The sequence below is a fragment of the Aplidium turbinatum genome, chromosome 1 (genome assembly GCF_918807975.1).
Source record: "Aplidium turbinatum chromosome 1, kaAplTurb1.1, whole genome shotgun sequence".
Lineage (NCBI taxonomy): Eukaryota > Metazoa > Chordata > Ascidiacea > Aplousobranchia > Polyclinidae > Aplidium > Aplidium turbinatum.
The window spans coordinates 13,705,106-13,777,194 of record NC_137472.1 but is presented as its reverse complement, the minus strand read 5'-3'; the positions used below and the strand labels follow the sequence as shown (position 1 = coordinate 13,777,194).

The 72,089-nt window shown below is 35.4% G+C and overlaps 2 protein-coding genes across 2 annotated transcripts; one reads left to right on the top strand and one right to left on the bottom strand.

Annotated features, from left to right (window-relative positions):
* Positions 1–19,972: 19,972 nt before the first annotated feature.
* Positions 19,973–32,659, bottom strand: LOC145772311 (glial fibrillary acidic protein-like). Its single transcript, XM_082584190.1, has 9 exons — positions 32,425–32,659; positions 31,751–31,864; positions 30,525–30,726; positions 26,791–26,947; positions 25,974–26,135; positions 24,567–24,692; positions 23,442–23,662; positions 21,240–21,320; positions 19,973–20,601 (listed from the first exon to the last, which is right to left on the bottom strand). The coding sequence occupies exons 1-9, from the start codon at positions 32,588–32,590 to the stop codon at positions 20,496–20,498; spliced, it is 1,335 nt and encodes a 444-aa protein (XP_082440316.1). The 5' UTR covers positions 32,591–32,659; the 3' UTR covers positions 19,973–20,495.
* A 20,532-nt stretch (positions 32,660–53,191) lies between these two features.
* LOC145769630 (CTD small phosphatase-like protein) lies at positions 53,192–67,190 on the top strand. The gene is made up of 8 exons (XM_082581305.1): positions 53,192–53,425; positions 54,512–54,729; positions 55,235–55,354; positions 56,171–56,227; positions 60,544–60,636; positions 62,454–62,639; positions 64,746–64,960; positions 67,066–67,190. The coding sequence occupies exons 1-8, from the start codon at positions 53,236–53,238 to the stop codon at positions 67,067–67,069; spliced, it is 1,083 nt and encodes a 360-aa protein (XP_082437431.1). The 5' UTR covers positions 53,192–53,235; the 3' UTR covers positions 67,070–67,190.
* The last annotated feature ends 4,899 nt before the right edge of the window (positions 67,191–72,089 follow it).

The following is a 72,089-nucleotide window of genomic DNA, read 5'->3' as shown; positions in this document are numbered from 1 at the left end:
AAAAATTTTCTTGATTTTATAGTTTGATACCCAACAATTTTTTCAGCTTTTTTGACTCCAGTATGGCTCAAAATAGTTACACTCTCTCTCCTAAATGTGGTTAAATGGCTCTACCTCCAAAAACATTCTTGTAAATAATGTCAAAAAACCAGTGAATTTTGAAAAAAAAGCCAAGAATAGTCTCCATTATTGACTTTCTGATTTGAGGGCAATGAGGATTCTGACATGCTTGTGTTTTGCAGAATATCAAAGCATATGATTACATTCTAAAACAACATTAACAATAAAGTGATAAACAAAAGTTTACAAGATAAATATGTGATAAAGTGATTAAAACACCTTCTCCAAGTGCATCAACTCATTTGTGATGCAATAGTGAACTCTGGTTGCTCGATAATGGTAGCTTGAAGGTTGCTGGTTTTCCAGTTTGTTTGGGAATGAAAAACCAAGGAAATAGTAGGCTTTCAAAGATAATTTAGCAATATCCAACACCAATGTATAGAATCAATGTGAAGATTGCTGATTTAACAAAAGACAGCTTTAGTTCAGATTGGTTTAACCTGTTCACTGGGTTCAGTGGTCAGTTAGTAGCCTAAGATTGTTAAATTTTGCAGTAGCCTATGTCTGCAATGTCATTCAAAGCTTATCCAGATCGCTTTTTGATTAGATTAATCAGGCATTGTTTTAACCTTACCAGATATACAGTGCTCGTACAATATAAGTTATAACTTAAGCTAAGCATTCAGCTAAGGTTTACCATGCAAAGTAACATACTAAGCACAAGCTATTACAGGTAGGCTACTGCAAAAAGTTTAGTCATTGTTTTGTTTTTGTTGTTTCCGGATCATTTTTACTGTTAGTAAAACTTGACTGCAGTTTTAATGAAACAGTCAGTATGGCTACTAACACAAGAAGTGCTTCCAGCTGTCATTTAAGTAATATGATAGGATGTGGCAGCAAGATGCTGCCAACAGAACTTCCAACTGTCAGAGATGTGCTGAAGCTGGGTCTCTTTTTGCGAGAAACAAGTGAGACTAATCGCAGAAATTATACACAGAATGAGCTCATTACAGATATCTACAACCAGGTGTATGCTCAGTGGCAAAAAGCTAATGCCCTATTCAAATTCCCTGTCATTATTGCAGAAAAAAGCATTATGAACCGGTTAAAAAAACTGTGGAAAAGAGCAAATGAGATTGGAAGTGGTAAGGGAAAAACCGAAGCACGCCAAAAGTTTCTAGGAAGCATAGACTCATTGTTTGACATCCTTCATTGCAACTGTGTTATAAAAAAATGTGATGAATGCCAATGTGGTTCGGGTTGTGAAAAAGTGGTTCATATTTTCTGTACCTGCACCCGTGAACACAAGATTCCAGTTATGGATTTAGAGTACATCAAGGGACAAAGGGAAAAAAATAGCAGCAAGGGGCCTCAGCAAATGTCTCATAAGGATGTTCCTGAAACAAGAAAACAAATTGCAAGTGCTTTAAATCAAAAAAGAAAGATGGAAGCCAGCGAGAAAAGAAAATTTAGACTAGAAGAGAAGGATGAAATGTTCGAACCTCAAGAAGAAGAACAAGATGACTATCAAGCAAACGAAAGTCCACAAGATAATGAATTTGTTACAGAAGCTTCTGCTGGGCCTTCTACTATAAAGCGACGTAAGCGCAACACAGAAAAAATACCAAACATTGCATTAGCTAGTTTACGACACAACACAGGCTTACGAGAGGCAGCTGAAATAGCCAGTGCAGCTTGGATGGATGCTGGGATTATATCAAAGGATGACCTATCTAAGGTGATTGACCATAACAAGCTCAGAAGAGCACAAACAGAAGTGATGAAAAGCATCGAATCCAAGCTTGAAGAGCAGATCAAAACGGAAGGAATTTCCTGTGTGTTTTTTGATGGAAGGATAGACAATACTAATTCTTATTTCTATGTTGAAGGATCTAGCCAAAAGTACCCAGGAATGGTAAAGGAGGAACATTACTCGGTGTGTAGTGAGCCAGGAGGAAAATTTTTATTTCATTTTACACCAGATACTGCAACTAAAGAAAAGAAACATGCTGAAATCATTGCTGAGAAGATATTCGAGTGGTTGGTCGAAAGAGGATTGGACAAAACTATCCTGGCGGTCGGCGGTGACTCAACTAACGTAAACACAGGTTGGAAAGGAGGAGTAATGCACTGTTTGGAAACTAAATTGAACAGAAAACTGGTTTGGATAGTTTGCGACTTGCACACTGGAGAGCTGCCTTTGAGACATCTTATAATTGCTCTTGATGGAAAGACCGTATCTGATAGTAAGTGGTCTGGACCCCTAGGCAAGATGTTAGACGATGCGACGGAGATGGAGATAAATCCAAGTTTTCCCACGATTAGTGGTGGTCCAGCACTTCTTAATCTTCAACCAGAAATTATAAAAGATCTGTCTACAGATCAGTGCTATGCATACAAAATCCATGAAGCTATAAAAACTGGTAACCTCTCACCATCTCTCGCTCGCATGGAAATTGGCCCTGTAAATCATGCTCGCTGGCTCACTACCGCTCTTCGATTCTGCCGAATTTGGATTTCCAAGCATAATTTAAAGGGAAAAAAGCTACAAAATCTTCAAAGCATTGTTCAATTTATCATGGGGGTCTAGCTTCCTAACTGGTTTAATATTAAAGTGAAACATAAATGGACAGAAGGTCCCGCCAATTTGTTGTTCATGCTAGAACAGATAAGAAAACAAAAGACCGAAGTGCAGCAGCTGGTCATTCCTGCAGTGCAAAAATCAGCTTGGAACGCCTTCAGCGAGACAATTTTGCATGCAATGCTTTGTTCCCAGGATGAAAGTGAAAGGGTTTGGGCTGTTAACAAGATCATTGAACTGAGAGGAGAAGGAGAAAGCAAAGTCGGAAATGAAGCAGTGCGAGTGAGACGGGTGGAAGAGATTAATATCGATGCAACTAAGATTTCAGACATGATAAAGTGGGAAGCATCGGCTTATGAGCCACCTCTTACATGTTCTCTTACAAGCAGTGAACTGAGAAAGTTTTATGCTATTCCTATGGACGTGCCCATGTGGTCTAGCCACACACAAAGTGTTGCGAGGTGTGTAAAGATGGTGTCTGAAGCAGCAGCAACTGTTTTTACACAAGAACGAAGGGAAGGGTACATCAAATCCCAGCAGGTTAGCCGTATGCTGATGTCCAGAAATCATTCCAAACAAGACATAGCAAAGTTGATCTAGTTTGGCAGTTTCGGAACAATTTAAATATCCATTTTGCCAACTCTTGTTGTGTTTTTGTAGTTGTGCAACAATTATCTACGTGTTTTACGATGTGTTGCTGTGTTTTAAATGTTTTTTCAATTTTTTTTAATTTTTGAAAAAATTGAAAAAACTTCAAATTTTTTCGAAATTTCAGATGCAAAATGATGTAGGTAAACAAACTTCAATATTGCTAAAACTTTTTTCCCCAGTACTAGGCATATATTTGCACCATTTGTTGGGGTAGCCGAGAGAATATTTATACAGATTCTAAAAATCAAAAAATATGACACACCCTACTGCATGATGCTTTCGCAAATTAATCAACGTACAGTAGGCTACGTCCGATACGCTAGAGACTTAACAAAGATTCAATGCAGAATATGTATTTAGAAATCAAGTTTTTCATTAAAAAAATATATTAACAAACCAGCTTAACAAAAACAGTAACAAATATACAAAAACCGCAGTTTTGAACAAATTTTATTAATTCAACAAAATCAACTTCGACCTTTAATGACATAAGGAACACCATTTCCTAACTGCATAGCTGCATCAATGTTTGATGGAATTTTGAAATAGGAAGTAGGTTTCGGATATCCCTTTATAAGCTTTCCTCTTCGGTATCTCCACACAAAGTTTCCTGAAAGAAAATTGCATTCAGATAAGAACACAAAAGCTAAATCCAACCAAATGATTTGATAAAAAGTACAGTACAGTTTATTTACAGTATAAAGGTTCATCTAAAAAAGAGTTTCCAATAACAGTAGCTCTCCATGAAAGAAAAAAAAAACAGCAGTAGGCTACTTTTGTTATTTAGGACATAAACTTTTTGGTATTACAGTAAAGAAAGTAGACTATCAAGGTATGGCTTCCCATGGCCAAAATTGCAATAGACTTGATGTTGTGGTAACATTTTATTTAGCGTAACTTATAAAAATGTGGTAACATTTATTTTACGTGACTTATAAAAGTGTTGTTGATAAGAATTAATAGTAAGGCTGTCTGACTGGGTGATGAAATTTCTATTTATCTAATTTAGCTAGTTTGGCTCCATTATCTAATTTGGCTATCTGACTCCATGAAATAATTTCCACACAATTATTGTTATTCGAATTATAATTTTAAGTTATCAGAAGGTGTTCATATAATGTTGTAGGTCTATAACACAATTTGAATTTAAACAGTACAGAATAATGAAATTACAGGATAGTGAAACATTATCACGAGTTATTACATTTTAATTAAACAATCAATTTAATGTTTTTCTGAGAGATGAACTGGTCTAACTGAGCTCTGCTTGAGCTGGTCCGATTTTATAGAGCTCTTTGTCTAATTGAGCTGGTTTGATGTGATAGAGCTCTCGTCAAAGGACGAACAAACCATTTTATTGTGTGCGCCCTTTTTTCTATTTCCTTTGGGAGCAGTTGCATGGAAAATTACAGAAACTTTAGTAAAAGGCAGGAAAACTTATACGATGAAATAATGGATCGCTACAGAGGCCCCCCCAAATTTGGGCTAAATTGGAACCAAGGGTACCAAGTTTAGTTCAAATTTAAGGAGTTAAAAACGTTAACACAATTGTAACAGACATAGTATGAAATAGGTATGTTTAGTGTTTATGATAATAATGTGGTGTTGTGTTTGTGATATCGTGTCGCGAAGTGATTCTGCGTGGTTCCACCGCCTTCCGCAAAAGAATGTCTGAGTTTGTGCCGTATAAGAAGAGTCCACCGCCTTCCGCAAAGGAATGTCTGAGTTTGTGCTCTGTTGAAGAGTCCACCTCGTAGAAACATTAATTGTTTTGTAAGCGCCGTTGAAAACCGTAGCAGGCATTCATTGTTTGTCTGGCTTTTTCTGTTGAAAAGCAGACCATGCCGATTGAGTTGATGCAAATGCAGCAGCAGCCTTGTCTCCTTTTTGTTTACTAGAGATCATCGCAGTTGGAGATCATTGAGGTCGTCGTAGCATTTAATTGTTGGCATTTGGCTTTTTGTATTCCTTGAGAGGCGCTAGAGAGTCGAGTGCAGGTGGCTCTGGAGCATTTTTTCGTTTCAGGCGGCAGTACGCATAATCACGTCCTTCTGGTGTTCATGAATGAATGTGGTGTAAGATTTCTGAAAAAGGCAAAGCAAATTGATTACAAGTTCAACTTTAAAATATTGAGCGACTTGGTTTATAAGTCGACCTGTACAACATGTAAAGATACGATTTGAAAGGCGAACAAAACTAATTAAAACAAAAGAACATAGGCCTCGACAGGTCTAAATACCATTCACAAAATCGTAAATGTGCATAAGTTTGAACAGTCGTTCAGCAACTGCAAACAAAACACAGAAATAAAAAAGGTGCAGTAGGCTACATGATTCAAAACCATGCGGTTGTTTCATACAGTATGTAAACTAATGTTTCGTGGGCATATGCATGCTTGCCCAACATAGGTTAAATAGGTTAGTAACATGCCATGCCAACCGTTAGATGCGCGCATTTGCATGCCACTCGCAGTCATATTCAACCATACACAATAAACAAAAACGCTTAGCAGACAACCTATACAGAGAGAAAGGTTGAAATTGACAACCACTGGTTGTCTGGTGCTGCATTGGAAGAAATGCAGACAGTTGCAGAAAAAGACAACGATTTCGTATTAAAGCAATATTTGCATTTTTCTTGCGATGAAGCTATATAACCTACAGTGTATAGGCAAGAGCTTTTGAAAAGCAGGTTGGCCAGCTTGTAGCTTACAAGAGACTTGAAAAAGAATTGCCAATTGGCTGAGATGCATCTCTTTCCGAAGTAGGCGTACTTGAGATGGCTATACTGGAAGACGCTGTACTGTCCTGCAAAGAACTGCATGGGATGATTAAACAGTCACATGTATTTAGAACAAACAAAAATAACCTAAATTGCTGCGAGTCTGCAGACTTCAAAATAAACAAATGGACGAATGCTGGAGTGGACAATCCTTAAGACCATTCGTCTCAGCACAACAGCTTGGCGCTGTTAAAAATACACAAACACTACAGTAAAAAGTTACGTAATTACAATATTAAAATACAACGTAAACGCAAGGTTTTGCAGCTTTTAATCACATGAGCTGCCCGACTGTTCGGCGGATGACGTCACTGATTGATTGTGTTGTTGTTTAGCAACATTTCCGGGGTTCGAAAGAAAAAACGTTATACAGTAACATAACTAAAACATCGAAAACTGTTCATGCAACGTGAATACTGAACACTAAGATTTGCAGTCAACCCTATGGGTTGTCGGGAAGATTTTCAGGGATTTGCTACAAAACGGTTATCCAACGTTGATCAGCCATATTTCGATACAAAATTACAAATGGAAGAAATTATATAGTGTCAGTTGAGTCGAGAGAGACTGGCATCATCAATGGATTGTTTTGCTGAGTAAAAGTTAAGTGTGATGGATAGTGCTGTTTTGTCGATCTCAGCACCAGCACACGTGACAGCGATTCTGCCTTCTCAAGAGACAAAAGATAATATATGTACAAATGCCAAGCAAGCTTACACAAAAAGTTCCATTACAGGGTAAAAAAAAATTGTGCATACACAGTAGTGCAATGCAAACAAAAAACAGAAACAACGTTTCTTAAATCATGGTAGCTCCTAGTAATATTAAAAAAAATTGGGGCACACGAAAACTACAACCTCTTTGGGTGGCTTCGCATAATTTCCCCTGTCTTTGCGCCACAGAGTTATACAAACTGATGCTTCAGCTGAGAACATAAGGGTGGCAAAGTGGTGAAGCAAAGTCTTCACAATGATTTCTCCTATTCGGAGATCTCCTTGTCGGAGTAAAAAGACGCACAAACTCACGGATGGTTGCTTGGAAGCGACACCATAACGCTTTGCAGAGCTGTGCCTGCACGTGTACGTCTGCATAAAAAGTGAGATTGAGGCTCGAACCTCGTAATCTCCCATGCTAGTTGCATGTAAGGAGGCAAAAATAAAAAATTTTTATTAAAATGAGCTAAGGATTTAAGTAACATTTGACACTGCGATAATTCTGCATTTTATCTGCATTTTGAGCTATGGATTTAAGTTACATTTGAAACTGCGATTATTCTACAAAAATTTACATGATTATTTTTCCCTGTAACGGCAACTTGTTGGCAATTAGTAGGCTTTATCTAAGCAACGTTTAAAAACATTAAAAATTGGCAAATGGCACTTCGGCATAAACTGAAATAAATTGTCGACATCGGCTGCTGAATGGGCTGTCTGCCGCGGAACAATTCGCTTCATAACAATTCACCTTTTATCATTGGCAAACCAAATGATAAAAGGTGACATGTTTTTAAAAGATAATTATGAGCTCGTGTTGTTTATATTTTTGACATACAGTAGAAATAAAAATTTTGTTTAATAATGCACTTACCAGATTCTTCATAGTTTGGTGATCTTGGTAAACTTACTTTTTATTTTTTTTAAAAAAACCTACTTACGTGCAGGGTAACCAATGTGGCTATATTTTATTTACGTAACTTATAAAAATGTGGTAATATTTATTTTACGCGTGAGAATGTTAAGCGATGGTTTAAAATGTTAATTTATTAGGTAACTGGCTGTTTAATGAAACTCTGTTTGTCTCAAGGATATTCACACTCATTTGTCTAATTTATATATCTGACTCCATGAAATAATTTCCACACAATTATTGTTATTCGAATTATAATTTTAAGTTATCAGAAGGTGTTCATATAATGTTGTAGGTCTATAACACAATTTGAATTTAAACAGTACAGAATAATGAAATTACAGGATAGTGAAACATTATCACGAGTTATTACATTTTAATTAAACAATCAATTTAATGTTTTTCTGAGAGATGAACTGGTCTAACTGAGCTCTGCTTGAGCTGGTCCGATTTTATAGAGCTCTTTGTCTAATTGAGCTGGTTTGATGTGATAGAGCTCTCGTCAAAGGACGAACAAACCATTTTATTGTGTGCGCCCTTTTTTCTATTTCCTTTGGGAGCAGTTGCATGGAAAATTACAGAAACTTTAGTAAAAGGCAGGAAAACTTATACGATGAAATAATGGATCGCTACAATGTTTTGATTGACTTGTTTTACCGGACCGATTTGCAAAAATATTTGCTTTTCGCAGTGTTTCTTTACTAACTTCGGGCTAAAAGTGTATTGAAATGCGTATTAAAACAAATAAAAACACCTGAAATGGCAGTCTAAACAAGCTTTATGATATTCACCTTTGAAAAAATATGTATGGCCTGTAGTTTTAGAATGAAAAGAAGCAGTGATATTAGCCGGCAGCTCTTTCCACAGAGTCTTGATTCTTTTGGGATATCCGTTTAAAACTCCGAAGTCATTTATTTTCCAGAAAAATCTTCTTTTGAAACCGTAAATGGCCTCTGATCTAGGATCTGAAATTAGTTGATTGGTTCCAACTTTAAAAAAGGTTTCACACAAGATTTTCAAATTCAATTCTTTTTTTTTATTTTATTGATTTTGACATAAATGTTTGCTTTCTCAGTAAATATTTCATCTCCTCTGTGGCTTTGTAAGATATAACAGAGTGACTCCAAAAGAGCACTTTGAGTTATTGATTTCACATTGCTTGTCAGTCATTAACTTATTTTACTGCATGTGCGTTGACATGTAAAAACTGGCATACATAAATGTACCACTTCTATGAAATACTCACCGAAATACATGGCATCAAAGGAAAATTGTTTCGCACAAATGTCAACAACGTGACGTTTTTTAGCTTGTTTCGATTTTCTTCTTTTTCCTGAAAACAAGAAAAACATTCTACAAATTAAAGATGAAAACTTTCATTAAAAAAATGCTCTCCAGTACAGAGTAAAAGTGTATTAACACACGATTTCGTTATCCCTTTTTATACTTTTGAAGTTAAAGTTCAACCTCCATACGTATCCTCTCCATGGATTTGGAGATGCAACATTAGAAAACACTTATGTTGATTGCTGTCGTCTCCATTTTAACGAAAGACACAATCAGGGATTTCTTGGGTTTGATTCGGCTAATACAACGTTCACCTGGCGAGACAAATAGCAACTGACCTGTCAGAACGAAAGGTAACACAGATTGCGCAACAAGGACAACTTGAAGGTCACGTGATAATACGCACACCAGTTCGTGTGTTGCAGATGCAAAGGGGTAACATCCAATATATCAACAACTTAAATGAAACATCTTTTCCTTTGAGTGTTTAACAAAATTTAATAAAAGTAACTTTGTTGTCGTTTTTTGATTTTGGTGTTGAGGATTTGTGTTTATCTGTGATTCACACCAGTGTGGAACAAGAATAGACGAGACCTGTCTATTGCAATAACAATAACATAACATAGTAATAGGTTTTCGAAATAAGGTAGAACTGTTATCAACGTTATTACAAACAATTAGGTTCCAATGCTACATAATGAGTTTCGTATATTACCGTAAAGTGATTGGATGCCGGCTATATCATCAGCATGCAATCCATTTTCTGGGTACCAATCGCCATTCCAAAAGCACATGGCAGCTCCAGAGACATCACAGTGAGCCAGGCCAAACGAGTGCCCTAGTTCATGCACAGCAACGATGGCAAGCAGCCATTCATTCCAACCTAAAAAATGTTTTGAAGTAGAAACTTGTCTGGCTATAGCACAAGTTGAAAACTCACCAGCAGTAGTGTACACCGGAGGTCCATGTGGTTCTTCTAAGATAGTTTTAGGGGCCTGTGGTCTATTCAAGGGGCCGGGGACCTTAAATAAACCACCGCGTATTCTTTGGATATATTGTATTTTTCTTAGAAATGTCTTCATTTGGAGCCCAAAGATTTCGCTGGTGCGGAGCCCGATTTAGCATCTCAACGGCCCTGCTCACAAGTGCAGACAGCATTTGTGTTTGGATAGTTACGCTCCATCATGGCTACACCTGCGTGACCCATTAGAATTCTACTCATAAACATGCATCGATCGCAGATTCCCAGTAGACAACACTTTTAGCGTTTGGGCGTTTTCAGCACCCTGTAAGTTACATGGTAAAAGAACGATCAATTGTTTATAATATTCATGGCTATTAGTCCTTCATCGAATAATAGCTCAAAGTGAGCAAAGAATATAAATAACTTATGCAACTTTGCCATAAATCTAACATGGATTACCAGTCATACAGTAAATTAAATATTTAAAGGAAATGCTTGGCATTTACAACAAAACTCAGTAAAAGTTAATAGTGAATCCTCATACTTTCCTTGCCGTTGTAGTCTTCATGAAAATGAATCTCGCCTTTCCGCGGCCCAACCGGATAATAGGCATGTGCCACAGAACTGCTATCTTGAAAAAAAAGGTCATTTTATGGAAAAGTATCAAAATCTGCTGCTGCTGCTGCGATGAGTGACCATTGTTGTAAAACCAAGCAAACTATAACAGTTAATCATAAAAGTAACGCCGGTTAAATTTATTTGTATAGCTCTCTGTATTATTGCAATTATACCCCTATCTATTGTGATGCAACAAAAGCAACGCTTTGTTTCTGCCATAAGACATAGTAAACTAACACAATTTGAGTCTTTTTTTAAGTTTCTAAGTTATAATCACGCAAATTGCCTGACGACCCTACGCCACTATCACTATGCAATAAGCTACCTTACAGAATAATTTGCTAGTGTTCCATAAGCAATAGCTACTATTGTTCTTAATTTAGTCATTTTGCTACAGAATAACTTTCATATGACATGAAAAAGTCCAAAATCATAATACTATATTGTTTACTAACAATTGTAAAAGCTACTTACTGAAGGGATACCCGTCTCCGTGATATTTCTTGACAAATTGAAATTTAATGTCAGCCTCTGCTGGAACAAGAGTTTCTTCAAAGTTCAAATTTGTATGTTTTCCCCAGAGATCCATAGCCCTGGTTTCAAAAATTCAAGAAAACTCAGCAAACAAAAGGGCAACTTTATCAATATACTGCAAAATCAAAAACGTTTAAAGTTCATTTACAGTTTTGGTCTTTCTAGACCTAGAGTAATGTTCTGCTACATTATTTTTTTTTTGTCATTTCATACAACCACTTATGCTATCCACCAAGTCATTGCTGGTGATGAACAACCACGTTGGAGAAGAGCATTGCAAATCAAAATCAAATCTAGGTGAAATTTAAATGTTTCATTTTAATTTTTTCTTTTTGGAAAATAAAACATCAACAAAAAATCTTGTTTCTGCTATACATTTTAGTTCTGTTACAGTTAAATGCTTACTTCGTTCAAATTTAACAGCTGCAAACAATTTCAATGCGTAGTGTAACATATAACTCTAAACCTTTCAAAATAAACATGTTTATTTCTAACCTACGCATTGTTTTTACCTCTTGAATGTGATATCAACTTGGGAAGGGGAAAGACTTTTGGTATACTGGACCACACGATATTTCAGATTTCGTTTCGTCCATCTTCCAACTAATTGTAACAAAGAATAGCATTACCAAAAGTTTTTCTAATCTCTCACTTTTTGTGCTCTTTAAATTGCTCGAAAAATGTGTTTTAGGAGAAGTTAAACTATGTTACAAAATCTATTAATAACCAATAAGTTATAATTTATTAATAATAACATTATTCGTATCACAAAGGCTCGATAAAAAAAAACAATGAGACGACCTTTGATGTACATTGTACAGGTCTAATGCAAAGTATATATATATACTATATATACTATATATACTATATAAACTATATACTATATACTATATATACTATATATACTATATATACTATATATACTATATATACTATATATACTATATATACTATATATACTATATATACTATATATACTATATATACTATATATACTATATATACTATATATACTATATATACTATATATACTATATATACTATATATACTATATATACTATATATACTATATATACTATATATACTATATATACTATATATACTATATATACTATATATACTATATATACTATATATACTATATATACTATATATACTATATATACTATATATACTATATATACTATATATACTATATATACTATATATACTATATACTATATATATATATATACAAACGACCGATTTTCCCAAATCAGTAAAAATGTTTACTTATATGATAATATGCTACAGTATTATAGAAGAGTAAAAGGAAATTTATAGGATGGTTAAAGGTAAAAATAATAAACTTTCGTCTAATTGCAATATAAATTGGGAAATGCTAACCTCCAAGTGCAAATCTCTTGGAACGAGATTTGGATCCATACTTCGAAAGGGACATACTTTCTAGAACAAAATTCATAGTAATATTCAAATGAATTTTAATGGATTGAAGAAATTTATGGAGTAAAATAGGTACCGTGTAGACTTTTTTGTGATTTAATCCTACAGATGAGGCATTGGTATTTTGGAGGAATACATGCAGCAGAAATTGCACAAGAGTTAGTTTGATATTATACAATAAAACTTAAGAAGTCTTTTTGTTTTTAATAGAAAGATTAAGACTAAGACTTTCCAACATTCCAGAGCTTCGTTAATAATAGTTTTTAATATATTTCAGTAGGCTATATTAAACAGTGGAAAAAAAATTTTTTTTTTGAACATTTTTATATTATTTATAGTGTTTAATCTGGTAAGTGATATAAAATATTTCAATTAGTTTCGTGTAATATCAAAGATATGTTGATACAAAAATTGTACTAATTCTAAATTGTTTAATTCTGTCAATGAAAACTCATCATTATCGTTCGTACCACAGGCCGGGATTGACGTCACAGCATTGTTTTTTTGAAAAAGAATTTCATCTCTTTGTATAGCAACTTCTTCAACAGCTTCTGGAAATTTCTCTCCTTTCCTAAACAACGAAACTACTTTTGATGAACTCCTGCTCTTGCTACAAAGCGTCTTTATCGAAACCAAATTGAATAAAAAAATGTAAACAGAATTTTGCTTCGACAATTATTTTGCAGCACAAACGCAAAATTAAAATTCAAGTATTTTTTTATCTAAGTTGCAATGAGTTTTAGAAAAGGTTTAAGCAACCGATATATGATGTAATTACGTAACTTATTTAATAATACTTAGTTTGAACAAAAACTAAAATTATTAAAACAGTTTGATTAAAATAAAATCCGATAATACTTAAGCCTACTCGAATGGATTGTTCTGTTCAAAAAACACTTTTCCAGAATAACTTTGCTTTTCTCTCTCATGATTCAGAGAAAAATATAACAGCTTCTGAAATGTAGTAAAGAAACTTGTTAGATAAATGTTAAGTGTACTCTATAACTTTATAAGTTAGTATAATCTGAGTAGTAGGTGGTAAAAACAGTATTTGTTTATATTTTACGTAATTTTGAGCTACTTTGGTGCTATTGTACAATACAAATAATGGACTAGACTTTGGCACTTGTGTTAGAAATCTGAAGAGCATCTGACAAGATTTGTAATAAAGATGTTTTGCATTCGATATCAACCTAAAGCAGTGATTTCCAAGCGGGGTGCTATTTCCAATACTCTAGGGTGCCTCAAGTTGTTTGTCGCCTTCAGTTTTTATCTGTCTTCAAACGGTTAGCAAAGATCAATGTTACTGATGAAATTTTCATGCACGATTGGTTTTGTTGTATCATTGAGGGACAATTTTTGTCATTGGCCTACCTTGTACGATGTATAGTTGTATAATGTATAATTATATACTATATACATATCGTGGTCACAAATTCCTAGTGTGGCACCCTTTTGTTGAGATGGTTTCGTGATGTCACATGCAATGTCTGTACAAGTTGTGCTGATTGTCGAAGGTAGTTTATTTAGCAGTTAAATGCTCTTTTGTGGCTGCTAATGGAAAAGAAGTAGCCCAGATTTAGTTTCGGGCTGACTTCAAAAACAGAAAATTTAAATTTTCTTCAAAATATCTTTTCAAAGTGGTATTCAATTTCCAAATAAAAAATTGCTGTTAGGCTACTATTATTATGTTGGTTTCTGAAGTTGAACTTCCTTTCTTTAAGCTGTAAGGGATACTAAAGGAAAAACCTGACTTGGCGATTGTATACGTTGTTTGTGTTTGTCAGAGCTTTCAAAACGGGAATGGGTGTGAGCAGTGAAGCGTGCGACTGTACAGTCTACGTCACTATAGACTAGCAATCAGCTGATCGAGCAATAGTTGTTACTGCGGCGATTTAACTGTAGGCTATGTGTGTATGTACATCAAAACATCAGATTTCAACATCAAAACATCAAACAGTTTGCTCAAAGCATCAGATGTGATGTTAAAACATTAGATGTGGTAGCGTGGCTTTTGTTATTGCTGTCGATAGTGACGTATTCTCGAGCAGTCATTCCACTTTTTGGTCATTTTGAAAAAATTAAAAATAAATGAAACATTGGACTTTGGGCCTTGCTAGTGCCATTGAAAACAAATTTTTTTCGGTAATTTTTTTTTGAAATGTATTCTTGAATGTTCAGTTTACGCATTTTAATGCTTAATTCCAGTTTGAAAATATCATTTAGTATGCCTTTAAGGGCACAACAAGCGAAATTGCTTGTTTTTCTCCACAGCCTGTGTATTAGAGCTGTAAGTCAAGCAGAGAAGGCATATAACACTTTTTAAAGTCTTTGGTATAAAACGGTTAAGGTTTGGTTTAACAGCCTTCTGCATTCAAGGTGAAAAATTGTAGGCCTAAAATGGTTGGAAAATGGTCATTGACTTAAATAATGCAGCTTACAACTAAAACATGCTTGCATCGTAAACTAAAAAACAACATGTTTGATTTTCCAGCAGGAAACTTTCAAAGCTTTGCAACTACGGTACGTAGCCTATTTTCTAAATTTTTACCAAGATTTTTTTTTCTAAGCTAAAATAGATTGTTATACTAATAAATAAAACTTGTCCACAACACTACATTTTGTGTATGTTACCTCTGTATCTGTACCATTCCAACTGCTTACGTCATCTTTTTTCATTCGAGATGGGATTTGCAAAGACCTAGCGTCGGTAAAATCAACCTTGCTCAAAATTATAGCAGAAACAAACAAAAGAAATGCCTCCATCTTTGCAAAAGACAGCATGCAGTATACTGGAAATCTATATTTTGCCTGCATAACATAAAACAAAACTCAATTTTAAATTGGCTCCAGGTTTCTTAGTGACAGCGCATTATATGCCAAAGTTTCCAGTCACATAAGTGGCTGGATACTTTGTAGCTTCCCACGTCCACATCAGCTACTCTAACCTCATAGGTCTTTGACCTGAGGAGTTTTTCCGCAAGCTGTCCCTTTATAACGGTAGACTTATAGCGCTAACCGTTTACAAGTTGCCTTCGAAAGTGGTTGGTTTGATCAAATGTGCTTCTGTTGGTCGAATGTTTTTGGTATCCTTCCTAAGTATTTCAGATTTAGCTTATAGTTTCACGTCGTGAGTACATTAGGGTATGTGTTTTTTTCGCTTTTGTCTGTCTTTTACAACAATCCATCAAAAGTTACTGGAAGTAGTAACTTTTCTGAACTTTCATGTTCAGATGGAAATAACCAGTTCATGAAATCAAACATTTCTGTTCAATCTACTGGGTAAAATACAAAAATTGTGTTAATGCAAAAGGGAAAAAATTAATGAAATTAGTATTGGGTGCAACATTTTGCTTTCATACCTCGAATGGTTAAATGACAGAGACTTTGATCAAAAGCATTGTAAAGGACATGAAACTTTGAGACCACGAGTAAACTCAAGTCTTAGCATATAGCCACTATTATTTTATGCAAAGCGTTTCAAACACCCCCTGAACCTTTCAGTCCACAAAAATAAAAAGTGCTAAGATATGATAAAGACATTTTCAATGTTAAAGCTGTTGTATAGGCCTACAGTGTCTCCAAATCTCGTCACAGCGAAAATTTCTGATGAAAATGTTGAAGTTAAACAAGGAAGCTTCTATAAATACGTTGTTCAAATACTTCTTAAAAAATAGTGGTTTTTAAACTCTTTTCAAAACAACATTTGGAAAACTTTTTTGGTCTTGTGACGCATCAATAAATTTGTAAGACGCATATATTAAAAAAGTTTTATTTATTGAAAAAACAACAAAGTGAAGTGCACAAAGAATGAATGTGATGTATGAGGCTCCCTGTCTTTTTTTGCTATAAGGAAACTGCCAGTCACGGTTTCTTCATACAACACTAATCGATAATCCGTTTCAATCACAGATACAGCAGAAAATCATGCTGGTAGGAATTAGACAAAACAAAAAGTACATGTACAGCAGTTTTAGCTATTCCTGTTCAAGTGATTGGCATTCATTTTAAGGCAATCATTTAAGGCATTCATCGGCAATCTTTTTATGAAATATGCGGTTCTTTCTTCATTTAGTGAGTGAACATCTTAGAAAAGCATGTTCAAAGAAAAGTTACCGTAATATGCAATAAAAGAAACGAACTTCGATGGTTTGCAAACTGCAGCCACACATTTTATTGATGCCCGCTTCACTTGTCTCTCGCTATAGCCTACTGAACTAAACAAAAAAGCAAGCAGTGCTGTGATTACTATATAAAATCGTTAAATAGTTTTGAAGTAAAAACGTTTGACACTATATAGTTTTATTTCTTTTCCTAACGGCAGTTACAAAATTACACTAAATTAAAACTACAAAATTTATAAGCTTAATTTATTACTTAGTTTGAATACGTTTATCAAATTATTGCTCGACGTCTCTAGAGCATTAGGAACATAACATGCAGTTTAGGCGCCATTGCATTAAAAGAAAAATACTGAAAACTTACTGTTTAGGCTACTACAACTATGCCTCTGTTGATCAAATATTTTCTATTTCCCTTTTAAACTGTCAATCTGAGTTGAAAGTTTGTGTCGTGTCAACCTTGAGATTTTCCTTCTTTCTTCACGTCTACCAATCAATTACAAGGCATCGGAATTGACATTTCTGTATTTTTCGAAATCCATAAATGGACAAATGTGATTGCAATTTGGGGTCGGCCTCCTTTTAAGCACAACGTGCCAGTTTACAAAATACAGGATGTCAAAATGTTAATGAATTCACGTGCTTAATGTTTTTTGTGCATTGAATGTGTATACCAACTGATTTCAACAATACTTAAAAGGAAAGCATGTGTTGTTAAGCATAGACACTTTGTAATGTCGATACTTAATCCCAGCAGATATCATGCAACTAAATCAATTTGAAATAATATCACTGTTATGCATAAGCGTATCCTTTATGTTGAACACATTCTTCTGCATAATCAATTAAAAGTTGGATGCTAAGGTGACTTAGAACAAATGTCACGTGTGAACATATTTTTTCACATAAACAATCGGTAATTCTACTGCCGAATGCAAATCTTTTGCACCATTTTTGAAACAACTAACCTTTGTGACAAAAAGCTCCACTATGCTATGATGGAGGTCTTATAACGAATTGCAGTCGAGGTGAATTATACAGTCGACACAAGTAAATAGTCACAAATGAGATGCCTTGCTAGCTACCAACTGCGTTTGGAAGTCATTGACCTCTTTCCATTGGAAAGTTAATATTGTCTCAAAACTGAGATGTCAGATCCAGGTAAATGCACATCAACTTCAGTTGAGACAATTTCATTATTAGAGGAGGCCTACAGTAGCCTACTTCGTGGTTAAAATTACAAAAAAGGTAGTGTGAACATATTTGGAGATGACTACATTCCGTTTGCTGACAAAACACTTTTTTAAGTTTCCTGAAGAAGTAATCATTTTGTTGTAGACCTACAATATTATACGAACACCTTCGGATAACTAAAAAATATAATTTGAGTAACAATTGTGAGGAAATAGTTTAGTAAAGTCAGATAGTCAAATTAGATAGGATGTTGATCAAGCAGACAGAATTTCATTAGATAGCTAACATTTAAAAACCACCACTAAGACCTAAAATGTATATACAGTATTACCACATTGGTGACCTCCGAACGTAAGTAGGGTTGAAAAAAAAAAAAAAAGCGTACTGTACTTCTCGAAGTTTTCTATAAGTGTGTATGAGGAAATTGAAAGATTTCTTTACTAACAGAAAGCTTAGAATTTTTTTGTTTATTTTAAGGGTAAGCAGTTATTGCTCTAAGAATCTCCATTGAATTGTGCAAAATGTACCATTTGGGCTCACAACTCAATTATTATCTTGCTCAGCATAACCTTCGCTGTCTGCAGGCACTTCTTCATGTGAACTATCAGACTCTCTTTTGCCAAACCTTCCAACAGCTCTTTTAATATCGGCTGTAGTAGCTCGTTCTTCCGTTAGCAGTTCAAGTGAAGCACTTTCTTTGTCAATCAACTTTACTTCTTTATCATCACTGGTAAGGTAGAAATCATCCTCTGTGATGCCAAACTGAGCACAAGCCTTGCGGAACCTCATTGGTCTATAAATAAGTAGCAGAAAATAAGCTTTTAATATGTAGCAGAAAATAAGCTGTAGCGACACAGGGTTTTATGAGGACTTCCCACACTAGTAGTGAAATATTTCACAAAAGAAAATATGCTAGAAATGTGAAATTTCTTGACTTTTAGTTTTTATTCTTTGTGAATTTTTTAAACCTAAACTGGTCACTTCTCTACCTTCCTGCCTTTCACAATAAGCATTTCGTCTCAGGTGGCTAGACATTTTTGTGCAATGGTAGTTATACATTATGTTAATGTTAGTGCAATATAAATGTTAATGCAATTACTTTGAAATGTAAAAACGCCCAAAAATGTCTTATATTTATGAGCATAAGTAATTTTTTGTTGAGTTTAGCATTACTCTATGTTATCATACAAAAATTTCAATTTTGAAGGTATTTTTGGAAAGGTAAAATAAAAACCGACTTTCTGACTTTTTTTTCATCTCAAACAATTTATTTAATAAATTGGTTTGGTAAAAATTTAATTTTTATACGCACAATACACATGGCTATTATTTTGTAAAATATTTTGGCTCTGTGATTTTCATGCTGCTCCCGTTATTAGCGAATAATTACCACCGGCTAAGATAGCCAGTGACGTGCTTTTCGCGTGCAAAAACAGCTCGTATTAAGATAGAGTTAATCTATCGTAAAAATAATGAAGTACCTGTATAGATACAAAGATAAAAAAAGTATGTTCTATAGCCTTATCTCAGTAGGCTACAACAAAACACTCATAGAATCCAAAGCTTCCTCAAGTATCGTTTGTACTTTGTATGTCTTTTGCCTATAGGCTAAAACTGAATACAAACAGTCAGCTAAAAATAAGCCTATAAACTCAAACTTATAAACTCTAATACTTGTAAAATTAGCGCTCTACAAACAATCTCAAATCCTGTAGAGAAATTCCGTTCGAAGTTTTGTGTTTGGTCCCATATAGTAGAGTATGCCTCTTTTATTAAAATTTATATTAGTTCTTTCGCCATTTGGCCAAAACATACTTAAAGAAAATAACTTTAAACGCGTCTAAATTACAAAATTTCTTTTTATAAAACCTTTTCAAAAGTTCAGATTGCTTCCTAAATTATGTTTGAGAAAAATGCTGATAAAAAGTGGACTTTGGCATTGTTTACAAGCTAAAAACAGATCGCCAATGCAAACATAAAATCAATCAAGTTATAGCCTACTTTAAGTTTCTAAGTTATTCTTTAAGTTACTTTAAGTTTCTCTATGCTCTTTCGAACCTATACGTTCTTCGATTCAAAACCTTTTATAACATTTTTCTTATAAACTGCAGGATATGGTTTATTTTCACATTTTTACAGCACGAATTGTGACACCAATATACTATATAATCCACACCGATATGCGATATTCAACTTTCAGATTCCCCAAGAATCTTAAGTATATTTTTAGGCACTTCTTTTTAGGCTGTTGCGATACATCAACAAAGTACTTTCGCACATGTAGACAAAATATATACAAGAAACAAGATGCTGTTCACAAAGCTCAGCAGCAATTATTACAAAAGCATACTTTTATGATTGTTCACTCTTACATTGTTATCACACAAATAGCGACTTACGTAAACAAACGGTATTGAACTTGACTTTTGCTGTCACCAACTGCATTATACAAACTGTAGTGAAAACAATATTCATTCCAGTGTCAAAATTTTATTACATTTTTTACTGCAGCTTCACAAAATTTCTTAGCTAAAATATTGACTCTAATCGAAGTTTTAAAGGTTTTTAGCTGTGCTTAAACACTTTTTAAGCCGTTTGCTTTTCATTTAAATCAGCAGTATTTGACAAGCTTCCTTATTCTTCATCAGATGATGAAGATTCATTAGAGCTTGAAGTTCCAGAAGAATCATCTTGAACTAATTCCTTTTCAGATACCGATGATGACACAATTTTACCATCCCTGCAAAATGAAATGGTTTTTAATGATACGTTTTTGTTTTGAACCAAAAGTTCGAAAGAATGCTTTCCAAAAACCCAAATTTGAATTTTTTGCGTAGGCTATACTGTAATCTAGTCGTTTTGGACAACATGTGAGCAAAGATAGTGGTTATTTTTTTCTTCTGATTTTGCAGGCTGGCTACATGCTGTATCTTTCGTCAACTATTTTTTTCATAAAATCATACCGATACCGCTGATGCTCCTAACTCTACGGCTTATAGTATTTTTAAACCGTAAAGTATTCTTCAATGAGCTTAGTTATAAGTAGTGGACTAATGTTTAGATGAAATAACTTGAGCAACAGTAAAGCAAAAATAGTCCTTTTGATTTCAAACTGTTGTTTTCTGCTTTGGTTTCTAACTGCAATTTAATTAATCTGAAATTACAATCGTAGGTGCAAACGGCCTGATTTTTGCGCTAGCTTTCGAAACAAACCGTTAGTACCACAGCGAGCCTGCAGCATCAGACTAAAACAGGTCGTCTGTATCTACATTTGTGAAGTAAACAACGATCGTGCTACTACTAGTGAAACTCAATCTACTTCTTAATCTTAAAACATAATGCTAGATTAAAAAATTACATTACGATTTGTCTACCTACCTTGTTTCAATTGTCTTGACAATTACCCTTTTTGTCATTTTCGTGTGTTGTTCATCATCACTTTCGCTGCTTGAAGACACCCTGAAAAGAATTAAACAATTCTTTACAATTAGATATACTAACGTCAAAATGATTAAAACAGCTACATCGCCACACTTTGATATTTTGTTTTTTACTTATTTTACATTGATACTTTAAAAAAATTACGTTAATTTCTATTTTTAGATATCTTTTCAAATGAATAATCGCATAAAGCTTACATAAAGTGCAGTAGTAATAGGCGAAGTGCTACAGCAGCCATAACAACTTTTAAAGTAAGCTTTGACAAATATTCTTACTGTGTTTGTACATAAAGAAACAACAATCGTAACACACTTGTGTTTGGGTACAATTTGCAAAAATTTGCAGGTCTTGTAGTCTATTGAAATACATTTAAAAAATATGTCGAGTGACAAGTTACGGAATAGAAGTGTAGCTTCAAGTTTACTTATTGCATGTGCGATGAAAATAACCCTGGTTCACCGAAATAACTATAAAAACTATTCCTAATAGCACAGTACGTTTCTTTATATTTGAAAATAATGACATCATAGTTTTGTAAGCTATATTGTTCTGCTTTGTGATTTATAATCTGCTAGTATTTTTCAATGTGCAGGTGCAAATGCCTTAAAGTCGATGCTAGTTGCGCTTGACTACAATGCACATTATTACATTTGCATTTTTATCTGCATTCCACCCAGTTTTGAATATATTAAGTTAAACTGCTACAATGAAGAATGGACCCTACAGCAGTCCAAGAAACTGAAATTCGCATGTGCATAAAATATCCTGAACCTCAGCTACATGGTCACACAGTGAAAAAGTCTGCCCGACAATCGAAGGCATGTCAGTTCGAAACTGCTCCAGAGTACGCGGCTGGGTTTTAACAAGACATCTAATCGCGTGTTAAAGTATACTGTTGTTGCAATGTGAGCAAAATAAAACCGATTTATTGATTATTACAGAATTGAAAATAAATAATATAATATATAATAATAATATAATATATATATAATATAATAAATATAATATAGAGCTTCGGTAGAGAGTTTGTCTTGTTGCACCATAGGCATACGAAGCCGAGCAACGTGATCAAGTTTAGCATCTTCAAGTTTATTACATTTACATAAACATAAAACTACGCAACAAATTAAGTATCGAACGTTTTCGACATCACAAGATGTCCTCTTCAGGAATAACATGGATACCCGTCATACTTTTTTGATAAAATATTAAAAACTTTTTTGGATACGAAACCGAAAGATAAACCCGAAGAAGACGATTTTAGCAACTTTTTTGATATGCCATTCTTGGGAAAAGATTCGGTAAGATTTTCAAAAAATCTAGCTAAACTTGTCAAAAAGAAATTTGATTGTGACATTTACCCTGTTTATAGAACGTTCAAAGTAGGCAGATATTTTCAGCTGAAGTCGCCTACGCCCTTTGCTTTATGTTCTAATGTCGTTTATAAATTCAGTTGTTTGCGTGATGCAAGCCTGACATACATCGGTATGTCAACACAACATTTATCGACTAGAGCTGGGGAACACCTGAATTTGAATTCTACACAGAAAAGCGCAATTAAAGATCACATTTTTTCATGTACAGAATGCCAAAATAACGTTTCTATCAAGCAGTTTGAGATCATGTCTAGAGGCAGGTCTGAGTATCAAACTAAGATCTTGGAAGCCCTGTACATAAAACGTCACAATCCACTTTTAAACAGACAATTGTATGCTTGCGGCTCGTCTTTCTTGCTCTCTGTATTTTAAAATTAGTTTTTTCGCACCTTGCCTTTTTACCATATCATGTGACCTGTTTAACACCTTTTGATGCAGTTACCTTTGATTCTCGTGGAGCCTAATATCGTTGAGTTTGAGCTAGTCAGAAGTACTGTGCAGTTTTTTGTCTTTTTCTGTTTATAGATTTAGTTAACCATTGTATATTTTTTCCAGATGTAGTTAATTTGTATGTATGTTATTCCTGAAGAGGACATCTTGTGATGTCGAAAACGTTCGATACTTAATTTGTTGCGTAGTTTTATGTTTATGTAAATGTAATAAACTTGAAGATGCTAAACTTGATCACGTTGCTCGGCTTCGTATGCCTATGGTTCAAATATAATATAATAATTTAAAACCAACAAAGTTTTTAAACTATTACTTTTTTTCTTCGCCTTCAAGTAATCTTCTATAGGTCAAAATTTCCTTTTCCAGAGAAATCTTCACACTCATCAAACGTTTATATTCGGCAAGATGACGTTTCATTTCTCCTGTTGCAAAATCAAGCTCGTTTCCGAGACTTGCGACTCGGCTCTGGTAGCGAGCTCCTTCTATTTCGTAACGTTTTTCAACATCCGCCAGGTTGCGCTCAAGGTAGTCATTCTGAAAGAAAACAAAGCATCAGATATGTGAATTGATGTAATTCTTAGTACGGGTATCCGAAGATCTCTAGATATATATTTTTAAAAGGAAAGTATGGTCGTTTAATGTAGAATTGAATTTATAAAATTGTGTAGTTTCTATTTAAAATGATAAGTTTTTATCTTACTCAAACTGTGAAATACCAACAATAGATTTGATTAGAAAATCAGTCGAATGCATTTAAGACGTCTTTGGTTGTGCTGACTGCAACAACCAACTTTCTCCAAAAAGTGTTTTTATAACACAAAGACAGTTTAAGACCAATGAAAACTGTGCAAAATTTGTGGCGCCTACACCTAAAAAACTACAATCTCAAAATGACATCATTACGCCTAAGGCATCCACAGCATTTGCTAACTTTATCTTAAAAGTAATATCGCCTGTTGACGCCTAATAAGGTAGTAAACCGCCTAATACCGGTTTTGTAAGCGCCGGTATGACTCTACAGTGAGCACTGAGCACAGTGTAAACGTGTGCAAAAGTTTTGCTGCAATCATTTAATAGCAAAAACGGACACAACCACTCCCAAGCGAGATTACATGGCTTGCACCGCTTTTGCCAAAAATTTTTATATTGTTTTGCTAAAATTATAATGCAAAATATACAGCATTAAGTTTAAAATTACGCAAAAAAAAAAAATTTACAGCATGTAAATGATTTGAAACAGTGACAAAAACAGACAACACACGTTATTGAAGCGGACTATTTTCGTTTTTTAAGGAGCACAACCCACGTGCTCTTTGTAAACTGGAGAAGACCATACATTGACTTCTTTTACCTTCTAAAAGTAGTTGTATCCCCTCGAAGAAATAAAGTCAATGATTATGAATAAAGTAATGGCAACACGCAATAAAAACAATCATACCGATCCTCTAAGTGACTCAAGTTCCATTTCCAATTGAGTAACTTGCTTTCGGTAGTCATTCACATCTGTTCGGACCTTCTCCAGCTCACCAACGTTCATCTTAGCTCTTTCTTCCAAGTCTTCAAACTAAATATTTCACAATGCAATACAAAAGTATAAGTTCCGCCTCCTGTTTCTCGTTATTGCAAGAGTATTGATATTTTCCCATACTCAAAAGTTTCTGCAATCAGTCACTTATGATGTCTACTAATTATTATATATATAAATATAGCATAATGATTAATGACTCTACTACTTTATTTTATTTTACTGTGTATATGGACCCATTATGATAACATATTTACATAAGATAGTATAATAACATAGCTTGTAGCCTACATACCATAATCATACAAAGTAATAGTAGTAGTAAAATGCTCAATGCTTAAAATGTAAATTTTTAACTAAGTTTGTTGGCATGATTTTATTTCATTGTGCTAGACTGCAATTAGAGGGAGATGTAAACGGTTAGTTGACTTTGAGAGGGCCTGCAGTAATAAATCTAAACGCTTTTTGGACTTGCAAAACACGTTTTCTTTCGTACGACTGTGCAGTCCAGTAGTAGCCTACACGTGATATTGATCGCATGGCAAACGCAATGCACAAAAATGCTATAAAAGGGCACAGACCATATCGCAAAAATGAACGACCTACCGCCCATATGGGGTGTGTATTTTGCGTTTTAGTTGGATGGCTTATCAGCACAATGGCAATTAGCTGGTTGAAAAGCAATAGTTCGTTCAATAGCCACCTCCCTATTCCTATCCCAGCCATTGCCATTGTACCAAAAGTGCTGATGAAAAGTGTAGCCTACGCTAATTTTGACTGGCACCTTATGGTTTGTACGACTACGAAAGTGCAATATCAAAGCTTAACTTTTGACGGTTCTGATATTTTTGTTAGCATACTGCATACGTCACAAAGCACAGGACAATGTGATCACAGCATGGTCCTGTGTTTTGCTATGCTAGACATGCAGTAACGACCTGATCTAGCCTTCTGAAGAAGTTAGTCGTGTCTCATTGACAAAAGGTTGAAATACAAACAGATTATCATATTTCATACATCTTTTGATAGCTCAGCTTCTTTTGCACCAGAAAAACATATAATCCATAACATGTTTTTTTCACATGACAATTCCCATATTGGTAATAAACTTCATCTTCTTAATTGTGATTAGTCAACTGACTGAATGCCACGTGTGAGAAGTTTATATTTGTCGTATTTGCTACAAATATTTTCAATTTACTATTGGTGGATTTTAGCCGTTTAATTTTGGCATTGAATCTACAGAAAATTCTTACAAAAGTTTATTTTAAGTAACAAATAATTTAAGTAGAATTTGAAACGTTTAGAATAAAAACATACCTTCGTCTTATACCATTGCTCAGCCTCGTCACGGTTCTTGAGAACAATCTGTTCATATTGAGCTCGAATCTGTCGAAGAAGCTCAGCCACATCTGGAGCAATACCATCAACCTCCACGCTGGTTCCTTGGTTTTTAATTTGTTCTTTTAAGTCTTCAATTTCCTAAGAATTTTAATGTTGGTTAAGGTCCAGATTTTTTATGTTTTATTTCTCATGCAAAAATAACTTGAATTGAATCTGACCATTAGTTTGTAAAATAAGTCTCAAACAAAATGCAAACAAATTTTAGTCAATGCAACTTTTAACAAAATGAATCATAAATAACAACAACAAACTAATAAAGTATTATTAATGTCTGTAGACTTATTGATTACTGCATAAAGAATGAATTTTCTTCTGACAGGTGCTTTACTAAATCACGGGTTTAAAGTTATGTTTTAAACAATAGAAAAATTCGCATAATGTAGTGTTAAGTGTAATAATACCTTAATAATTTTATTTTGATTGAGTTTGTTCAGTGCATTTTTTTACTATCACAACGAAAAGCAACAAATGCCAAACATAGCAGAGGTCTAGAAAAAGGTAGAAGCAACAAAACGTGGACAGAACAACGTGCATGATACCAAAGCAGGACAATCAGTTTAAAAATATGGCACTGTCGCAACAACTTAAATTGATTTGAAATATTAGATTTCGAAATGAGCATTTTCTGTAGTATTTTAAGAAACACTATATTTTAGATGCATTGAGTCGATCGTCTGACCAGAAAGCATTCCAACAGAGAAATAATGGGGGAGAGGGGAAGAATGCATCACACCTCGCTATGCAGCTTCTTGCCATAGTCAAGCTCCTCCCTCAACGTTTCAATCTTCCTCTCAAGATCCACGCGTACCATGGTGGCGTCATCAACGTCCTTACGTAATCGTCCCAATTCGTCATCCAACTCAGATCTTAGACGCCCTTCATGGTCTAATCTGTGATAATTTTAAAATTTCTTACGATTGAAGTTTTTTGATATTTTGTTGTTATACTAAGTTATGTCAGTTTCTATAAAGTCATGCTTTACTGAATACAAAATGCCTTAATTATTTATTTGTTTAACAATGTTCAATGAAGTTGAGTTTATCGCTAAATCAGTTCTTGCAACTAGCTAAAGTACGAAAAGATCGTATGCATATCGATAGCCAATAAATCTTGCAAAAAATTGTTTTGATGTAATAAATGCGCAGAAGTCAAACTTTATGTAGATAAACAAATCACAAAACTATTAGGCTATTTCCACTTGAAATAAATTAATATGTTTTGTAAAATTGCAATTAAAGTGCTTAAACTAACAGTTAAGTACGCGAGTTGGCTCTTTGCAGAATTACATATTGAAAACATTAGACACCGCTAATGGCACCGGGCTAAAAATTTTGAAGTCTAACTTCGCAAGGGAGATGAAGTGAAGTCTGTGAAGCCATATTTTGTTCTAGTTAATGAGACGCATTTTTATCTTTTTGTTAGAATATTTAGTTTCAATTTATGAGCAATAATGATCACACAGCCCTTTTTAATGACATTCTTCATGAGCGTCATGACAACTTGTCTGCTCTTGCACGCAGTTTAAATAACGGACAAGAATCATCTTACTGATGTTACAGCTAGTTGTATGAATGAAATTTCACGGTCCTGTTTACTGTGATTTTGATAAAGATTGATTTACAGCTAAAAGTATTTTTTTAGCTTTACAAAATTTAAAAGGCCTTGGAATTAAAGCTTCGTCAAGCATTTTAAATACGTCACCAATGGTAGATATTGAACTTTTTTTTACACGAAATTGAAATAGTGATGTTGGAAATCAACTGTTTTGAAACGTATCATAAAAAAAAAACGACAATTGGATGTTGACGTCTCATTTGCGACCTATTGCAAAACAATTTTCAAAAACGTCTGTAAGCTACACTCCCTAAAACGGCTTGCGGTGGTCTGTGGCAGAGTTGATTTGTATGTGGGAAGCGTTGGATCGGATTATTTTACGTTCAACTCGGCATGTCGTCAAACTATAAAGGTTAATCTCCAATGCTTTAAATCATGTAGCTGTTAAATTTCACGAAATTTTCTTGCCGGGTACCCGGAGGGCAAATCAGCCTTGCCTATGTTCACGGATGACCTTTCTAGTGAAATCTTTTGATAGATTTGAAGTTGTTACCATAAATGCAAGCAAATAATAGAATTAATTTCTCTGTGTCTCAATTAGCTCTTTCAGGACATTGTAGTCTAACATTTCAATGATATTGTAGGCGATTATATTTATTGGTTCTTAAACATTTTTCTACATGTCTGCCGAATTTCTACCTTTACTTTATTTGTTTGCAACGTTAATGAATGTATCCACATCCAACAATTATTTCACATTGTAAATACAAGTTCAAACGAGAAACAGAGCTTCGTGCGAGATAACTGTGTCCTCAAAAAGATTTCAATATCCTAAAGTTTAATTCAGGTTAAGCAATAAAAATCTTAAGTTATATAACAAGAATGTTATTATTAATTGTAAAGGTAAAATGATAGTTTGGCTAATTGCGTTACAGTGTGCTTCAAACGTTATAGTTTTAACATAAGAAGAACTTGACAGATCATAAAAAAATTTTTGAAGCTAATATTCACCCAAACTTTTCTAACTTTTCCAATTTAAAGTTTAATAGTCTTTAAACATGAAAATTATGTTCAAAACTTAATTTATACAATTTTTCATTTCAAAACCCATAATGTGTAGCCAAATAGCAGAGTGGATTGCGAAATTCGTTACCGAATCACCAAATTAAGCTCATGCAGCAAATGTACACGAAAAATCGTATCCTGAGGCGTATGACGAGTTGTATGTTGCCAAATACACGCATAGATTGCGGTTTACCGAGCATAGAATTCCTGATGACAAGTTATGCCTTTGAAAACAAAATACTGCAGTGCACATCATCATTCAGTGGATGGAATACCATTTAAAAAAGCCAAACGGAAATATTCCGTTTTTATTTGAACGCATAAGTCAACAAGCCTGTATTTGTAAACAAGTCACAGTACATTCCGGATCGGAATTAATCTTTTTATTATTGAAATGAATTGAAATGTTTCCATAGTTGAAATGATTAAACATTAGAATGTTTATACTATTGAAGAAAAACCTTGCAAAACGTAACAGTATAGAAATGATAAAGTAACTTGAGCCCACATGATGAACACAGCACTTGGTTTATGGCAAGGGTCTATTTTGAACTTTTCTTTCACAGAATCAATATCTTATAGTTGATATTTACTCATAAAAGCTAACAATTTAGTAAGAAATGTGCCATATCTGTTAACACACCTCAGAAGATAAATATTATTGAAAGGTGTCTTGTAAATCATTATTCATGTAACTAGATTATTGCTTTTTTTTTGAACTACTGTATATTTTATAATATGCAAATTCAAACACATTTTCTTTTTAAACACGCAAATAGTTTTTTTTTTGTATATTGCATGGGGTTATCCAAGCCAGCTTAAAAATCATGTAGCTGCACTAAAAATTGTTGTTGGACTAAAATTTCGAAAATGAAGCAAATAAAGAGGTTTGAGCATCTTCAACAACACTTTACTTGTTATTTATATTCACTTCTTTTCAAAAATTATATAGAATATTTAAAAAATAATGATTTAGTTACATTTTTACAACTCAAAGTTTATTTTTTAGAGGAAAAGTACGTTTAAACCTTGTTTGATTGGTTTGAAAGTACTTTTCCCTTGTGTAGTAAGTTAACTTTATTCAGCTACAAATTTACAAGACCGTTTTGCCACACCCCATAAACAGTTAGGCCTACTCAATAAGTTTTCGTTTTACGACTTGATTTTAGTGTAAATTCAATGGTATTATTATTGAAAGCTTCAATAATGAATCATAATAACTTATCTCAAGATATTGAGATAATCTTAATGTGAGAGTCAATGGAGATAAAGCGAGTGGACCTATGATTGATTAGTTAAGAGGATCGCTAGACGATTAACTTGTTTCCAACATCAACATTCTAGACCGCGTACACTAACTGCAGTCCATACTAGACGATTTCCTTTTTAATTGGAAAGTCTTAAAGACTACACCTGGGATTTTATGCTTAGCGAAATCACAATTTCTCTAGTGAGCTCTAGTGTTCTAGAGTTTAGACTATAGTGAGTAGGCTACTCAGCCTCGTGTTGACTGCTAAGAACGCTTTTTTCTGCAGAATACATATGGTCTAGCTTTGGAAACGTTCTTTTCTTCTCTACTTTGGCAACCGGGCTACGTAACCATTATTGCGTTTTATTCATGTAACTTTAATACAATTCTTCCTCTGATGAAAGTGATGAAAAATACAACTAGCCTTGTCTCATCGTATGTTGTAGGACTTGCATAAAAGTGTTTTGTGTGTTGTTTTTAACAAAATAATATTTTCATTTTTTATATTTTTGAGGCATAGCTGCCCCACCAACTTTTCATCGTTAGCACAAATGCACAATTTCCTGATTAAATTCAAGCAACACTCCAGAACAACTTACTTCCATCTCAGCTCAGATGCTTCTCCGCGTAAATTGTCCCTTGCGATTTCTGATCGAACTTTTTCCAAAGTAGCATCATCTACTTGACTGCGAAGTCTCCTCAATTTTTCCAACTTGTCATCTCCTAGATCAGTCTCTTTCTTCGAACTTGCCTCTCGGATCAACTTCTCGAGTTTCGAGTTTTGCTCCTCCAAGTATTTCACTGTATTATTAGAAAAAAAGTTTATGAATCAATTTAATTAAAATTTGAGTAGAACACGGAGTTCTTTTACAAAGTAACAATTTTAGCGACACTTTTAAGCGACAATTTTAGTAACACTTTTAGCGACACAGGTTAGACTTTTCTAGCAAGCACAGAACTCCAAACATTTGTAAATGACAGAGTAATTCGCTAAATGTCAGTATAGATCAAACAAAGTGGTATATTACTTGCATGAGTAACTTTAATTATTGTGTGAGAATTTGGAAAAGCGTATTCAATGCATATAAACAAAAGAACGAAAGCCATCGTTGAAAAATCTATGCAATTAATGTACTGTATAGGCAGTACGCCATCATGACACTGAAGCCCATTTTGATGGCTCAGCTAAGCACTTGGCCATCACACTAAACAAAATCGTTTGTAGTCTACAAAGAATGTAGATTGAGCTCTGGTGAATACTAGATGCATAAACGGTCGCGTTGACATAAAGGTTCAGACTTCAGAGGACTTTCGGACCCGAGCGGGGATGATTTTAGGAGCCTTAGGAGATTTTAGGAGCCGTAGCCTTTCCAAGGGCCAGCAGAAACTTAAAGACAATGTTGCGTATTCTTTGGATGTAGTTGTTATAGAATTATTAGAAGTTATAAGTGTCTTGATTTGGTGGTCGAAGATCTCATTGGTACCGGAAATAAATTACCCTCTCAATGGCCTTGTGCGTAGATAAGACAAACGGAGAGCAATATAATCGGGTAGCTTATTTTCTGAACGGAATTAAGGTGTTTTCCTGACGAGGGCATAAAGTTTTGCCGAAAACGTTTGAAGTTATGTAGCCTAGCTATTTTATTTTATGTATTATTTTTTGAATTATGCAATTCAATCTTATAAAGCTGTTATCGATTATCTGTCTGTGGTATTCAAAAAGTATCTCTCTACCAAAGTTATACTATTCTCTGAACTTCCAACACATTTTTTTGCTATTTCGGAAAATAATTTCAATGAATTAATTTTGTCATTGTTTTCTCACCCTTTTCAATGTAATTTGCGAAACGACTATTGATGCCACTCAGAGTCTCTTTTTCATTCAGATTTAAATTGAGCATATCTCCCTCCATCAACCCTGCAGATGCGGATCCTGATCCTAAAATTCAATGAAAAAAGTCTGGTTTAGTAAATTAATATTTTAGAAATAAATTTGTTCGACATTCAAAATGTTCAATATAAGGCGACGAAATTGCAACAAGTAGCCTAATTCAAACTATTAGAAGGCCTATGTCAAGAAAATGTTTTTTTTTAATAATTTCATATTTTCTTGGTGAGGAATGTAAAACAAATAAAAAAGCACATAAAATGAACGATGTGTTCCAAACTAAGGCAAATAGCCTAGTTATTTTTAGCCTTTGTTGTTATGAAAGCATGAAAAATGAAACGTTTACATTAAAAGTTTCAATGTGTGAGCAATTACCACTTCAGTGTTTAATTAATAACGTTAAGAAGAAAATTTTAACATTTTCGTTTGTTTCTTTGCCAGACATTTAATCTACTCGTTCATGGCAAACATTGTTGTAGATTTGACAGTGGTCAGAAAATATTTCTTGCATTTCCTTGATAATGTTATAAAAGCAATAACAAACACAACAGGCCATTGATAGTCGACATCTTTAAATTGTTCAAACGAATTTTATAAATTTATGAACTTACCAAGGCCCCCTCCTGAAGATGCAGCAGAATAGGAATAAGAGACTCTTTTGGATGTCACTGGCTCCTCTGCTGCGTATGATGCAAAACTTTTGGAGCCCGCTGTGGAATAAGCAGTTTGCTTCCCAAAGGTATTTCTATAGCTTGATCTGCCTGATTTTGACGCCATGATGCTTGTTAATTAAGTTAATGCTGCACAAGAAAGTTAGTAAGAATTTGCTTATTTTACACCTGAACACCGATGCTGCAAATGCAATAAAAATTTATGAGGCAACTGATGTAAGGTAGAAAGCAAAACAAATTGTTCATACAAGTTACAATGTCATGTTAAGGTTTCTTGTGTTAGTTCAAACTCAGTTTCACTGACTGTGGTCTGTTGTTAGATTATTGCACATTGAAGTCTGATTGTAGGCTTAGTGAAAGTGTTGGTTGGTTGGTTTTGTATGTTTATCCTCGGACTGCCAAAGCCTTGATAGGTTATTCCTGGTAGTTTCGCATACTTGTAGAGGCTCTTGACACAGGGCGGTTACTGAGATTGGCAGATTGAAGTTTTTCTATTGTTGAAGTGTTCTTGCCGGGAAATTATTCCATCCACTAGGTGCCACTAAATGGAGAGCAGTCCTGAAATGCGTTGCTCAAGCGCACACCCCGAGAGTAGAACCAACGCCACGTGATCTTGAGCCGGACGCGTAACTATTGAACTAACGAGGTGTCTTGCGCAATGACTAAAACACTTTCTTGCTGCTGCTGCTGCTGCTGCTACTGCAGTCATTCATGGCATAAATGTTTGAACCGTTCTTTCAATGTCACGTTCAGTGTCGTGTGTTTATCATCTTCATGTACTTACTCAGTAACGGACAACATTCCTCATTTTGTCTTAATTTAACCCCGCATCAAACCAAGGTCAAATTAAAAAAAACATTACCGTTAAGCCGCGGCAATAATCCAAACACAATAAAAACTCTATGCATTGGCTAAACACAAAGCTATAACCAACTTTTTAATACTAAGTTTTATGATAGAGTTTAGCCATATTTAGAACAAATTAAAAAAATCGTTAATTGCATTTTCATGAAATCTTGTTGCTAAGGTTAAATAAACAATTAACCTCGTAATATTAGACCTATCAATTTGTATCTTTGCATTAAAATCAGATATCCCTGATTAAAACAAACCATTTTGTCAAACTTTTATTTCCAGAAAACTGTTATCGAAACGCATAACCTCATTTTTCAAACATTTTTTAATTATATTTCAGTGGTCACAGAAAACTGTTTATTTTTACTGAGCATACAAAATTGTAAATAGCGTCCAGGTCCATAAACATTTTTACTTTTATTTATATAAATTCAAATAAAAATGCACAATAATTGTGGTTTTATCTCATACCTTTTAGTTTCAAAGCTGCTAAAATTTGCATGATGTGATGTAGCCTAAGAACTATTTTTCCACTGTGCATGTACAGTAATTTCTTGCTTTCTCTGGGATACTACAAACTAATTTTACTCGTAAGCTGAAACAAGTCAATTAGAATAAGCAGTAAAACGTTTTCACTTTGAGTCTTGACAGCTATTACTTCTTGCAAAGCTGATGTGGAAAACACGACAGTCTGTTCTTTGCTGATTCATAGACTTACTTTTTTCTTCAATTTTCAAGTTCTTTGCCTGATCTTCGTCTAGTGAAAAGTCAAATCTTTATAGTGTGATTCGATGTTGCGGCTATTGTAAAGGGCAAAACAAGTTTAGTTGTTTACAATATAGCCTACTCTTGGATAAACAGTGACATACCAAAGTTATTGAATAACTTGGTGTACCCCACTAGATGTGGTAAACTATAGAGATTTTTTGTCAATGACGTCGGTTTTGACATTCAATGTGTGACAACAGGAAATTTAAAGTTCAATATGATTTCTTTAAGTTAAACCAACTTTCTCATTCGCTTTAACTAGATTCTGTCACTGTCGTGATAAATGTTTCATATCTAGTTTGTGTGTTTGTGTTTGATGAATAAAGTAAGTTGTATACGCTATTATAGTTTTGTTTGTTCGGCAACAGCACAAAATAAACTAAATTGAACTTATCTATTATTATAATCAAGGCTGTTAAGACAGTAAACTTGAGCCCTGTACCAATGCTATCCTCAGACTCCAAATCAAGACACCTCAGAAAACACACCATGTCCAAAGAATACGCGGTGCTTTTTCAAATTCCCGTGCCAATTAGAAAGGTAACTAAAATTACTCCGACCCGAGTGTAAAAGTACCCCTGGATTTCCCTGTCAACACCACTGATTATAATCAATCAAAAGTTAACACGATCAATCACCTTTAGGATTGCCTTGATATGTGACAATGAAAAGAAAAAAATACACTAAGTGGGAAAGATTCCGTACGGTCGTGGCAACTTGATGTCAAGGGAACAAGTTGTAGCTGGCTGACAACCAATTAATTTTTTCGCCTTCAACTAATTTTTACAGACCTACCTACAAACTACTATAGGCCTATACATAAAAAAAAATAAAACTCTATAGTTTATTGAGTTTATCATCAACTATCGCGCTATTGGTGATAGTAGAAAGTGGAAAATATAGATGACGGGGAGTCGAGAGACCACATTCTCTCATTATCGTAACGTGTGTAGCTTTAAGATAATAAGAACTATTGTACCAAAGTAATAAAATAACGTTAATTGATGATCTGTAATTGCCAATAAGTTATTACAACGATACACTATACTGATCAACATGCAAACTTCCCTTCCACTTACATGAATAAATTTACAGGCTGCTATAGGCTTTTCTTGATAATTTGCAAAAAAATCCACGTTATTTAAATTTAAATGGAAGTAGCCTACGAGGGAGGCTAAATACATGTTAAATATTACGCAAGCTGCTGTGTTGTTCGTCGTTTTAATTTAGTAACAGGAACCTTTCAAATATCAATACATTAAATTATCTAGATTTGTTTCAATTCACCGACTGATTTTACTTTGATCTATAGGTAGCAAACGAAACTTTTGCAACAAGTTTGTTTCGCGACACATTCAGGTTTTGGAAAAATGCCACTTGTCTTCGCAAAGATTGAATTCTTTCCCACTCATTTCTCGTAACATTTAACAAACCTTTAGTAGGTAGGATCTAAGCTTACCAGTAAGCTAAAAAGTATTTGTCTTTTTGCCTAAAAAAATTAACGATAGCTCTTTTGAAACAACTTCCAACCTACACTCAGCAGAACTTATTTTGAGATGCATTGAAAAGCTTGATCATTGCCGTCCGTTAGTGGGCGCCCAAGTAGCAAATAAGGTATTGGATCCGCCTTAACTCGTGCTATGGTTTGGTTTGGTTTTGAATCTTTATCCTCGGACTGACAAAGCCTTGATAATTCCTGGTAGTTTCGCATACTTGTAGAGGGCTCTTGACGCAGAGTCGGTTACCGAGATTGGCAAAGTGAAGTTTTCCGATTGTTGAAGTGTTGTTGCCAGGGAATTATTCCATTCACTAGGTACCGCTGAATGGAGAGCAATCCTGAAATGCGTTGCTCAAGCGCACACCCCGAAAGTCGAACCATCGCCGCGTGATCTTGAGCCAGGCGCGTAACCACTGAGCTAACGGGGCGGACTTGTTTGAACAGATCACCTTCCAACCTCTCATGAATAATCACATTATTACCAGGTTCGTCTTTTCTTAAACTATGCAAGGTTTTGCAACTCTTTGCCGTTCATTGACGTTTTGGAATGTCGATTAATTATTGCAGCTAGTAGCGTACTCTCGTTATCATTCCGGATACATTAATGATGGGAAATGAAAGTCATACACAACAGCTGAAAGCTGAAATGCAACGCACCCCATGATTTTAATACAAAAAACAACCCATTTTTGAACAGTGAAAAATTCAAAATTTGGTTAGAGTAACCAGTGGTTCCCAACCTTTTTGACCTTGCGGCACCCTATCAAAGAGATAAATAGTTTGCGGTACCCTGGCAAAACTGGATCAATTGTATGAGGTTTCTGCCGTAAAATGGGGTGACTTTGTACACTTTTTGCGAATTTCTGTTTACCTTAAAAAATTCTTAAGTGATGAGAATAAAAGTTAGCATTAAAAATACCTCTCAAGTATGGGTCTTTCCAATAGAAATGTGATTACTTTGAAAAAACAAATTGAAAAGTACCTTTTTTTCATTTAAATGGTCTGTTCAAAGTCACCCGGCAATGGGGAGTCTTTGAACGAACCTAGAAAACGACTGAATTTCAAAGTTTAACTGGCAAAGGCTGGCTTTAAAGTACTGAATACAGTGAAGTTATTCCCCAGTAACAATTGCTCTGTTCAAGTACATTATTTGAATGCAATTTATTTTATTTATTTTTACTATTAGGTTACGGTGTATCGAAAATAGCAAAGAACAAGCCTATCAGGCACACAACGTTGATATTTAGTGAAACAAGGTAGAAACACTGAGCATTTGACCAACTACATATCAACCTTGATTCAATATTTAACTTCTGACGTTGTGCAATGTACCGCGTTGACAGAACTTAGCGACTATAACAACCTAATATCAGTGTTAAATCAACGTCACCAAAACAGAAAGTTTTCTCAATTTTCAAATATACCGGTATGCTAAGAAAATTTCAACGTCAGGGTCAACTCGTTTTAATGAATTTTCAACGATAATTCCTTGTCGTGTGCATGCTGGCTGAGAAAGCAATAGGACCACACACAAAAAAAATAGGAAGACGATGCATCTTGAAGAATAGGTTACCTATCGTAATCGATATTTGCTTTTGCAATATGTTAGAGAAAAAATGTCGAGAATTTCCCGCCATGGCAATCAGAGCTTCCAACAAAAAATATAAATTTGTGAAAAGATACAATAAAACGCAAAAGTTTGCCTTTGGATTAATCCAGGTGTCTATTCAATCTCACCCCAGGGTATGTTCAAAGTCACCCGCTCAAAGTTTTTTCGCTGCCATACAAAAATGGGACTTGCAACAAAAGTTTCAATTGTGGCTTCATAATAGTGACCAAAAACGTGATGCAGGATTTTAATATAAACGGTGTACCTCAATCGTATTCACAACAAAAATATAGATTTTTCGAATGTACAAATTACAGCTCAATTGATGTCTTTGCGTTTACATCAATTGGTGAAAACCGAAATAAGTTGGACACCTCTTACATTTTCTCAAGATAGTAGACAACCTAACTAATACCCACGAGAAACAAAAGTTAAAAAATTTTGAAAAGGAAAAAAAGTACAAGCTAGTTAGTTAAAGGTATAAAATCTTTTAAAGTCACCCCAGATTTCAAAGTCACCCCATTTTACGGGTATTTCAAATAACTGTATGAAATAACACATATCAACATATTGGACTGGATCGTCATGCTATTGTCTGATTGTTTATCTATTTTTCTAACATGCCGAATTGGATTTTTTTTTTTCACTTTTGTTATGGTTTAACGTGTAAAACATACGGTAACCCAAATTTATCATAATACTGTGACATGCCACTACTACATCCCAGCTGGCGATGCCTGTCGTTTTTGCATTAATTCAACGTTTGCTAACGTTGGATTAGTGTGGAGGTGACGAGTTTAGCTGACTGGGGTCTAAAATTATCGCTTTTTCAACGCAACTTTTATCAAAGCACGCTTGATATCTTCAAGACATAACATCCCTGTGTATAATTGAATTTCTGCAAGATGATGATGTTGTTTTTGCTAGTTTGTATTATTTGTTTTTGTCATTGTTTTCATGTCGTCAAGTTATAGCCTTTCTATTTTGTGAGTCGTGCAAGGCCTATGGTGCGTTGCGCTTGAAATGGCTTTGCCCGTGGTAGGATTTCTTTGTGGGGTTTTCTTTGCCTGCCTTGCTCTTCTTTGCTATGAGCTAAATGCATCAAGACGTGTTCCCCTTACGACCATCAGCACTCTTGATAACGCACCATGGCCGATCTTCATAGCAACTGTCCATACAAATCTTAAATATATCAGCTAAAGCTATGTGGGCTAATAAAGCTATAGCCTAAATATATGTTGTTTTTGCTTTGTAACATTTTCTTTTTTTATTTTCCCTTTATATCTTAAATTTTTCTGAAGGTGTTGCGACCGTGCCAAATTTCTTTCAACTCAATAACTTACTTCGGTCTCAAGCACGTTTTAACGTTCGCGTTTTGTCGCTTCTACCCTTTTCTCGACCTTTGCTATGCTGACGTGTATTGTTTTGATATGATGGTCAGAAATAAAAACAACTGAACTGAACAGAATGAGTTGTACAGTAGCCTATAGCGCGCGTAAATAATGGTATTTATTCAAAAGTCAGTGCGAAATTTGGGCTTGATTTCTTGCACAAAATCCCTTTCTATCTGGGAGCACATTCGATAAAGCCACCCGCATTTCTTTTGCAGTTTTTCTCTTAGTGCTTTCATTTCATCGATTGAAGTTAAGAGAATTTCATTTATGCCATGCATTTTGGCATTCACGTTATTAAATGGTCGAAGATATTTACTAAATACGCTAATTTGGAAACCCAATTGTAATCGCAAAAAAAATCACAAAATTATTCTTACTTTTCAAGGCTGACAAAATAGAGCATTTTATCCTTTAACTCATATACAGTAGCCTACTCGTGACAATGCTTTTCCACGCGACAACCATCTTACTTCGGTATGCAACAGAAGGTGAGCATAGTTCGCTCCCATTTCCTTACAAAGCATGGCAAATAGACGTGATTTAAGTGGTTTATTTGGAATTTTGATGTACCGGTAGCTGACCATTTTGACAACTTTATTTAACACTTCTTTTACAGTCTGAACCTAATGCTTTTCAGCCAAGAACTTCGCGATGAAGAAAACAGCGTGTTGTTATAATATCACTATTTTGCTAACGATAAAAATTCTTTAATTGACCCAACCATCGATGGAGCTCCATCTGTGCAAATTCCTACACACTGTTTCCAAGATAACCCCGCTTTTTTCAGATACTTATTCAAAGTGTCGAAAATATCTTGACCGGCGGTAGTTTCTGTAAGTTCTTTGCAACAAAAAAAACTGCTCTGTAATCTTTTCATTGTTGACATACCGGATAAATGCCAGCAACTGAGCTTGTAATAACTTAATACGCACTGAAACTCGGTTAGACTTAGAAATAAATAAATTCCGCACTTAACGGGTTAAAGTTAAAATAAAGAATGAGCCACAATATTGCAATATCTCAATATCTCGCGGCACCCTTGAGCATTGCAATTGGCACCCTAGGGTGCCGCGGCACCCCGGTTGGGAACCACTGGAGTAAGCCAACCAATTAGGCCCAGTCTAGAAAAATAATTAAATTGCCTCCTCCTACAAAACAATTGGAAAGATGAAGCCCCATGCAGTTCTTGTGGACGAGCAATCACAATAGACGAGTGATCTCGGGGATAACCAAGCCAAAGTCTTGTTTAACATCATGCCAGGGATTTAGCCTAGAGTTACATCCAAAAGTCAGTGTATCGTGCAATCGGTGTGACGGTGTCACCTTTCTGCCATATACACGCGTTGGTTTGTCCATAGTTTGTCCATGGGATAAATGAACAAAGTTACGGTATTGTGACCTCTGCCCTGGCACCTGCTTGTTTTGTTGGCTCTTTTTTTTCCACAAAGATAAGAGTTAAACTGTCTGGTAAAGCGGCGGTCGAATACCCTTGTGGCAGAATTAGTGGTGCGATACTGACGAGCCCAGTTTCAGCTGTCTGGGGTCAGCGAAAGCTACCCTCCCTCTGGCCGCTCCTCTCTGGCATCTCCGCCAAATGAGATGTCAGACTGCAGTGGCCCGTTTTCTACAAACAGGTGCCCTTCTTCAAGCAGGCAACAAGAAGATACCCACACACAAACAAACTCAAATAAAATAAAAATTAATTCTCTACCAAAACGCGCTAGTTCTCATGCTTGACCCGCCATCTCCTAGTCTGCTCCAAGATCAGCAAGAGGAAAGTCGAGACAGGCAGAAAATTGCTTGAGGCAGCCAATAATCAAACTTTTACATCCACAGTGGGTCCCTTCGGTCGTAGTGAGTCCCTCGCCTCCCTGGTAGGTATCTTCCATGTAAGTATGGTGTGCCTGCTGAGTGTTTGGGTGTGGGGACGGCTCCCGGAGCGGACGCACTAATGATGAGACAGGAAACAAATCCATTTCATATGGAAAATTGTAAACCTGCGAGATGTAGTGGTATCCATTTTGAACTCTGAGCGTTGCAAGAAGAAAAAAAAGCCCAGTCTCATGGGCAAAACGCGGTGTCTATCGCTGTCAATTCTTGCTACAAATCGGCTGCTGAGAAACATAAAGTTACGGTAGCCTATATAGTCGTGTGGTGGCGAGAGAGTGCACTATAACAATATTGTTGGTTTGTTGCAATAAAAAAATATGTTTCGACACCTTCTTCCTGTGCCCATCATCATTATTGATTTGCGCTTTTTTAGCAAAACCCTTCTCACATAATATCAATGCTTTATTTTTTCTCATTACCGACAATAGCATATTGAATAGTCTACCGGTAGCCTGCGTTTAAAGTGTAGCAAACTTTTAGATATTATGATATTGAGTAGCAGAAGGTGTAGCATTTTAGGAGATTTGATGGGTTAAAGATTTGTTATTACTCTTTAGCAACCTTTGTCAAATCAATCAAGGGAAATCTTTCTTCTTTGCTTATCTTTCCACTTTTTAGTACCCTCTGGGAAGAAAATGCAGGCGGTGAAACTATTGTGTAGCCAAGTTCAAATGTCTGATGCCCGATGTCACGTTTAGCTGTGTTAAGGCAAATAAACCTCCTTTCTGTCTCTCAAGTTTTAACCACTAGGCTCCTGTACCGCAAGTTTGAAGAATCAAATTTTTTACTCGCTTTTTTTGCAGGTTTGAATCGAAAAAGAATGCAGGAGAATAATAGCACAGAGAATAAAATCCAGTCTGCAGAGTGCAATCTGCAGACATTGAATCGACATAAAATGACTGGTGTGCTGATTGAATTCTACTTCTATCGTCAACATTGAAAACCAAATGAGAACGAAACTTTATTTTTTATGGCAACTTTTCCGTCTTATGGCCAATCAATTGATAGAGCTAAACGAGGAAAATACGCTTTGCAGTTGGATGAATCACCAGATGTGTCTGGTTTAGCGCAGTTGATTGTGTTCTTTAGGTAGGCTATATACTAGCCTATGGAAAGCTAGAAGAAGAATTACTCATGTGCATTGTGCATAGCGATATCTGGAACATGGACAGGTGAAAACATATTCTCAGCAGTGGACACAAGACTTCAGAATTATAGATTATCATGGCAGTAGTGTATTAGCATTTGTACTCATCAGGCTGCTGGGTCTATGGTAGGAAAACACAAAGGCTTTTTAGCCAGAGTGTTACAAATTGCCACCCCCATACTAATTTTACGCATTGCATTATTCATTAAAGTGCCCCTGACAGGTTGCACCGTCGGCAGCTGTGGCCGAGTGGTTAGCGCGTTGGGCGCACGATTTAAAATCGAAAAAATTATTTCAACAAATCTAAAATCGCGCAGCAAAAGCTCTTTAACATTTGCCACATTTTTTGAGGTTTTTAAACAATTTTGACTGGAAGAGGGGTCGTTCGCAAAAATTCCTCTCTGTATTCTTCCTTGGCTCAAGTCCTCCACATTTTGCACTTCAGATGCTAAATGGTTAGATTTAAAAGATCAAAAGCGTTAACCCTTTGCTTTTCAACGTTTTTTTGGAAGTTAACTGCTCAAGGGGGGGCCGTTTTTGGATCAAATTCAATCAGCTGTTACGTGTTATCCGCTGATGCTATTTCAACAGAAGTTGCACTGGTGTGAAAGCAAATCATTTGTCTATAAGTTTGAAAAGTCATTATTTTAAAATTTTATATGTTAAACTTGATATTTCAATTTTTGCAAAGGTACCCAAAAACGACAATTTTGATTTATCTTGCCGCTATTTAATTACCGTGCTAATCCGATTTCATGCAAAGTTCTGAAAAACAATGAGCTCGATCGAAGGCACGAAGTGTGTGTGCGGTGTGCCGAATCATTGCATTGATAAAAATTTACTTACGACTTGCGAGCAAATCTTATTGTAAGCTACTCACTGATTCTAAAATAGTTACAATCAGAGTAACATTGTTACACGAATTTGAAAAAAATCAAAACTGCGTTTGTTGTCTTACATTTTTATCCTAAACTAATGCATTCCGAAACTCATGGCTAGCTTCTGGTTTTATGGAACCAAATTTCTCATAAGTAACACCTTAGCCTGCTTGAATAGCTGTTTACATCTTCGTTTGTGTATTTTAGGTCTACAATTGAGTTTGTAGCATGAATATTTTTAGTAGAGAGAAGACAATTGAACAAGTTGTTGAAATTATCTGAAATTTCTAAGTTCAAATTAGGTGCTTTTGAAATTGTGGATTTGTGTCAAGTCGCAACACAAATATCATGCAGGCCACATCATATGTCATTTCGCTTACGGGTGTTTATAAACATGACTCATAAATTACATCCACAAAAAATACAGCATTTACATCAACAAAGCTAAGTTCGAAGCTCACTTTTTATTGAAGATTGTGTCAATCAATTTGAAATAACATTTTTAGTCCTCCAGCGTCGAAACAATGCAACAGCGAATTGAGGAACATGCGTAAACAAAGGAAATGTGAAATAACCCACAGTCAGCAAATCTACATAAATTTAACGTTTACAAATGTTGAATCAATATAAAAGGACAGGATTGCTGACAGGGTCCTTATTGTTTGAAGCACAAAAAATACGCGTAAAGGCGACAACATCAGCAAGGCAGCGATTATGTTTCTGGCCAAAAAAAAAATTAACTTTTGACTTCAAAGATAAAAATGATTATAACGAAGCTTCAAAGTTTGTCGTAAAAAATATTGCAGAGATACAATAAACATAATCATTTTGTGCCAGATTGTGAGAAGACTTCCTAGATTCTTTCCAAACATTTGCATGATTGCAAATTATTTTCTATAACTTTATATTGCCAAAAAATGGCTTCTTTGTTGAAACAACGTGGCTACAATTCTATAAAAAATTCTTAGGCCTACTACATTGACGTAATGAAATTTTTTTTTTTTTTTTTTGTGATTTTGCTGATGACGTTTTACAATATCCGAGAAGTAAAAAATAATAATGATGAATTATTTTACGAAACCGTGGTTTGCAAGCGCTTCACAAAAAATTGTTGGGGGAAAATTTACTATTAGACGAAAAATGTTTGTAAAAGAAAATTGTCGGTTTACGTATTTATAATGTTTATTGCGCTGTTATCGAATTCCTGTATTCTGTATTGTCTACCTTTGTACCAGCTCAGTGGCCGAGTGGTTTCGCCTTCGGCTCTGGTGCTGGTAGATCTGAGATCGATTCCAGGTCGGGTCAAACCGAAGACTTTAAAAACGGTACCGATTGTGTTCTATCCTGCATAGCGCAGTGAGAATGAGTCGGGTAATAATGTAATAACATTGTAAACCTGATATAAATTGAAAAGTGAGCCCTGTCGCTAAAAGACCTTAGCTGTTGTAGAGCGACAATAAATAAATCCATAACATTATTATTATTTGTCTACCTTTGTGGTTGCCGGCCAGCTTAGAGCAGCATGCAAACTACGCGTTTATGGTATTTGCATCGTGTTATGATTCTCGAAAATTTCCCACGAGGTCTTTATTTTTGTCGTGATATTTTTGTGCCTTTTCTGTCCTAAACTTGAAGTCATTGTGAAGCACAATCCACATCGGTTTTTAGACTCAGTCTTCATTGAAAATCTTTTGTGTGGTGCATCATTTCAAGTAGTGTCTTCCCCTAAGCTGTTACACAAACCGCCCAGAACCAGGTTGATTATTATGTATCTTACAGCCGTTGAGAGCCCGTTATTGTATGTGTGGAATTATTACTGTAGATGTCTGACTAAATCCATGCCAAAGTCGAGCAAATTCTGCTTTCGGGATCCTTGCCGTTATTTACTGTATTTTTTGTTGATAAGTTTAGGCAGCATTTTTCCAAGATAAATGAAGACATCGGTATTGTTCGTCACTTAGATTTAGTTTTCTCAGCATTGTTTATTCATTCTTTGATCCACTAGTTTGTCTCACTTTTGGTATAATCGGATCGTTTATAAATAGCGGGTCTTCACAATAGCCGGCCTCTTATACTGTACATTGGCGCAACGTATTCAGATGTTGAATCAATGATCAAGAAAACTGATTTGTTTTTTGTCTAATGTAACGCCTAACTTTATGCCTTGTCTACATTACAAAATAGTTTGTAATGTAGATAAGGCATTATCATCTTTCTTTTGCGCTCTTTGGAACAACACACAGTGCACGGTGAAACAAAAATACAGGACATAAGAACAAGTAGGCGACATAAAGCAGGGAAGGGACGCCATCGAGTTAGCTGCTACGTGTAAATGGAGCCTATCTCATAATTTTGAGTGTATCTCACAATTTCTGTTTGCAAAAACGCTATTTCTCCGGCTTCTCCCAAAAGCATTTGCAGTCATACATTTCCGCAATTGCAATGCTTGTCAATGAGAGTATTTCCATAGAACGTTTATTTCGAAACCAGGTTTTCGTGCCTTTACCCAAGATTTCTTATTGTAACGTTTTTTATTCGTCAATGAATATTATCTGCTTGAAACAACTGTTTTGAATAGTTTGTGGCCTACATAGCCTACTATTTTGATCGTGGATTGCTATTCTTCTTTGTAGAGCTGGAAACGCAAAAAACGTTTGCTATTATTTTTTCTAATTAACAGTTTTGTGATCACTGGCCTTTCTTTTGTAGCATAAGAAATAACGCGCTTTGTATTATTGAGGTCAAACCAAACAAAGGAAAACAAGAGGATGTTTCTCTCTGCTCGCGCATATCGATGCACGAAGCAATTATGAGCTTATGGCTTGTTATCGCAATGTAATCCATTTCACGCTTTGCTGGAAGTTAGCTAGAAATAGCAAAAATTCACCAAAATCTTGAATTTACAAGAAAACTACACAACTGTTAGCATCAAATTTAATATCATCAGATCCGCCTGGCAATTTTAGGAAAAGTCAAGAAAGACCAAGTGCATGGCGTTACTGTGTTTTAAATAATCAAAGGAAATATGAGGGGGGGGCCAAATATGGCCTCCCTTTGAGGAGCAAAGTGTTAAGGCCAAAGTTTTCTATAACTTAATTTACAGTTGGATGAATACAACACGATAACCTGTGCCATAACATCCGCAGTGAAAGAAAAAGTTTCAGCATCTAGGGCAGTGGTTTTCAACCAGGGTTCCGCGGAACCCTAAGGTTCCGCCAGTAAGTCTAGGGGTTCCGCAAGTTTACATTCAAATCCGAGAGTCTATTTTATTATTATATGGCTCAAGTTTCTCATTACCACATAGCTATTATCACATAGATCAGTATCACATAGCTAAATGGTTAGGGTAGTCAGATGATCAAGCGCTTTAAGGAGTGAATTGTTTTAGTAATGTGTCGTTGCCTACTGTGACACAAAAGCAAATGATCCCTTTCAAACTAATTTAACAGCTTGCAGTAGGGCTGTAACATTCCAATCACCAACCTCGCTAAAAGTAAGACAACCGGATTTCTCTATATCTCAGACAACAAATCAACCCTTTTTTAAATTGATTCAACGTCTTCAGACGCTTGTAGTCAATGCAGAAACTATGCTCGACACCTGCCCAAACATCTAGACTGCGTCGCCGCCACTGCTCAAGGGTGGTAAAAGGCAGAGCCCCTCGACCCCTGGAAAGGCGAAGAAGGTTCAAACGAAGGAGAATGTAGAAAACGGTTGATTTACTGGCTAAGATTGTAGTGAGCCAAGCAGAACAAAGCTTGATATAGTTCCTTGCATTGAAACTATTTTTATTTGTGTGGACAAATGAAGTAGATAAACAGGTTGTGTTACTTAGTTTTTTATACCATACTTCAAAAGCACAGCTAACAAATAGCTCCTATCAATTGACTTAGCCTAGTGCAAACCTGGAGGTGACCTAGGCCGACTTCAGGTCGTCTGTCAGGGGACACCCACCATCAAATTTGTCTGTCACATACAATTTTGTGAAGCTTAACACTCACACATTAATTTTCAATTGGTTTTATCTGGTAACTATTTCACCTAACCTAGCTCAAGTTAGGGGGGTCACCTACTTTAGGTCGTCTGTCAGGGGACACCCACCATCAAATTTGTCTGTCACATATATTTTTGTGAAGCTTAACACTCACACATTAATTTTCAATTGGTTTTATCCGGTAACTATTTCAGCTAACCTAGCTCAAGTTAGGGGGGTCACCTACTTTAGGTCGTCTGTCAGGGGACACCCACCATCAAATTTGTCTGTCACATATATTTTTGTGAAGCTTAACACTCACACATTAATTTTCAATTGGTTTTATCCGGTAACTATTTCAGCTAACCTAGCTCAAGTTAGGGGGGTCACCTACTTTAGGTCGTCTGTCAGGGGACACCCACCATCAAATTTGTCTGTCACATATATTTTTGTGAAGTTTAACACCCACAGAATAATAATCAATTGGTTTTATCCGGTAGTTTTTTCAGCTGACCTAGCGCAAATTTTGGGGGTACAAAACTTGTCTGTCAGAGCCCCCCCACCACCGAAAATGTCTGTCACATACCAGACAATCATCTAGAAACAATTTACTTTACAACCAACTAAGTTTCAAGCGGTAGTTTTTTTAGCTGATCTAGCGCATTTTTTGGGCCATGAGAAATGCCTCCCATTTCCACACCCACTACCGGCGGCCCGGCAGACTTCCAGATTATGAGTACCCACGTACCACCGGACATCGCTGTATGATTAGAAATTGGTAACTTTTTCACCTAGGGTGGACGTTGCGGGCTCCCGATCCTGCGGCCGAAGAAGATTGAAGCATTGAATGACCTGTCAATTAAGTGACCGCGGTTTAAAGATTGCCTTTGATACTAAAAGAACTTTGGGTGATTTTTGGTTTTTAGTTACGGTACAAAAGAATATCATATGTTATGTGAAAGGACTTTTTCTGCAATATTTTAGGCCAGGGGTGTGCAACGTGCGGCCCGCGGGCCAAATGCGGCCCGCGAAGAAAAATTATGTGGCCCGCGAAGATGTGCCAATTTTGAATTGTGTGCGGCCCGCGAAACGTGTTTATAATTCAGTTTAGTCTGGTACGTGTGAACAATTCATTGTGGAGTGGATTATTGTAGATTTCGCACTTTCTGTTAACCATTTTAGAAGTCTCCCACCAGCCACCGCTAATCCATTGTATTTAATTATTTGGAACGTAAAAATGTATGGTCACATAAAAGGCATTATGAACAAAGTACGACTTTGGAAAGCTCTCGTACAGACAGGAAATCTTTTCCACTTTCCAACTTTAAGAGACTATGGAATGCATCCTGAGAAGAAAACTGAATTTGCTGACCAACTTGAAAAATTGTTGTATGAATTTTTGGCTCGTTTCAAGGACTTCAAATCTCATGAACATTTGTTTGGTATATTCGCTTCGCCATTCAACACAGACATTAACAAAGCACCAGAAGATATAACTTGAACTGATTGATCTTCAAGAGAAAACGGATTTGAAAGCAAACTATTTGGAAATGAATCTTGGCGATTTTTACCGAAAACATTTCAACTAAGATGACTTTCCACATTTGAAAAATCCATGGCTTCAAAAATGGCACTTTTTGGCTCAACGTATTTGTGCGAACATTTTTTTCTAAAACCGGCGTCATGAAATCTCCCTATTGATCGGTTCTGACAGACGAACACTTGGAAAATAGACTTCGAATTGCGATCACTTCCATTAAAGTAAATTTGGAAAAATCCGTCGGAAAAAGAAGCCAGCTGCAAACGTCTTACTGAGCTCGTTTAAAGACGGTGTGAAAATAAATTTGAATAGCAGTTTTCTTCAGAAATTTATGCGTCCTAACTTATTATTTCTGGAAGGAGATAACCCCTAATATAAGAATAATATGAATCACAAAAACTACTCTTTTGTGCCTGCAACTACTAGAAATCATATGTTAAATAAATGTGCGGCCCGCGGTTTCACCCAGTTATTCATATCTGGCCCTCCTGTAACAAAGGTTGCACACCCCTGTCTTAGGCTACATCAAAAGCAAAATACAGATCAAGACTAGAAGTAGGCCTAGAAATCGATCTTCGGATTGCCGTCTCAGTTCAGTTCAGTTTGTTTTTATTTCTGACCATCACGACGAAAAAACAGTAGCCTACCTATATCACAAACATAGCAGAAGTCTAGAAAAACGTAGAAAGTGACAAAACGCCGACGTTATAGGCTAACGTGCATGATACCAAAGCAGCATGGGCTCCGTTAGAGTGGGGCCGCGGGGGTGATTACCCTCCCACCAATTAGAGTGGGGGGTAACTAATGCAAACTTACCCCTCCACTAATGTAGAGATAAAAATTTAATTTTCATATTTTTTCTACTTTTGTGTTTTATTTTCATTTTTTTATTTTGTTGCACAACTTTTTAGTTGTTTCCGACTCGCAAGACAACGCAAATATGCAATGGAGACCTGGGATTACTGCTATTGGAATATGTTCAGGAGCTAAGTAGTTTGCAAAATCAGTCTGGCAAGTTCAAAAGCGCCCTGCAGGAGGAATCCCACCATGGCTTGCACACTTTGTGCCACACAAGATGGCTGACACGTGTACCGGCCATTTCTTCAGTGTTGTCAAACTACGAAGCCTTGCTAAACACACTTCAAAATTTTAACAATGCGAAATCATTAGGCCTTTATTCCCAATTATTGCAAGGCAACACATACTTTGCATTGCAGTTTTGCCAAGTTTTATTCAAACCATTTGAAAAGATAACTGGCCTGTTGCAGATCAAGTCTTATACCATCAGCGACATGATGGAGCTGGTTGAAAACTCAGAAGTTAATTATCAGAGTCTTAGAAATGAAGAACAATTTATGCAGTTATACAAAGAATTTCAGCAGCAAGTAGATAGCTTAGGCTTAGCTAAAGTCCAAATTTCAAGAAAGCGCTGTGAGCAAAGTGCTTCCCACGACCTCGCTTCTCATTACAGAAGGCAGTTCTATGCATCTATTGACAGCATAGTGCAAGGTCTCAACCACCGCTTCAATGGCGAAGAAATTAAAACTCACCAAATGCTTGAAGTTTTAGTATTTGGCACAGTCAACGACAGTGCTGTTACAGCGTTGGAACGATATGGCTTCGACGTGAAAATTTTGGGTCAAGATTTAAGCCAGTTCCATCAGAAATTTGGGCCGATCAAGTATGTTTGCGATGTTCGAAACAAGTTAGTGGGACTTTGGCCTATTATTGTCAAAGATTTTTATGCCAGTGTGGAAAAACTTGTAAAATTGATATTGGTCAATAGCCCTTCTTCTGCAGAAGCTCAAAGATCGTTTAGCTCGTTACGCCGCTTAAAAACATGGCTCCGAGCACAATGACTGCTTCAAGACTCAATTTCATTGCCATGTGCCATGCCCATTAAGTGTATTTGGATGAACTAAGTGTAGCCTAGATGAAATCTGCAAAGAATTTTTTTTCAACAATGCACAAAGATTTGAAGTCTTTGGCGACTTCTGACTGTTCTGCTTAGAATAGAAGCAGAGTGCACACAGTGTTTTTTTTTTAGTTGAGGTGTTCGTTTATAATGTTATTTCTTTGTAGTTTTTGTGAGATTTTGGCACAAGGTATTACCTAGGTGTTATGGCATTTTTTGTTTAGTGTTATTTCTTATACGGAGCTGATGGTAAGCCTTCCTGTAGTATCGATCAAGATGTCTCCTTATTTTCAGTTCTAGTAAAAGTTAATGTATTTTAACTTCTTTTTTTTTTTAGTTGAATGTAGGCCTACCCTAGATGCTGAAACGTTTCATTTCACTGTGGATGTTATGGCACAGGTTGTCGTACTGCATTCATGTAATTGTAAATTAAGTTTTATAGATTATAGCTTTGACCTTAACGCTTTTGGCCTTTTAAATCTAACCTTTTAGCGTCTGAAGTGCAAAATTTGGAGGACTTGAGCCAAGGTAGAATAGGCCTACAGTTAGGGATTTTGCGTACGTCTCCTTTTCCAGTCAAAATTGTCTCAAAACCTCAAAAAAATGTGGCAAATGTTAAAAATTTTGCTCGTGATTTCAGATTTTTTGAAAGAATTTTTCGATTTTAAATCGTGCTGAAAGGCAAAAATTTTGCGCCTTCGGCGCGAAACATGCAGCCTGAGACGCTGTAGCCTATAAGAAACTGAAGCTTTCAGTAATGAGAACGGGGTATGGGGAGCGACCTTCCAGAAGTATAATAGATATGTGATGCGATAATCCAATAAGCCCCTGTCAATGTCAAAATAGCGTTCCCACCCCTGCTTAAATTACCCCCCCACTCTCAGGAAGTGTCCGGAGCCCCTGCAAAAGCAGGACAATCAGTTTGAAATATGGCACGGTCGCAACAACTGATTTGTTGTGTTCCCTACACAGAGCCTATAGTTCTCATTAGGTAAATTAAATGCATTCATTTACTTACTGTTCTAAGTTTCACACAATTTTGGGCAAGATAATAGCTACTGTCAATAGTAGTCTAAACTCTAAACATCGACATTTAACTACATAGTATTTTCCACAAAATTGCATGCTTAATAAATGCTTGGGTTGCAAAAATTTAGAACAATTTTTTAAGAGCCTACCGGTATCGCGCCAAAAAAATATTTGCCGACACAATTTGCAAGAAATAACTCATCAGAAGTTCGAAACTAGATAACGTTGTATATTTGCACTAACCAAAGTCCTTTAGCCCGAAGTGCACTAGGGCTTGACAGTTGACACCCGTGTGGTAACGACTTATGTTACCCCTGATCAGTCTCTGGCAGCCATGATCTCCAGTCAAATTCCTCATACAATGAGAGAAATGAGAGAACACATGAAGCGAGCAAAGAAAAAAAAGCTGAAAAAAAGCTGCTCTCTTTTCATGGTTCACTAGTTCTCTTATCTCATATCGAAAAGAGAAAAGCTTTTCTCAATTTGTTTACTTTGTAGTTTCTTTGCTTAATGTTGTCTCAACGTTTCTTTTAGAACTAAGAAGCCTTGCCAACCACCACCATTGACAGACGATGGAGTGTAACAAGATCTATCATATTTTGAAATGAATTAGTGCCAAGAGATTTTGCACGAATTAGGTTTGATGCATGCCACGGCTTTATGCTAGCATAAACCTTGTCCTGTGTCTACAACTAGGTGAAATGAAGGCATGGAGTTCCAGCATAACCATAACCAAGGATGCCAGACCTTGGTTTTTCCACCTAGATCTGGGTTTTTTTGACCACATCTGGGTTTTAAGTTTTTTTATTTCAAATTTAGGTAAATCTAGGTTTTTTTGGTTTTTAAGTTTGTACAGAGCTTGCACGGTATTAAGGCACTGGGATCTTCGATAAATGGTCCACACTGCAACACAAAAATGATAAGGTAGCCTACTGGTAATGTTTTTTTGCATCAGCTACTGCAGTCAGTGAGGTAGCCTACAGGATGCTAAAGAAATGATCCAACTTTATGAAAATGTGGATGACTAAAAATTGGAGTAGTACAACTATTTGTGTTACTGAACATTTACTTATTGTGAATTTGAGTTATTCTTTTCAACATTATGTTCAAATGAAAAAGGCTAAGCAGGGTTTATTGCTAAGTACCAAGTTATCGTAGTTGTATATACACCAAGCAGTAAGCAGGCATGATGATTCTCCTCAGCCGCAGTCTACAACTCACACAGCAAAAAGTTTAGTTCAAAAGTCAAAACTAACCTTATTGGTTTTGTCTAGTCAGTTTTAGAAATTTTGGTTAAACACGCACTGAACCTTGCTAGCTAGACGCTTTACCATAAAGGTAATTTTGAACCAAAATCTTTGCTGTGAGCCCATATAGGCCTACCAAGCTCTTGTTTTTGTATATAGTTATATTAATTAACTACCATACCAACATAAGCATGTATATTGTATAATTAAATCAAATATAGTTATTAATTACTATATTTGATTTAATTGCTCTGCTTTGCTTTTTTGCTTAGCATTGAGCACTTTTTTGTAGTATTGATAGTTTTCATTGTTTTTTTTATTGTATAATTATATATATATAGGCTACGTGTTACTATTTGTAGCTTTCTGAGGCTTCTGTGTAATGATTTAAAAATGGTGCTGAAAGCGCACGCAGGTTTTTTTAACCGCTTTACTACATATTTTCTGGACCTGGGTTTTTTTTGCCTCATCTGGGTTTTTTTTAGCACACAATCTAAGTTTATTGGAAATTTGTCGCTGGCATCCTTGACCATAACTTAGAAGCGAGGTTAAGCACACAGTAGAATGGTGGTTTTAAGCTATTTTTTTACTAAAGTTGTAGGCTAGCCTAATCCTAACTTTGCCTTAACCAGCTGGTATAGGTAGCTTGGTAGTGAGCAATTATGACCAGTTTAAGAAAAATGCAATGCATGTTTAATTTTGGTACAGTCCTGCCCAAACCATAATTGGTTAGATAAGAAAAGAATTGCTGCGTTGCCTAGATTTTACACCCTAGGTATGTTTTGTTTTCAAAGTAATGTCACCAACAATTGTGCTGATATTTTTTGTAAATTTATTACTATGTTTATGTAAGGTATCTAAATAACTTCTGTAGTACAAATGTGTTCGCAAATTATGTTTACGCATTAGCCTGTCCATGTTTTAAGCTAACTTATTTCATCGAATTTCTCTAAAGAAAGAAAATAGCGAGAAGTTCTATTTGTTTTTCATTTGTGTTATTCTTCATTCATGTTCTCAATTTTCAATTGGAGTAATTCACGTTATTTGGAAAGTCAGTTGCAAAAACATCAAGCCTACAAAAGCCAATATCAAGACGCAAAGATACCTTCAATGGATGTATCGTCATCCATTATAACACAAGTTGCACGAGAAGGAGAGCATATCAATAATGGATATATTTTTTCTGGAAAAGGTCCAGGTAATAAAACTAGGCATGGTAGAAGTAAAGAAAATTTATTAACAGTTAGTGCAAATTTTAAGGTGACAAAATTGTAGTATGGAAAACAATACCACTTAAATAGTAAATGACGTAAAACTCTAAAGTTTTTGCTCAAAGTCAATTTTCATACCATTGACGACTACCGGTAGCTATCTCCCACACAGCATTACAATTTTGTTTTGCAATTTATTTGTTGTAGAACCAGTTTTCGTTCATAGAAAACTCATCAGTACAACTTAAATAGTAGCCTAGGCCTACCTGTACAGTCAAAATCAATTAATCACATCTCAGTTAACTGCACAAACCATTTTCGCGTATAAGATTTTTGAATCCCACACTATCAGACAATGCTAAAATTTTAAATAGTTGAGTTGATTTTAAATAATTATTATAGCCTATTGTTTAATATTGAGCTTCTAAGGATTATATACTAAGGCTATCTATCTATATATATGCTTTAACGTACGGTATCTTGTTCCTTGTATTGCAAGGGTTGGACACCTAGTAATATCTACTCTGTCTCATGACATTTCACTATGCCACCCGGTCCTGAGGGTCAACCTATTAAAAATAAATCTAGTTAGCAAATCTGTAATTTTAAGTTTGTTTCAATGAATATTACAAACAAAATTGGATGTACAATCTCAAATTGCAGTCTGGCAACATCAAGAATGTGATTTCATGGTAATTTGTTCAACTGCTTTATATATACTTCTGGTAAATAAATTCATTCCATTGCACTGTTTAAAATGTTTGTTATGCTATCTAACTTTGTATGCTTGCTTACCAATTTTGTTTCCGGTACTCGATTTGATTTTAAAATTTTTATTTAATGTCAAGTTGATTATTTTTTCTTGATTTAACTGCGTTACTGAATGTGTTGATGATTGCTAGACTTATGCAATGGTTTGGAATTTAGAAGCAACTTCAAAGTTAATCAGGTTGCATAATTTTCGCCCAATATCAATCCTAGAAATACCATTCTGAAACTCAATAGAGACTTCAAGAGATTTACAGCAACTATGTTTTGCTTAGTAACCAAAACTGATAATTCTTTCTTTTTAGGTAGCAAATCACTTCAAAGTTCAAAAAAGAAGAAAAGAAAAGGAGAAAGACAAAACACAACTTTTCGTTCCATGCTTTGTTGCTTTGGAAAACCTAGAAGAAAATCTACATTGCATGACAAACACATACAAGAAAGTAGACCGCTTTCCAATGGAAGAATTGACCATGCTCCTATGCCTTCAGCTGTTGTAAATCCAACTCATGATAATAATGATAATGTATGCATTACATTTTTGGTAGAACACTGCAGAACAAATATATGTTATTTTGAAATGTATTGTAGCCTGTCCCTTGATTTATAATTTTTCAGTGTGTTTTTGGTTAGTTTTATTAAGTGTAGAGGAATTACATGTAGGAACTTTGAGTTCATAAAAAAAATTGCAACAAAACCTTTTCATCTAAGAAAATTAATCAAACATATATACATAGTGAAAGTTTTCTATATATATAGTATTTAAATTTACTATGCTACTTCCATTTACTCTTTCCTAGTATCTCATGCTGCTGTTTCTTGCAATATCGCATAAAATTTCAACATATATAATACCGTACAATACACATTATATTTTAAAACCTTTTAAAATTTTGTATTGCTTGTTGCTATATTGTTTAGCTTAAACCAAATTTGATCACAATAAAAATAATCTAGTGGAACAAATTTATAGAGGCAACCTTATGTTGAAAATAGAAATCCTTGCTTGATGATATTTTTCTGTGTTTCAGACTGTTACTAACGGTAACCATGAACAGCGATATCTCCTTCCTCCCAAACCTCAAGATATTAGTCACAAAAAATGTGCAGTAATTGATTTGGATGAAACCTTGGTGCACAGTTCCTTTAAAGTGAGAGACTGTGGTTTTTCAATTTCAAAGTTTAAAAATTTTTGCTAGAGTCTTTGAGATCTAAGGTACCGATGGATACATCACATCAAAGTTTGTGTTTTTTGTGTTATCTTATTTTATATCCATGTAATAACCTACTTCAGGTATATTATATATAATTGCTTTAGGTATGGTAGGCTAGCCTATGTTTTGTGTATATTGTTGCACACAACATACATAGTAATTTTGCAAATATTTTTCATATTTTTTATGCACACTTGCATAGAGTGCATACTTGTGTCTCAAATAGTTATTATACGGTACTGAAAGCTGCATCAGATTCAGGTATACAATTAACTAAGCCTACTGTGTTAGTCTAGTCCATGGGTGCACAAAGTTTTGTAACCAGATGCCATATTGAGCTTTTCGCCAGTCTTGGCGGGCATGTTAAAATTTTCACTAATTTTTGTCCTTGAATTTTGGTCTAAGCTTGAGATCGTATTATATATTCTAGAGCCCAGACAGGGCCACAGATATTGTTTTCACAGGCTTCACATTGGGCATTGGGTACTGCTGGGTCTAGTTGATGTATTTTTAAAGTTTTTTTTGTATATATAATATTTGTTTTTTTAAATTATGATATAGAGATTTTATTGTACTGTTTTATTTTCTTGAGTTAAGGTGTCTGTTCAGTAACCAAAATAGTGCCTCAATGGCACCTTCATAACATTTTCAAGTTGACTAAGAGCGCAGTATGAATTATATACCGTATGTAGCCTAGTATTAGTTTTTGCATATTTTCGTGATAACAATTAAAACGTTGTCTTACCTTAATAGCCCATCAGCAATGCAGACTTTGTTGTTCCTGTCGAAATTGATGGAACTGTTCACCAGGTATGGATGGGTTTGAATTTGAAATTAATTGAACCTATGCACTTTTGTACTGTCTAATTACAAGTAGATATATGTGTGGTTTAACAGTGTGAGTGACATTTTGCTATTTCAATTATGCTAGTTTGTCACACCGTATGGCTTAATTTCTACTTGTAAGCTTCCAATTAACTTTTTTCTGTAACCGATGTTAGAGATTGTTTTTAAGATGAGTAAATGGTACAGATACTCTTTGGGAAAATCATTGTTTTTGGAGAAGTTCGTTGTGTAAAAACATAAGCAACGATTTCGCTTGGAAATCGATTGTGTTTACTTTTATTGATCGGAATTTGCATTTAGAAACAGCTGTCACAAATATCATCACTTCATGCGTTCATCAAGTTTTTCAAAAGCAAAACAAACATCATTTTTTTAGTCTAGTCTTGTTGGGATCAAAATAAAATTTGTTTGTATTTATACACTACAGTATTTTAAAATATAAGCCACCGTTTCTAAAACGCTCTTTAGTGCACAAACCACAATGCTTATGTGCCAAGACATGATCGTAATTTTAATTCTGTTTCAAATTAAATCGCAATCTCAAATTACCGTGTTCTTATGTCATTTTATAATTTGTTTTTGTCATTACATTCACACGCTAATCAGTTTACCACACGAGCAAAGTAGGATTGTCGGTAGTCAACACATGCGTACATCGATACATACATGTTACCTTACCGTGCTTATGTTGTTGTCTAGTAATTTATCTTATCACTTGCTTGAGTTAATTCAGTATTAGCTAGGCTTGTGGTCGTATAAGCAAACACTTACTTGATAGAGGAAGTGGTGATGATGGTTGCTCGTATGCGTAATTGCAGCAACTACCAGCTACAATGTTTGAAGCAAGATTTGCAATTCGTATGCAATTTTATCAGCTTGAATAGTTCTTCTTGGCGTCAGCAACATTTTAATCTGTGACACCCCAGTTTCTGTTCAGAATACAATGAATTTAAGTTATAGTAATCAACACGTTCAACTTCAATGTCAAATTACTCTTGTTTCAAATATGACAGTTTGTTGGTGACTAATCAAATTCTGTTGCCCACCGAAACGTTCGTTGCGAGTGCAGTGCCATGGGGTACTTTGAAAGTTCGGAATGGCCCGTTTCGGTGAGTCCGATTCGGTGAGTCCGATCCCTTAACGGGGGATTTTTTCAATTTTTTTTTAAATTATTGGGTACCGTAGCCTAATTATCATTGCCGTTTTAGGGTTAGGGGTTTGGGGTTAGGGTTAGGAGTTAGAGGTTAGGAACTCACCGAATCGGACTCACCGAATAGTAGCAGACCCTTGAAAGTTATATTCGATTTGGAGTGTGAGAAAACTTATAAACAAAGCGTTTACTACCGTTGTACTATTTAGGCTCATATCATTGTATAGATAAGTTTTTGTTTTATCATAAAGTATATGTAGAGCCGAATTTCTGTTTATCACAATTGAGGCAAAAGTTCTAATTTTTAATGTCATGTTCAATTCTGCACATGATCTGTCTTTTGTGATTATACTGTATATGATATATTTGATGGCGAGAAAGTTATTCAGGATTATGCCGTACTTGCTGCTTGTTTTCGCACGGCTCCTTGCTCTTGAGCCTCTAACGATTCTAACACCATGGACAGCTGTGATATTTTCTTACTCAGCTGCAACATTTTCTGTTACTTTGCTTGTTGCATAATTAGATGAGTATGGTGCTTTTTTAACTCAGCGAGCGTACATTATTAAATGATGCAAACTTGCAGTTTTTGAATGGAACAAAAACGTTTTGGCAGCAGCAAGAACAGAGTTTACAACACCGCATTGTTGTTACTTGGTTTTTGTTGTATGTAACTATGTATTTATTTTATAATAACAAGAACGTTCACACTTCTCCAGATTTATACCCCCATTGAGCAAGATTGATATTTTTTACACTGATTTAACGTCTACAGGGTGCAGGCGTTGCATCAGTGCAAAAAAGAACAATTTTACTCACTGCCAGGATTTATGGTAATTGCAACTAGAATTTATTCTCAATATCAGCAACAGCAATTTTATACCTCAATGATTAAATCGTCATTTGTAAATGTTCAATACCAATGTTTAAAGTTTATTGGAGGTCATTGCTTAATAGCTCGGTGATCTCAATTCGCCGGTTGCAATTCTTTCATTGAGCCTTTGCTTTTAATTTCAAATATAATTGCACACATATCATACTTAAATGGCCTTTTCCTAACTAATTACCGACATTTACATATTTAAATGCAGATTTATAAGTGCTGTTTTTGGCAGCACTTATCCGTTAGTACTCGACTTTACCTTTATATATTTCAATGTTAGAGCAACGCATGTAAGTTCGAAAATATGCATGCTTGAAAGATGATTGTACTTTATCACAAAGTTCAAGATTAGGACAAACTGTTTGCAAGTTCATGGACTTGTAGATTTGCTGAAGCACATGACACTTTTAATTAATTAGAAAGGTCTAAGTACGGACACTTAAAAAGGATCATTTTTCATCTGATTTTCAACATATTGAAATCGCCACACGAGGTTTATAAGTTCGTGGTCGTGCTCAGTGTGCCTACTTCACTGATTAAGCCATTTAGGCCAGATTTATTGTTCGTATAGTGTTCCACTGTCTGCAGTTAGGCCTGTGTGTAATGTATTCCAGTGATAAAATGCAGCAGTTGCAATGTAAATGAAGAGCTCAATGCAGCAAGCAGAGCCAAAACATTTACAAATTACAATAAAAACCTGATTCACCTGATTTTGTACTTAGCACAGTGCGATAATTTATAACTTATATTATATGTATATTTTCAACTTGGATTTTCAACAATAAATACTATCAGCTCCCGGCTTATCAACACTTTACACTACAGAAAGTTTTTAATGACAAGCAAAAAAGCCAATCAGAGGGAATTATATCAAATTAGTTCCTAGTCACTTAAAAACCTTTACAGCCTATTTGACTTTAGTTGGAGCCATCAGAAGGTTGTTATTCAAAGTGCATTTGTTTGAATAAGAACCTTCTGATGATCACAGTTGGTGAAACAGGCCGTAAATGTATTTAGGCGTCTAGTAACTATATTTGCCATATATAGATACATTTCGTTAATTACATAGCTGATGTTTGATGTGAATATTAAGTGATTCGACAGGAGTACAATTTCTGCAGAATTCCAACTAGCCACGATAATATATTGAATCTAAGTATCTTGTATGCTGCGACTTGATGTGATTCTAATAGCACGTTGCTGTGTAATAGGTAGTTTTTATAGTTTTACCCTTGCATTTTGCCATTGTACCCTCATTGGTACTATGTAAAATTTAAGCTATATATAATTATTCTGTATATATTATGTACGAATACTAACGCTTGTTCTTGGTAGTTAAAATTTGCTGTTGTTGTTCCACTAAAACTTGCAAATTTGATAAGGTATTGTCCTGTTTCAGTTGGGGTGGTTTTGGCATGTGGTCTCCACTTTGCATTTTTAGATACTGAGATTTTCAATCAATTAGAGTTAGACTACTGCACAGTGCACACATGACATCAATTTCAAAACTATGTTGAGCTTTGGTCGATTTATTGAAGCTTTATAACCGCACTTGCTCGGAGCATGACGAAAAGTTTACATGGCGTTTTTTTTTTACAAATTAATGCTTGTATATATATTTGAAATTCATTGTGTCTTTAATTTGCAACACACTTACATAAACAAATATTTTGTAAAATCAAAAGCCTAATAGGCCAGTAGTTTGTCATTGCCTTATATGCATATGAACTTGCTTTGTGAATTGGCATCTCGCTCTAGTTTTCTTTTTATCTCACTGCATTAGGAGGTGAGAGCAAGGTAAAATACGCATTCTGTGAACAACATATTTCGTCTATCGGACGTAGTTGATTGGAATAGATCCAAGAAGCGCCACTTTAGCCACAACTTGAACTTTAAGATGTTTGTACAAACCTTATCTTAACAATTTCCATCATTATAATTACAATTTCCCATGGGATTGTCGTTTGACTTGTAAACTAGTTTATACTTGAGCGATTGCTAGCTAAATTACAGTGGATTGCTCTCTTTCATTTCCACTCACAGCTACTAAAGCGCAGTGCAACAAGCGCTGATTTATTATCACCATATTTTATTTTTTGCATCACATTAATTTAAAGAGATGATAGTTCAACCTGATGAAACCAGGATTTTAAAAATACATTTGTTCCAGATGAATCCTCACTTGACTCTGCTCATTCATAAACTGTGCATCGAGCATTTTCATATATGGATTCATTTTCTATGCAGGTTTATGTGTTAAAAAGACCACATGTCGACACATATCTTCAACGGATGGGAGAAATGTATGAATGCGTTCTATTCACAGCCAGCCTTGCAAAGGTACTGCTGCATGCATTATTTATTAATTGTATAATTCCATTTTCCTAATTCTTTTCTAATCTGATCATTGTCGGCACCGTTCTGATCATGATTTACAACCAAGCAAGCAGCTTGTTACATTCTTGACAACCCGTGACACCCGAACTGCACTACGCGCACCTGTTTGCAGACATGAAGTAATTGTACTCATGTTGCAGCGGGATGCGCAGTTATAAAATCAACACCAAGTGCATTAAAAATTAATAAAAGTTTGAATCTGAAGTTTTTCCTTCCTCCTTTATTTCTTTTTGGTCCAAAACGTTGATTTGCTTGGTTCGTTGATGTCACCACCTGGATTTGTTTGTTGATTTTAGTTTTTTTCTGACGCACGATGTGTTTGTTTTGTTGCTGTGATTTTAAGATACGAAAACAAACTATGTTTTGGCTTAAATTGGTTTTAGATTTGATATCGTATCATATAAAAAAAATACATAAAAAAAGATGTCGTCTCTACAAAAACTGTCAGAAAACTATATGGTGTTATGGGTGTTACATAGATTTGACCTTTAAGTTGGTTTTTCTTTTTTATTTAGTTATGAAAATTAGTTTGTGGCCTGTCTTTACTGTTGCCAAGAGTTTAGTTATGTTGCTATCCCATTGAATTATTATGTAACCTAGGCAGGTGGCCATGCTAGGCTACCCAACAGCGTTTTCAACATCGTGGATCACGATATCAACACGTCTGCACGCTATTGTCCGCACGCTAGTTTTGAGGCTATTGTTGTGAACCTCTGGATTTGCAAAAACACCACAAATGCTGTTTTTAAATATAGCATAAACTACGTTAAATATCTTCCTAAAATACTTAAATATCTTCCCAAAATGATCAAATGTCCACCTTCATGTAATGAAAAAGTATGCATATGAAAACTGTTTATGGTTAAAAGTGTATGCAGCAGCAAAATCTGACTGACAAGATAAAATCTTACGGTACTTTCAAACATTACGATTTCACCTCATTTTAAATTTAGAGTTTTTAAACATTTATTGAAAAATTATTAAAGATTAGAAGATTACTCCCACTACAAGCAAAGTTGATGTGTGTGGATCAGGGTTATAAATGCATTGAAATGAGCTTCCAAATAGGTTATTCTCTTAATCGTTGCCGTGGCGTTGCACAATATTTTTTATGTTGAATTGTGCCTGAAAAAAGTCACGCTATCTCACCTGCAGTGTCTTTCCAGACACCAGACGTCTATTTTTACATTGATTCAACGTTAGAGCTTGGTGACTGGGTTTGTTGCGTTTTTTGATAGCTCTACTGACATTTTAACTTCTTTCTTTAGTTATTTTTTAGCACGTTTTGCTTTTTGTTACGCTGTCGAATGCCGCTGGTTGCATGAGATATTAACATTCTATTTCTTTGCTAAACGTCGCTAAGTAAACGATTTTGCTCCCTTATGTACATGTTTGTCTGTGCCAAGCATAACCGCGGCATCTAGTCACCTGCCTCTGCTGCGGCAGTGTATCTGTCACTCAAATATCGATGATATTTATCAAAATTGGCCAATAGACCAACACACCAGACCTATGAAACAATGGAATGTGTTTCTGCTTATTTTAATACCGGTTACCAGGTGTTTGTGTGAAGGTCCGTCTTGTTCAGAATAGTTTTTTGATCAAATAATTTCTAATGGTTTCTTTAACACAATATTATCTTGTTTGTTTTCATAACTTTCTATCTCAGAAAGAAACATGTCAATTTTAAAGGCATTAACTTCTCCTGATATGTTATTTAGATTCATATCATCAAATAACTTCTCATCATTTTTCAACAGTATGCCGATCCAGTGGCTGATCTCCTGGACAGACACAATGTCTTCTCTGCGAGGTTGTTCCGTGAATCTTGCGTTTTTCATAAAGGGAATTATGTCAAAGATCTGAGTCTCATTGGCCGTGACTTGAACAAAGTGATCATAATTGATAACTCTCCGGCATCGTACATCTTCCACCCCGACAATGCAGTGAGTATTGATCGGAGTTGTAGTGTGTAGCTGCCCCAGTGGGCTGTTTTTTTTTTTTCGTAAAACATCCGGGTTTTTTAAGGACGCGGCTAGATCTACAACATTAGTGTTGCCAGATGAAGAATTCTGCTCCAATTTGGCAAAACTTCAAAACTGTTGAAGAAAAAAACTTGTGAAAACAAACAAAGCTTTTTCTCAAAACTTTCAAAGTTTTAATTTCAACAACTAACCAAATAAATTCTGCAAAGTTTGGGTGTTCAGCGGGATTGTTATCTTTTCTAGCATTAATTTTATTGCAACTATTGCAAGAAAAAAAAACAAAAAACACTAGTGTAAATATGTGTTTAAATCAAATTCTTGTTACATTTAGCAGGCTCAGCAAACAGCAACTCACCGCCTAGAAGCGTGATTTTCCACATGAATGCATATCGCATAAATTTGGTCAACTTGTTCTTAAACTAATAAATTAATTCTGCAAAAAAAAATGTTCGCCTGTGTTTTTACGTGATAAAACCCATTTTTGCCCATAAAAACCCGGGCGGACTGGGTTTTATTAAAAAAAAACATTTTTTTTCAACCCTGGTATTGATGCATTTATGTGTGGTAAATGCATACTAACCGTGGCCTGGATACTAAGTCGTTTTACGCGCCTATACTAGGTTATGAGGGTCTGCTACTATTCGGTGAGTCCGATTTGGTAAGTCCGATTCGGTGAGTTTCTATCCTGTAACCCCAAACCCCTAACCCTAAAACGGCAATGATAATTAGGCTACGGTACCCGATAATTTAAAAAAAAAATTGAAAAAATCCCCCGTTAATGGATCGAACTCACCGAATCGGACTCACCGAATCGGACTCACCGAAACGGGCCATTCCGAGGTTATGAACAGGAACTATTATCCTTTCCAGCTTCGAAATACAGCGAGGTTTATCAGATTGTCAAAATGTCGAAATTTCGTGACGTGTTTAGTTTTCGTCATCATAAAATAAATTCACTTAACATCACAAACTTAGAAAATTTTTACACTTCTTTATAAAATATTTATAACATTTTCTAATAGTTTAGTTTGTATCAACCGCATGAACAAATGATGCCTAAAATCAATTCCCAGTCAGCAAATAAGAATTTTTTTTGCACTGATTTAACTTTTTCTGGCGTTGCATCAGTGCGATGAAGAACTTATTTGCTGATTCGGAACAACCACTGTTGTAAAGATTTTAGAGACAGTTGAAATTTAGCATAAAAAACAATGCAAGATTATATAATACAGCATTCTTTCAGAAAACATTGTTTTATGTACATTCTACAACGCCACCTTAATCTTTCATCGTAACCGATGTGCGTGTGTTTTTCGTGAAATATTTTATGTCAGCACTTTCTCATGCCCCAGAAAGCAAATTAGTCGTTTTTACATTGATTCAACATCAGCAAACGTTGAATCAATGCAAAAAAACGTCTGATTTGCTGTCTGGATCGGTCTACTGCAGCTATTTACGTGCTCATTATCTTGGTAGCTACCACGGCGCCCATTCACGAGGGAAACTGTGAATAATTTGTTATGACGTAGACCTGGCTTAATTTGCAGGAATTTGAAATCAACCTTCAATTAGGTTGAATCAACGTTAAAGTTACCCACCCGTCTCACAGGTTTGACCGTACGTCCAACCAATTTTGTTAAATGCATTGGGTTGGCCGTGTCACAAGGAACGACAGAAGTTACCTTTTCAGACTTTTTTTTTTGCTTAGCCGCTTGACCAGTTCACATAAATAGAATAGTGAAAATCAAATGAGACTGTTCACCAGGCATTGAGTTCAATAATATGATGCGCTCTACTGGTGCAAACTAAGCTAAACTATTACAAGATGTGCAAGGTGATAAATCTGCGTTTATTTCGACGTTTTGTCAATCATACACGACTGACTTCTTCATGTTTCTGTAAATCAACCAAACATGCAAAATAAGTGCATAAAAAGTGTTTACCCTTGCCACTTCCACCTCGGATTTTTAATCCTCGACCAAAAACGCTGCAATAGAAGTAGTATTCCTACTTAACATACAGGTGCAGTGGATGCAGTGCAACAATTTTTAAAATCTATTTTTTCAGGTTCCCGTCATATCTTGGTTTGATGATCCGAGTGATACCGAACTGTTGGACCTTCTGCCTTTCCTTGAAGCCATAGCCGAGTCTCAAGACGTGTACTCTGTGCTTCAGTCGCACGGATTTACTTCTCACGCCAAGCAGACTACAGCCTCGATACAACAGCAATTACGGCCGCCTATAGCTTTACAAAACAGTTCTGATGAAGATAGCGATGAAAGGTTTGCATTTTTGTTTGTTGATAATTTCAAAAACATTGTATCGAACGATTTTGTAAAATATAATGTAGTTTATTCAATAGTTTGTGTGGGCACTTGACGAGCAAAATGTTTTGAAAACTCAAATAGCGACTCAGATATGTTGAAGTACTTTTTATTTGTCGTGCAAGTAACAAATGCCGAAAGGTTGTTGGTGCCGGTAACTAACTTTTTATCATATTTTGTTTGAATAAGTATGCACATAGTAACTGCTGCGGAACAAAACTCAAGGCACTGCTTACTTTTTGATTGATGCCCATCGCATAATTAAGCTGGTTCGATTTGGTACAATTGAGCTCTTTTGTTAGTTATGTAATAGTGTAATCTATTTTAAAAATACAACTGTTCCGGTGTGCAATGATGCAGTGTAATGATTTTCTCCCTCTTGAGAACTGTTCCGTAGCAGCAGCTCTGCATGCTGTGACAAATTAAAGATCGCGACGTAGTGTTTCGTCCACTGTACTGCAGATAGTTACACACCAAGTTAGAATGGAGTGTGATCGCCAGTAGATTTGTTTTGGGGTACGGTACCTTCGCTCCGAAGGCTAAGCCAATACAACCTCCTGAGCTTCTGGATTCAAATTCTATCTTGAACAGGATGGTTAAGCATCTGCGTGAATTATTAGTAGCAGCCTGGTTTGGCATTCAGGATAATTTTAAAAACGCATTTTATCATGCTAAATCTATTCATTAGGTTAGTTGAAATTGATTTTCGCTCCTAATTGCTTACCCAATTGCACTCCAGACCGGTTTTTGTGTAGTTTTTAAGGCTAATTGATGAAGTCAAAAATAAAGCACATGGAGTTTGGTTTACTGAGTATCATCTCTCTGCAACTTGAATCGCGATTTGTTTTGAAAAGGCGTAGCTACTTCCAATTGAAGAAACCACTGCAAAAGCACGTATAATCGAAATAAAATAACGATATGCGGTTTCACAGACAGCAAAATCCGTCATTTGTACATTGATTCAACGTCCACCATGTGAAAATAACGGATTTGCAGCCTGGGTTGTTGAATGCCTGTCATTGACACTCAACCTCCCAGCTAGTTGCTTGTAACCAACGATGTGGTTGATGTGGAGCGAATGCTCAGGAATGCAACAATTGTTTTCTTGAGCCCATTGTGTTATTGTTCTCAAAACGTGTAAAGATGTTTATAAAATGAAAGCATAAGTCACGGAGGGTGGTGCTACAGTAGTGATACAAGCAATTTATGTAAGATTTGTTGCTGTTGTGATAAAAGGAATTTTCAAACTCTGCTGGCATAGTGGCATTGTAAAGTTCTGGTAGCAACGCATATCTGCGACTGCCATGGCCTTATACAAAACTTATGACTAATGCAGCAGCATTATACAAAAGGACACTTTATTTCTATAAAAATCCTAGCTTTAGGTTTTGGGTGTAAACTTTCTGTTGCCATGGCCAGCAGCCTCCAATGTTGTCGGGATCTTTACAGATTCTTGTGCAAATATCTCATCAATAAGTTAAACAAAGTTTTCTGGGTTAAGTTAATGGTTAATCTTGGGTTTTATTTGATCAACAAGCATTATGGAATTTCCGATTTGTCGTTTCTACAACCATTAAAGATATTGGCTTGATGTTACATTGACAGCGAAGTGCCCCTTTTGCTCTATTCGCAGTCTATTACAACTTGTGTATTTGTATGTTACTTTTCGGATGGTAGCTCATAAAACAGCTTGCTTTTAGTATGCCATATTCTTTGCGGTTTTAGAATCTTGAGACAACTGATAGTTGTTTCAACAGACAAATGCATTCTTGAATGTGTATTGTGCATCCTCTGCAATCTGCATAGACAAAGATTATCATGCATACGATCACGAAAATCTTCAACCGGCAAATAAATTCTAAGACTTCTACACTGACTTTGCAATGGGTGTTTATACTTTGCTTGTTTGTCTACTTTTCAGTTGTACACTGTACAGCATGGTGAAGTTTTGTTGTGTGCAATTTTAAATGCTAAAAAAGTTAAAAGGTCTTTACCCAGCCAACCAAAGTTTAATATTTTACGTCGTTTTGAAGCCTTGCTTACAAGAATCTTAAACTTTGCAGATAACAAAGAGCCCAACTTAACACAAACCTGTCGAGGTGAGAGGCCAGCCAGCTTTGCAGTCGCACCGCGTTGCTGACACCTATCGTGTTCATTATCAAGCAGGCCAAAGCTGCGGTTCAAGAGCGAAAGACACGCAGATAAGTTTTATCTCTCTCGGTTTAGCCTCGGGTTATAACAAGCCGTCGCAGTGGTTCTCCATGCGAGATTCTCACCTGAAACCTGAACAGTATGAGCTCTGTTTCAATGACTGCACTTCGCATTTCCTCCACACTGCAGGCTATCGACCGTTGCAAATTGCCTCCTCTCTCTCTCGCCACAAAAACACTACAATTTGTATTTTTTGTTGTTAATCGTTGATAAAATCCACCAACTGGGAACTGCTTGCTCCCTCGTTGCTTGTTGACTTCTATGTACTTGTTAGTTGAGCAGATAATTAATTCATGCTAACGTTTATTTTAATCAAACATCAAGTGAATCCAACACACTTAAATTTTGCTTTACGAATAAAATTTCAGTCAAATTGTGTACCTCGTAATCATGATCTCGTTTATGGTTTTCAAATTACAATTTTTACGTTTTTGTTTTGTTTCGGAACGCAAATTTAAGGTAAAGATTGTACCTTAGTGCTTTACAAGGTGTTGTTGTTTCTCAGTGAAACAGAAGATATATTTGTATATTAAAAATTTGAAACGATTTTTCGTGCGTATTTTTGTGAATGTGTGTCCTCACCCAGACAGCAAAATCTGTCATTTTTTATCGATTTAAAGTTTGCAAACGTTGAATCAACGTATAAATTACGGATTTTGCTGTCTGGGGGCAAGGTATTCTTACGTAGACAGCAAAATCTGTCGTTCTTACATTGATTCAACGTCTGCAGGCCCATGAATCAATGTAAAAAGACGGATTTTGCTGTATGGGTAATGACATAATCGTTTTTTTCTGTTGCTTTGCTTTTTTGCGTAGATCTGCAACGTGAAAATGCCATTTTGATCAAAATGTATTTTTACGATGGGCACAAGTAGTCACTTTCCAGCTGGCAAAACATTTCTGTTTTACATTGCTTCGATGTCTGAAGACATTGAAGCAACGTGACAAGGAGTGATTTGCTAGCTTTCTCCTCTTGGTCGAAAGTCGTATTCTGTTGGCAACTAATTTTATTAAATTGAGCAGCTATGAAAAAATAGTTTAACATTCGAACGTTTTCGGCTTAACCTAAGCCCTCATCAGGAATCTGAAAATATTAATAAAATGCAATAAATTTCAACTTCTTGAAGGTAACTAGCTAACTAATTGTAAGCTAACTAATTCAAATTGTAAGCATTGATGCTTACAATTAGTTAGCTAGTTACCTTCAAGAAGTTGAAATTTATTGCATTTTATTAATATTTTCAGACTCCTGATGAGGGCTTAGGTTAAGCCGAAAACGTTGGAATGTTAAACTATTTTGTAAATATGTAAAATATATACTGTTGTAATGCTCAACCCTGTGGTATTGTTGTGTCTTGCCTGTCTTTGATATATTTTTAATTTGGATAATCTCTAGAAATCGGAAAGTCCATTATAAGTTTTCAATTCACTTTAAATTTTCAATTCCTCAAAAAAAAAATTCATTTTTGATTTTGTTGTAGCTGCGTAGTACTTGTTAAAAAATCTGGTTTTATTTTTGCTGGGTCACTGCTGATTCCATGAAAGTGACTCATAGACTTCACATCTACACAGCGGTTTAACTGGCAGAGCTTTTAATTCCAACATTGTGTACATGTCTCTTTCAACAAAGTTGCCACGTGGTCAGCGTTTTAACGTCATCAATCGATGTGAAAACTGTCAAACTTTGTTGAGTTTTGTCTTTTTCTAAGCAACACACTGAATCAAGGGTATGACTTTTTTCAATGGTTTCGTGCTCTTTGCATAAAATCAATGCTGCTTTGCGTCGGAACAGTGTTTGAAAGTTCTGAACATTCTCCGTCTTACCCAAACACAAAATTGACATTTTTTTTTTCAAGGACGACTAATAGTGACAAAAATTTTTTTCAGTCAAACTTCTGCAACGAAGCGCACTTTGCCCAATGCTCAACTGCTGCTCAATCAATCTCATTTTAGCGGTTTTCGAATCTTGTCTGATGTTGAATCGATGTAGGTTTTGGTTTCAGAGCAAGTTCTTTTTTTTGTGGTAAACTTGTCATTCCCGAGCCGTTTTAGCTTTCGTCAATGTCACTCATTTGAAAGAAATTGAAACATCCTACCATCAAAATCCAGCGGTTTTTATGTTACCGTTAAAAGATACGACACTAACATTAGTTGAAGTAGGTTTTACAGATTGGTGAAAACGAATGTGACAATAATTTGTTTGCTGCGATCCAGACATGACTGGTATTTATTTTGCGTAATCGAAACAACAGATAATTTAATGCTTTTTTTTGACAAGCAAGGGTTTCAACCATTACCTAAATTTGCAAGTCAGTACTGGGTTTTAAAAGCGTTCATCTGAGACACTTGAGCAATGGACATGTTTTTTCATGCAGTCTCTTCACAAAAATCGTGATTTTTCTTGCTAAAACTGGTTTTGTCTTGCTATGATTTCTACTTTGTTTGCATGAGCAGCCAAGCGAAACGACGACTGGTTGCGTTGCAGGGTGGATAGCTAATTGATCGTTATCTCAAGTTACAGCGTTGAACCGTGATAACAGTTTTTGGTTAGTTTCGTGTTGATTGTATTTGTACCTCATCAAATGAACCAAACTTTTAAGAAGTGCGCAGTTGGTAGACAGGGCACTTAACCTAGACCTCCAAACACTAAATTTGTACACTTTTTTCACTGCAGTTTGTTGTTGAAGTAGCGTGAATAACGGGATTTTGTATTTGAATCAATTTTTGTGTGGTTAGTAACAGCTTTTTCCTCTCTTATCCGCACTTTGACTGCACAATTTTGTAAAAAATTGAAGATTTCCTACGCAGTAGCTTTTTGTTCAGCGACATAATGATCAACTTGGCCAGTAAATCAATCTTGTTTTTTAGTAATTTAAAGTCTAGCAATGTTAAAACGACTCAAAGTTGGCAACATTTGCTGGCAAATCCTACGTTAAAAGTTTTCATATATTGCAGCTTCACGATCTAAAAATTATCCACAATGTATTTTTCATATGTCGAAATATTTCATGCATTCCTTCCAGTCACTCTCGCAGTCTTCGCACTGCAGATCGTGCAAGAAATATCGATCATGACAGCGGCCATGTTGATTTGCTGAGGGAATTGATCCAAATATCATTTAACTAACACTCCACCGAATTGCTACGTCAATAGACAACACAGTGTCCAAGACCTAGCAGTAAACTTTCCTTCATCAGAAATCCAATTAGCTAATTGATCATTGTTTACGTTTATTCAACGTCTGCAGAAGTTGAAAGTATGTAAGAAAGTTGAATTTGCAAGTTGGGAGGCGAATTTCAATAGTGTAATTTTGAGTACGTCTATATGCGAGGCACATTCACTGCCACAAGTTGTTTTGTTATCGAAGTCCTCTTCAGCACACAAACTGTTTAAAACGACGATTTTTAACGTTGCATAATTGAAAAATTATGATGACTTTGGCGCTTGGGATGAGAACTCTCGAAAATCTCGTTTGACCTGTAGTAACCCTTTGTGTGGTGTCAGATGGCCAATCAGCAAGAAATCTCACATGATACTTTGTTGACTTCACTCTGAACTGAATCTATGCTTAACCAGGCGACTGTAAACGTATTGTTAACCCAAAACATTTCTAGGAATTTATTTCTTCGTGTTTAGTTGTCGCTTCATTGACGTTTGACGTAAATCTGATGGAATTCAGCTGCAATTTCTGCAAAAGCTATTAGTCTGATACACTTACTCTGGTAACTGACACTAAATTTAAAATTATGCTAAATAATGTGTGTAATGTTATCTACTCTAAAAAGAAAACAAAAACTTCTCAATCGGCTGTTTAAGCTGTTTACTTTTTCAAGATGTTCCGTGAATTTAACACACATTAAAAAAACATATTTTCTTAAACTTTTTTTTTGCAAAACCTTGTTGTGTTAAACCACAAAGTGAAACTTATCACAATACATTTGGCAAATTTTCATAAAAAAAAAAAACACTACCAAATAAATATATTGTAGTATAATATTAACTAAATGTAATTAGTTTTAATGTTATTATGAAATTAGAACTCTCCATGTAGATAGTTTAATGTAGTAAAGCTCCAATGTAATAATCGTTCATGATATATAGGCCCAAAAAAACTTCTTGTTGTTAGCTATAGTTTGCCAGTTCGTATGTAAACAGACCTTTAATTTCGAAAAGAAAAATATCTTAAAAAACAAATTTAATGGGGTTGTTTTGAAAGACTCAACAGCACTTTTGACTCATATCAACTTAAAAGTTTTGTAACTTATATTGTTGTCTCCAACACCATGATTCGATTTTGGCATTTCAGATAAAGGTGACATAATCCTGTTGTCCATTCTACGTTAACAATGTATAATTTATTTCATTGCTTCTACGTTTACTTGCGTTGCAGTGACATAAAACACTCAATTTTCAATTTTTGAAAATTTATCATGTCTGTACCGCACACAAAATTTACCCTGAAGCTATTAGTGTGGGTTTTAGTGTGTCAAGTGAATCGAAGCTTTGGAATATTAAGACTCGTTCTGATCAAGCTTTATCACATCACCTGCTGACATAGTTATTCAATTGTTGTGCTTAGTAACAATGGTTTTTGTTAACAATGGCTGACCTGGAGTGTTACCCTTAGTTTGGAGTATAGTTGGCCACTGATTCTAAATAAGAATTTATCTTGTATCTGAGTTATAACATACTCCCTGTGACACTGGATTTTGCCTAGTTTTTGAACCTCCACTATGCCGAACTTGCGATCCACATGGTAACCGACTTTAAAGGATTTAATTACAACATGAGCATAAAATACATTCTTTCTCTTTACAACCACATAGATTACTTTTCAGAGAATCTTGATGGGTTAGACTGAGTTGAACACATGGTA

Coding starts and splice junctions, on each gene's coding strand:
- LOC145772311 (XM_082584190.1), bottom strand. CDS start 32,590: ATGGCGTCAAAATCAGGCAGATCAAGCTATAGAAATACCTTTGGGAAG. Junction 26,948..30,524: donor GCATCTGAGCTGAGATGGAA/GTAAGTTGTTCT, acceptor AAATTATCACAG/ATTAGACCATGAAGGGCGTC. Junction 23,663..24,566: donor TTGAGTCACTTAGAGGATCG/GTATGATTGTTT, acceptor GTTTTCTTTCAG/AATGACTACCTTGAGCGCAA.
- LOC145769630 (XM_082581305.1), top strand. CDS start 53,236: ATGTTCTCAATTTTCAATTGGAGTAATTCACGTTATTTGGAAAGTCAG. Junction 53,426..54,511: donor TTTTTCTGGAAAAGGTCCAG/GTAATAAAACTA, acceptor CTTTCTTTTTAG/GTAGCAAATCACTTCAAAGT. Junction 54,730..55,234: donor CTCATGATAATAATGATAAT/GTATGCATTACA, acceptor TCTGTGTTTCAG/ACTGTTACTAACGGTAACCA.